General features: G+C 37.8%; 7 protein-coding genes and 1 long non-coding RNA gene across 14 annotated transcripts in view; 2 read left to right on the top strand and 6 right to left on the bottom strand.

Moving 5' to 3' along the window:
- Window positions 1–322, top strand: part of hmgcl (3-hydroxy-3-methylglutaryl-CoA lyase) — a 12,180-nt gene extending 11,858 nt beyond the window's left edge. For both annotated transcript variants that reach the window (XM_083544854.1, XM_083544855.1), the window contains exon 8: window positions 1–322. This exon is cut by the window's left edge and continues 1,760 nt beyond it. The gene's annotated coding sequence lies outside the window, so the exon portion shown is untranslated.
- Window positions 323–11,416: 11,094 nt separating this feature from the next.
- Window positions 11,417–16,176, bottom strand: gjb3 (gap junction protein beta 3). 2 transcript variants are annotated; one of them, XM_083544921.1, is made up of 2 exons: window positions 16,020–16,176; window positions 11,417–14,432 (listed from the first exon to the last, which is right to left on the bottom strand). In XM_083544921.1, exon 2 carries the CDS (start codon window positions 14,269–14,271, stop codon window positions 13,429–13,431), a length of 843 nt encoding a protein of 280 aa, XP_083401047.1. In that variant the 5' UTR covers window positions 14,272–14,432; window positions 16,020–16,176; the 3' UTR covers window positions 11,417–13,428. The 2 variants fall into 2 exon arrangements, with proteins under 2 accessions (XP_083401047.1, XP_083401048.1); XM_083544922.1 differs by lacking the exon at window positions 16,020–16,176 and adding an exon at window positions 15,245–15,783.
- Window positions 16,177–26,185: 10,009 nt separating this feature from the next.
- gjb10 (gap junction protein beta 10) lies at window positions 26,186–30,111 on the bottom strand. Its single transcript, XM_083544931.1, has 2 exons — window positions 29,963–30,111; window positions 26,186–28,085 (listed from the first exon to the last, which is right to left on the bottom strand). The coding sequence occupies exon 2, from the start codon at window positions 28,007–28,009 to the stop codon at window positions 27,227–27,229; it is 783 nt and encodes a 260-aa protein (XP_083401057.1). The 5' UTR covers window positions 28,010–28,085; window positions 29,963–30,111; the 3' UTR covers window positions 26,186–27,226.
- Window positions 30,112–32,346: 2,235 nt separating this feature from the next.
- wdr43 (WD repeat domain 43) lies at window positions 32,347–43,541 on the bottom strand. The gene is made up of 18 exons (XM_083544193.1): window positions 43,234–43,541; window positions 41,276–41,413; window positions 41,051–41,172; window positions 39,440–39,560; window positions 38,867–38,985; window positions 38,641–38,743; window positions 38,499–38,563; window positions 37,259–37,424; window positions 36,989–37,075; window positions 36,652–36,780; window positions 36,000–36,149; window positions 35,828–35,914; window positions 35,707–35,738; window positions 35,217–35,280; window positions 35,015–35,128; window positions 34,868–34,937; window positions 34,693–34,754; window positions 32,347–33,734 (listed from the first exon to the last, which is right to left on the bottom strand). The coding sequence occupies exons 1-18, from the start codon at window positions 43,447–43,449 to the stop codon at window positions 33,573–33,575; spliced, it is 2,007 nt and encodes a 668-aa protein (XP_083400319.1). The 5' UTR covers window positions 43,450–43,541; the 3' UTR covers window positions 32,347–33,572.
- Window positions 43,542–45,163: 1,622 nt separating this feature from the next.
- On the top strand, window positions 45,164–53,619 carry trmt61b (tRNA methyltransferase 61B). 2 transcript variants are annotated; one of them, XM_083544773.1, is made up of 7 exons: window positions 45,164–46,052; window positions 47,170–47,272; window positions 48,085–48,275; window positions 49,012–49,103; window positions 50,993–51,195; window positions 51,308–51,388; window positions 52,971–53,619. In XM_083544773.1, exons 1-7 carry the CDS (start codon window positions 45,342–45,344, stop codon window positions 53,003–53,005), a joined length of 1,416 nt encoding a protein of 471 aa, XP_083400899.1. In that variant the 5' UTR covers window positions 45,164–45,341; the 3' UTR covers window positions 53,006–53,619. The 2 variants fall into 2 exon arrangements, with proteins under 2 accessions (XP_083400899.1, XP_083400898.1); XM_083544772.1 differs by having other exon boundaries at window positions 45,165–46,052; window positions 51,305–51,388.
- spdya (speedy/RINGO cell cycle regulator family member A) lies at window positions 53,223–61,053 on the bottom strand. Of its 3 annotated transcripts, none has more exons than XM_083544870.1 (7): window positions 60,978–61,053; window positions 58,225–58,521; window positions 57,812–57,870; window positions 55,869–55,954; window positions 55,254–55,425; window positions 54,570–54,828; window positions 53,223–53,550 (listed from the first exon to the last, which is right to left on the bottom strand). In XM_083544870.1, exons 2-7 carry the CDS (start codon window positions 58,508–58,510, stop codon window positions 53,489–53,491), a joined length of 924 nt encoding a protein of 307 aa, XP_083400996.1. In that variant the 5' UTR covers window positions 58,511–58,521; window positions 60,978–61,053; the 3' UTR covers window positions 53,223–53,488. The 3 variants fall into 3 exon arrangements, with proteins under 3 accessions (XP_083400996.1, XP_083400995.1, XP_083400997.1); XM_083544869.1 differs by lacking the exon at window positions 60,978–61,053 and adding an exon at window positions 60,347–60,462; XM_083544871.1 differs by lacking the exon at window positions 60,978–61,053 and adding an exon at window positions 60,347–60,462 and having other exon boundaries at window positions 58,249–58,521.
- An 852-nt stretch (window positions 61,054–61,905) lies between these two features.
- LOC310727743 lies at window positions 61,906–63,790 on the bottom strand. Of its 2 annotated transcripts, XR_014534082.1 has the most exons (4): window positions 63,400–63,790; window positions 62,985–63,076; window positions 62,763–62,840; window positions 61,906–62,652 (listed from the first exon to the last, which is right to left on the bottom strand). It is a non-coding gene; the product is annotated as an uncharacterized lncRNA (long non-coding RNA). The 2 variants fall into 2 exon arrangements; XR_014534083.1 differs by lacking the exon at window positions 63,400–63,790 and having other exon boundaries at window positions 62,985–63,336.
- A 3,979-nt stretch (window positions 63,791–67,769) lies between these two features.
- The window catches only part of LOC310727757 (uncharacterized protein), a gene marked incomplete at its 5' end in the record, with an annotated part of 3,555 nt that continues 238 nt past the window's right edge, over window positions 67,770–71,086 (bottom strand). Inside the window, 3 exons of the mRNA XM_083544496.1 lie at window positions 67,770–68,343; window positions 70,543–70,620; window positions 70,712–70,831. Of these exons, the coding sequence (XP_083400622.1) occupies window positions 68,200–68,343; window positions 70,543–70,620; window positions 70,712–70,831 (342 nt within the window). The 3' untranslated portion in view covers window positions 67,770–68,199. The remainder of the gene's footprint in view (window positions 68,344–70,542; window positions 70,621–70,711; window positions 70,832–71,086) is intronic.

The raw sequence follows: 71,086 nt of genomic DNA, 5'->3' as shown, positions 1-71,086 counted from the left end.
TCTAAAAGAAAAGGTTGTTGTAGGTCGACTGTAGAGATGCAGCAGGACGGAGTTTACTGTGCTGTTGAATTTATTCTGTCGTTTGTGGTTCTCACGGCCTGACATAAAGCAGACGTTCCATCACCGCTGATGGAACATTGCGAGAAGGTTTATTACCGTCTACACACACACACTATTTCCATTTCCTTTCTGTTTACGGACCCTGAATATATACAGTGTTTGATTGAAAGATTTTTTTTTTTCTTTACGTCTGTACATCATCTGTATATTTACTTACTTGAGAAATGCTTTATTTAAATAAATGATGGTTCTGGAATAAGTAGATCAGCTTCACTTTGCTGTCATAAGGTAAAAGGAAGCGTGTGTACTTTATGCATTGTGATTTTTTTTATTTTTCTTTTAAAAACTTCTAAATTGTCTAGAATTACAAGGTATAGTTTCAATCTGAAAACATGTAAATATTCATTAACTACGTATATTATTATCATCAGAATCACCACTAACATGGAATTCCCAGCAGCTCTTCTAACCCTGGATCTTTTTGCACTTTCCTGGCAATGAGCTTCAGGAGATGGAATCTCTCATCACCGTTTCGAGCTGGTACAAAGTGACAATGAGGGTTTTTTTCTTAGAGCATGATCTAGAGGTTTTTCTGAAAACAAAGCATACAGAATCTCATCTGTGAAACAGGAAAGACTTCTGCATGAAGATAGCGTTTTCATGGGAAGTAATTTGTGGTGGGTCAACCTGCATATGAGAGTGAATTTCCTCTTTTTATCAAGATATGTGGTTGGAAGGAAATTACAGTATGTGCTGGTAAAATACAGTGCTGTGAATAATAAAAAAAAATTTATTCATGAAATGTGAATATTCACTGTTTTTTTTATGAAAGCTATGAACTTTGCAGCATCCAGGCTTGATCATGGACCTGTTGAATCAAGAAATTGCTGAAATAGAACTTGTCTGACAAAGTGAAGCATGCTAAAAGATCTTAAAAAGCTACACATCATGCCAAAAGAACAGAGAAAACAAAGTAATCAGTCTGAAAAAAGGTTACAAAGCCATTTCTAAGGTGAGAGCCATTATCCACAAATGAAGAAAACTTTGAACCGTGGTGAACCTTCCCAAGAGTAGCCGGCCTGCCAAATTCACTCTAAGAGCACAACGACAAATCATCCAGGACCTCATAAAAGATCCCAGAACAACATCTAAAGAACTGCAGGCCTTGCTTGCATCCGTAAAGTTCATAATTTAACAATAAGAAAGAGCCTGTGCAAGAATAGCATCTGTGCCAAATGTTGGACATTTACATCTGAGGTGGTTGTTTACAGCTGCAATGGAGTGCAAACAAATTGCACAAATGTGAATATAAGATTTGCATGTGCTTTTTAAACATCCAATTCCACATATTGTCCCAATTTAATGTTTACATTCATTTCAATGGTGTTCAATAGGATTAGAGCTCTGTAGCAGGAGATCTTTCACTCCAACCCATGTACAGCAGATCTTCATGGAGCTGGCTTTGTGCACAGGGTGTCATGCTGGAACAGGTTCAGATCTCTGGGGAAATGTAATACCACCACGTCGAGAGACGTCTTATACAATTGTGTGTTTTAAACTTTGTGGTATCAGTAATGGAAAGAATCACATACGGCTAGAAAAGTCAGGTGGCCCATAGCATAGCTTTGAGTCTGAACATGGCGATAGTTTATAAGCCGCTAATTAGAAACTATGTAAGGATGCAATATGTAACATTTGTACTCACCTAGTAAATTCTGGATGTTCTAATAGTAGAGCCTAGAGAGCGGCATTGGGATTGAGATCCCTCAGGTCTGGACCTGGATGAAGTGGATGAAGTAATATTATAAATCGTCTGTACGAACACACCTTAATGCAAAATGATCAATTTTATCCTGCTAGCTAGCTAAACAATTATTATTAGCATCATATGCTCCAAGCCAAGTGTTAACTCTTAAAGTAGCTAGCTGCATGCTCACTGCTACTTCTTCTTTGCCCCTTCTTTTTTTTCTCTCTTTTTTTTTTTACACTTCTAGACAGGTATATGCTCTTCATTTTGAAAAAATGCAATAAATCAGTGCTAACCTCACATGCTAGGTTTTTATGAACATTATATTAGCATTCAGAGCTCAAAATTCAGAACTCACTAGCGCAGTCATTATTATGATGGATTATAATATTTTATCTATCTTTCTTTTTTCTTAAACCATTTTTTAAGAAAGAAAGAAAGAAAGAAAGAAAGAAAGAATGAATATAATAAGCCATTATAATAATGACTGGGCTTCCGAGTTTTGCAAATTACTATGACACAATAATTAAATAGCTTATCATTTTAGGAATGTCTTTACGTCTATGGACAGGCTCTGCCATGCTCTGTTATTGTAGGCTCTACTACGACCTTGAGTAGATATAAAAGTTACTAGCTAAGTACAAATGTTATCTATTGCACCCTTACAAATTTTTGAGAATTTTGAGAATCCAAAACAAACCTTTTTAACAGTGTAAATATGAATTTATACCAAGCAGGCAAATGAACTCAGCTAATCCACCTACTAGTATTTTGTTTTTATAGTTTTTCTCGAATCATCCTTAATATTTGCAAACCAGTGAAGTGCATTTCTCAAAATCCTCTGTTCATTTCTCAAAAGTGAGTATTTGTATCATCTCATTCCAATCAGAAGGAAAGTCTCTTCATTGTTCGCAAATAAAATCAAAATGTTTATTCATGTTGTCAGTGTGATGCTGCGCAGTTTCAGGATTTCTTGATATAAACTATGGTTTGGATCACAGCGACTGAAAATGCACACAATTTTACTTCCTTCTGTTTGGCATCTAAGAATTTCAGCACAAAATATTTGTTTTGATTGTATATTTGATTTATCATGATTGTAAGAGACAGGACAGGATTCACACTTTTACTGTACTGTGTAAGATTTGAGATGATATCTCAGAAACCCACCGGAAGACCAGGAAAGCATGCAAAACTCAGCAGAAACCCAAGTGCAGAACTGAGCCTTAAAATATGACGTGGGTTTGTGTTTGTTTAAACAGTTCAACCCACTTCAAACTTTTTGTTCTATTGTGACATATTTCACTGTTTGTTTTACGGGAGCTCGTCTTTCTTGCCTGACACATATATATATATATATATATATATATATATGTGTGTGTGTGTGTGTGTGTGTGTGTGTGTGTGTGTGTGTGTGTGTGTGTGTGTATGCCTTCGAAGGCATCAAAGAACATTCTGGATTCTATTGGCTCTCAGCAATGAAGCTTAAGAAGTTTTGCACTCCTAGAACCTAGAATCAGGGTTAGAGTTAGGGTTAGGCCCTCTAATGATTTATCAAAAATGTGTAATGTAAACAATTTGACAATTGCTATCACACAAACTAAGATTAAGAGAATGAACTTTCACTTAGTCGTTTTACTCAAGTTCAGTTGACAGGCAACATTCCACTGATGGATTAAGCTACATACCAGTGACGAATGAAGTACACAAACCATGTATTTGAGTTAAAGTTGAGTAAAATATTTTCCTGTAAAAAAACTTGCGTAAAAAGTACAAAAGTATTTGCCTTCAAATAAAAATGTACTTAAAGTACTATGACTTATTATAACTATAATGTTCCTATTATCATTTTTATCAGAAGGTTCTTTAATCAATCAACTCAGTTTAAGTGAAAAGACTCGAATGTGACTCTCAGCACACTGATCTATTACAGATTTTCTCAGTTGCTTCGGAGCGTTTCTCAGATCAGAAATTCAATTTTCAAAACGATCATTTAGAAAATTTCTATGAATCTGTTTTTTGTAAATGTGTTGAATTGATGAATTGTGCAGGTGAATCTTAAATGTCACTAATGAAGGCGAGTGAACGGCATCAGATCATCCAATAATTAACCAGTTCTCTAAAACAGGTCAAAGGTGAATCTTGTGAACCTCCAGTTGGAGAGTGAATACAGACAAAACACAGAATTATACATTCTGTAAATGAAAGAACAACTAAAACAAACAAACACTAGTACAATACAGTAAAAGTGTGAATGCTGTCCGTCTCTTACAATCAATATAAATCAAATATTCAATCGAATAAATTATTTTATGCTGCTGAAATTCATAGATGCCAAATAGTAAAATGTTGTGCATTTTCAGTCGCTGTGATCCAAACCATAGTTTATATCAAGAAATCCTAAAACTTTGCAGCGTCACACTGACAACACGACTAAACATTTTGCTGATCTTGTTTGTGAACAATGATGAAGGGACTTTTCATTCTGATGGAAATGAGATGTTCATTGAGACTTTTGAGAGATGAACTGAGGATGTTGAGAAAAGTTCAGGCTTTTGCAAGAAATCAAATGTTTTTTTTGTGCTGTTTGAACACATTGTTTTAAGAAATGCACTTCACTGGTTTGCACTTCATCTCAAGTCAAGAGGCTTTTACTGTCATTTCTACTATACACAGTGGTACACAGTACACAGTAAAAACGAGACAACGTTCCTCCAGAACCCTGGTGCTACACTAAACAACATAGAGCTACAACACACAACACAAAGCTACATAAAGTGCAACAAACACAATGCAGTGCAAAAAACAGCAGTAGCAGCAGTCAAGAGGTGCAAAGAACAGCATGTAAACAGTTTAATACAGTCGAGAGGTCCTCACTATCCTCTGTAGGGTCTTGCGATCCGAGACGGTGCAGTTCCCAAACCAGACAGTGATGCAGCTGCTCAGGATGCTCTCAATGGTTCCTCTGTAGAAGGTGGACTGAGGATTTTGAGAAAAGTTCAGGCTTTTGCAAGATATTCAATGTGTTGTGTTGTGCTGTTTGTACAAATTGTTTTGAGAAATGCACTTCAGTGGTTTGCAAATATTAAGGATGATTTAAGAAATGCTCCAAAACAACTGAGTAAAACTGTAATAGAATGATATTAATAAGTCAAACACTGATTTCTATTGAAATGATCATGAGCCCAAAACCTTCTTTTCAACTACTTAAAAAATAAAATTGTGCGAATAATCCCACGGGTGTTGAGACGAGTTTCTTCATCATCTGGAGTTTCTTCATAATTTATTCCTCTCTATATGTTCTGCTTAATGTTGAACTGATGCTGAACTGTAGGTTGGTGATCAGTAAATACACCTAGCGCCAACCAAAACACGTTTAAAACAGAGCGTGGGCTTGACCCTGATTGGTGACTCAAATGGAAACACTTCAGTAAAGTACAGATACAGTAACAAATTACTTTACTTCCTTACTGTCCACCACTATCTTCCACAGAACCATGTATTGTTTTGACACTCCCATCTCTAAGCTAACTGAAGTCTATCCTGATTCCAGATGAATCTGGATTATTGCTTCACTTTTTATGCTTGGTCACAGCATCCAGTTCGTCTTGATCTTCTTTGTTAATTATTCTTTGTCCTCTCTTGCACTAGCAAAGCTGAATCATTTTAGTCCATACAAGGTGTGACACGCAAAACTCACCCATGCATGTATGGTGTTACTAGGAACTTTATCGGATAAATGACTAATGGATATTTATCTTAAAAGCAACCATTCTAAAAGAAAAAATACTAAACAACAATGAGGAAGTATCATATACTGTATCCAATTCTGGTAAAGTTTTCTAATTGTGCCAAAGCAATGAACAGACAAAACGAAGTAATGATGCATGTCATTCCTGTTGAAAGATCAAACGATGTAGAGAATCATCAATTCAATCATTCAAGTACATTTTACAGATAAAAGAATTGAAAACCCTCAATTCCACTGACTTCCACCCATATGGGGTTTTAGCGTGACAACGCCCCTAAATATGTAATAGACAGAGAATAACGAGTAGACTGTGTATCTTACAGTATTTGTGCGAAAATGCAAAAATACACAATCACCAATTGTTCTTTTCTAGGATCACTCTCCACCCATCCCACCCATCTAACTCACTCCAGAAACCTATGATCCTCCTTCTTCTTAAAATGTATTCACCAGTGCCATTTCCATCCTTTTAGCAAAATCTACCACCATCTGCCCTTCCACATTCCTCTCCTGAAAGCCATTCCTGCTCCAATCACCAATCGTTCATTCCTAGGTACACCAACTACCACTTCATCTAATTCACTCAATTCACAGAATCTTTCCTTCTCCCCCATCTCACAACCCACTTGTGGATCATAAGCACTAATGACATTTATCATCACTCCTTCAACTTCCAGCTTCACGTTCATCACCCTATCAGAAACTCTCTTCACCTCCACTACACTCTCCCTTCAGAATCACCCCTACACCATTTCTCTTTCCATCCAAACCATGATAGAACAGTTTAAACACCTCCAATGTTCCTGCTCTTACTCCCTTTCCACTTGGTCTCCTGAACACACAACATATCTACCTTTCTCCTCTCCATCATATCAGCTCCCTCTCTCCCTTTACCAGTCATAGTACCAACATTTAAAGTACCAACCTAATCCTCCACTCTTCTCCACTTCTCCTTTCCCTGCTGTCTCTGTAGACGTCTTCCTCCTCTCCTTCTCCTACTTCAGCCAACAGCAGCCCAATTTCCACTTGTACCCTTGTTCGTTGGCTAACGATACCTGTGGCGGTCGTTGACTTGTGCAACACTAATGGCCGGGTTGGAGATAAAGAAATTATAAAGTTTAGTGCCTATAAGTTTGTTTTCCTTATATTTATAAGTTTATCCCTGATGAGCGAGCCGGTGGCGACTCTGGCAAGAAAAAAAAATAAACCTGTGATGGCAAGGGGAGCAAACTTTCAAAAGAACCAGACTCAAAACTGAACCCATCCTTTTCTTCAACACTGAGTTCCATCATTGTTAAGGTGTACTGTTCAGTGATTGGTGATTGAGCCATTGTAGTGGACTGATATTAATTACAGTCCAAATCCATCCTCAAAGTTCTTGAGTTGCTCAATAACTTCATGGATCTTTGGGCTGTTGCTGTGGAACCATCCCCAGCTGCACAGAGTGGCCTCCAATTGAAAAGAACTCCATCCAGAGGTATAAACAGCAGAGAAGATGGTAATCAAAATCCTGTATTTGTATATGTATATGTATATGTGCGTTCATGCCTGTAATAGCAAACAGCTGTGATTAATCAGTAAGCAGGCAAGTCAGAGTGGGAAGGTGAGGCTTGGGTGTCTGGTGTGAATTTTGTTTCAGGTCTAACAGTGACCTAATACAGCAAAACCTTTTTAAACGTTTGCACATTGATTCGGCTACTTTTCTTGTTCATTCTTATTCAAATAAATGTTTTTCTTTTACTCCGTTCCCTTAAACTGATGCCATTTTGGTGCAGTCATCATACACGATTTGTAAAAGGAGGTGGCAGCTTAGTGGTTGGAGTCACTGGGCTCTGGATCGGAGGGTCTCAATTTTAAATTCAAGCAACACCAATCTGCTACTGTTGGGCCCTTAAGCAAGGCTCTTTGTAGTTGTAAGTCTGGATAGGGACGTCTGCCAAATGGCATAAATAAAGAGAATTTTCTCTCTCCCTCTCACCCCTCTTCACTCTCTCTTTCTGTCGAGTTAAATATGCCCCTGAGGTACCAGTGACCAGTGTTCCTGTCCCTTTTTTTCTCTTCGGATCTGCATTCATTCCAACGCCCTAGCTCTGGATGGAGTTCTCTTCAATTGTACGTTTTTCCCTGATGAGCAAACTAGTTGTGAGGAAAATCTCCCTGAGTTGGCATGAGCAAGAACCCTTGAGAGGAACCAAACCACTCTGTGCAGCAGCGGATAGATCCACATCAACAGCCTTTAAGATCCATTAAGCTACTGAGCAACACAAGAACTTTGAGGATGGATTTGGACTGTAATTAATATCAACAGAATACTACAATGCCTGAGGACCACAGGTTGCATTCAATCACCTATCAACAATGAGGGAACTGTAATGAATGGACATTCGGCGCTGAAGCTGAGGATGGGGTCCCTTTTGAGTCTGGTTCCTCTCAAGGGTTTTTCCGCATGCCATGTCAGGGAGTTGTTCAATTCAATTTAATTCAATTCATTTTTTTTGTATAGCACTTTTTACAATGAACATTGTCTCAAAGCAGCTTTACACAGATAATGTGTTGATAGAAAATTAATATGTTCTTTTTAAGTATAAGTTTGTCCCTGATAAGTGATCCGGTGGCGACTGTGGCAAGGAAAAACTCCCCAGGATGTCATAATGAACAACCTTGAGAGGAACCGGACTCAAGAGGGAACCCATCCTCATCTGGGTTGCACCGAATGTGCATTTATTGCAGATATACAATGTTGCGGGGTGCAGTGATGATGTCAGAAGCAAACTGTATTCCTGAGTCAGTGTAGGAGACTGTTGACATTAACTACAGTCCAATCCATCCTCAAAGCTCCCGTTCTTACTCTGGTATTTCATGGAACCACCCAAGGCGTTGATGAGAAACTGTCCCAAGCTGCACAGAGTGGCCTTCAAACAAAGAGAACACTATCCAGAGTCAGGCTTGGACGAAGTGGGAAGATCTACGGAGGGGAGAGGGGCAGGAACAGTGGTCACTGGAACCTCAGGATCATGTTTAACTCGACTGAGAGAGAGAGAGAGAGAGAGAGAGAGAGGGAGAGAGAGCGAGAGAGAGAGAGAGAGAAGAGGGGTGACAGAAAGAGAGGGATATGGATTATTATGTGTCCCTATTGTTGTATGAAAGTTAGTACATTGTGCAGTTTGAACTCCAGCAAGACTGGCACAATAACTAAGAGGGAGAACCAGAAGGTAACACAGACATGAGGGATCTCTGGGATAGGAGACGACCCACCACACCACCGTCAACAAACCTGAGTGAACGTGTGAGAGTGAGGGGACGACAGCATACAAATATCCCAGTTCACCAAACACTCTATATCCATGTTCCCTCCAGATCTGCTCCTTTACCAAAGGAAAAATCTACTGATAAAAGACTTGACTAAATAAATAAGTTTTTAACCTCGAGTCCCGAACACTGGTTGGAAGGTTGTTCCATAACTGTGGGGCTTTATAAGAGAAAGATCTGCCCCTGCTGTAGTCTTCATTATTCAAGGTACCAACAAATAGCCTGCACCTTTTAATCTAAGTAGGCACGGAGGATCATACTGGTACAGAAGTTCACTCAGATACTGCGGCGTGAGAGCGTTAAGTGCTTTATACGTCAGTAGTAGTATTTTATAATCAATGCGAGATTTGATTGGGAGCAATGTAGATGATTAAAACAGGGGTGATGTGGTCATATTTTCTAGATCTAGTGAGGACTCTTGCTGCTGCATTCTGAACTAACTGAAGCTTATTTATGCACTAACTCCAACACCCATACAGTAAAGCGTTACAGTAGTCTAATCTAATAGTAACAAAAGCATGAACTATTTTTTCTGCCTCCTGTAATGACATCATATTTCTAATTTTAGCAATATTATATAAATAAACTTGTTAAACTAAGGTGAAAGAAGGCGATCCTGGTGATATTATTCAGATGAGCCTCAAAGGAAAGACTCGGGTCAATAATCACACCAAGGTCTTTGACTGCTGTACACGCTGAAACAAAAACACCATCCAGAGATGCTACGTAGTCGAAATGTTTACTTCTAGCTGCATGTGGTCCTAGTAAAAGTACTTATCATAAGTACCATCTTATGATAAGTACTTATCATAAGTACCATCTTATCCAAGTTGAGCAGAAGAAAGTTATCAAGCATCCACTGTCTAATGTCCTTTACACACTTCTCAACATTTTTAAGCTGATCTCTCTCATCTGGCTTTGCTGAAATATACAGCTGTGTATCATCAGCATAGCAATGGAAGCAAATACCATGTTTATGTATAATTTCACCCAGAGGCAGCAGATATAAATAGAAAAGCAGAGGGCCTAAGACAGATCCTTGCGGAACTCACCATTTACATCAACAAACTGATAGCGATCTGTCAAATAAGACCTAAGCCAGGAGAGAGCTGTTCCCTTTATTCCAACAACGTTCTCAATGTTCCAATTTGTTCCTCACCACTGGTAAGAAGCAAACTTATACATTCTTTTATATCCTCTTTATCTCTGTAAAGCTGCTTTAATACAATGTCCATTGTTAAAAGCTTTTACAAACATAAATGAACGGATTTGAATTGAATAAATATAAATGTAATATAAATGATAAGGGATCACGAAACCCGAATCCTTTTTGAAGCAAATCAAGTAGGTAATTTGTTTTACATGCAGAAATCCGAGCCAGATTGAAAACCCTCATGGGCATGTTGTTTTTAGGAAAATAAACAGGGTGGTGCATTATACAGGAATTACTGTTACTCCTACATGAATCATTTACTGAACCTTCTTCTTCTTCTTCTTTCGGCTGCTCCCATTAGGGGTCGCCACAGCGGATCATCCGTCTCCATACCACCCTGTCCTCTATATCTGCGGCCAACAGTAGCCCAATTTCCACCGGTACCCTGTCGGCTAACGATACCTGTGGCGGTCGTTGTTAACCCGGGCCTCGACCGATCCGGTATGAAATTCTCATTTGTGATCCGCATATTTGATTTGGCACATGTTTTACGCTGGATGCCCTATCTTACGCAACCCTCCCCATTTACCCGGGCTTGGGACCGGCACTAAGAGTACACTGGCTTGTGCAACCCTAATGGCTGGGTTTTTACTGAATTTACTGAACCGATGTCCTGGAATGTTTAATTTCCCGAATATCACAGCAGTTTTCCAACAATGACAAGTTTTATTTATTTAAAGAATGACACACCATACTTTTTAATCCGTTTAATATTACACTCACTAAAACATAAGATCCAGTTCTCACCTGTTGAAGCAACTAGAAACAGATGCTCCCTTTTTGGTTCTATTTTCTTAGTATACTATTATCACAATTACTTATCTGCTTATTCAATTCAATTCAGTTTTATTTAGCGTGTTTAACAGTGGACTTTGTCTCAAAGCAGCTGTACATCTGTTAAAGGGGTTACAAAGTTGTATAAAAGAACGTATAAGTTTAGTACCTATATATTTGTTCCTTATAACTGTTTATAAGTTTATTCCTAATGACCGAGCATGTGGTGACTGTGGCAAGGAAAAACTCCCTGAGACTGCATGAGGAAGAAACTTTACTCGATCATTACTCCAATATCCGTTCATCACAGTTCATCGTTGTCGAGGTGTGCTGCTCAGTGATCGGCGCTTATATGCAGAACTGTGCTCCTGAGCCTTTACGATGTTAATTACAGTCCAAATCCATCCTCAAAGTTCTTGAGATGCTTATTAACTTCGTGGAGCGTTTGGTTGTTCTTCCACAGCTTCACAGTGTGGCTTCCGTCAATTAGATCCAAAGAGAAGAAAGGGATAGGAACACTGGTCACTGGTACATAATAAATCATTGACAATCCAAGGACAACTTTAAAGTTTTTTTATACAACATTCTTTATTTAGATATGTAAAAAAATATATACACCAAATGTACAAAAAATAAAACAAGAATCATAACACAGATAGAAATCTGACCCAGTAGTCTGCATATCCATAATTAAAGTATTAGGCAAAACAGATTTCCATCATTTTGCTTTTCAGTGAAAACCCGACTCGACTCAGCGCTAACTCACTGGCGTTTTTGCCACGCCTCGATGAAAAGCAAACAATCCATCTTATAAACACTGGAGAAGAAAAATAAATCTGTTGTATAGCACCAAATGCACTTTCACATCAGTGCTCCAATGATCTGATTTTTTTTTTTTTGGATGTTCTGAAACCTCTTCGGCTCAGGTCCCTGGCAAGTCTGTGCAGGTCTGGAATGTTAAAACCCCCGCAGGTATATCTTCTGTAATGTAAAGCTGGATCTATGGGACTATTCTGTCTTTTCTGAAAAACAGACACCCGAGACACACGCTGATCAGCTACCACTTTCAGTAAACATGAATTCATCATCCAATTCATTCTCTCTCTCTCTCTCTCTTTATATATATATATATATATATATATATATATATATATATATATATATATATATATATATCCATTTGTTTGATTACTACCCTTGTTTTACGCTTGCATTGCGTTTCTAGTGTTCTTCCTGTCAGGTGCTGTTTTAATATAAATATAGAGCATTTTGAGGTAAATTTCTGTGTAAATACTATATAAATGCTCTATAAATAATGCACGCTCTGTAATAATAATAATAATAATATTTATTATTATTAGTTCTATTTTTAATATTAACATTTAGATAGCATTTCATTGTAAATTTATTATTCTATTTATTAATACTCATTATCTAATTTTTTTTTTTTTACATTTTAATGTATTATTCATATTCATATTCATATTATTATTATTATTATTGTCTCTCAGTGTTTGTCTCGGTGTTTATTTATTAGCTCTGAAGTGTTTTTCTTGATTGACAACACCACTCCCTGCTAATTTAAAGACAGGAATATTTAGACAGTAAGGAAAGTATAGCATTCTGCTTACTGTAAAGAGAAAAAGAAAACAATAAAACAATGTTCTCATTAAAGGAGTGACAAAATATACATTCTACTGAAGGGTGGGAAAAAAATCTCAACATTTGACCCTGATTCCTATGACGTCATGAAACTCATTGAAACCTTAACAGGAGTCAAAATGGTGTAAATCACTGTGTAAAGATATTAAAGTAAAATGCATCGAGAACCTCCCCAATGTAGATATTCTGAACCCTTCAGACGAAGTTTGAGAGACTTTTTCTTTTTGATTGCAGCCATGATGAATAATGAGGTCAATTCTGTCCTTGCAAGAACTTGTCTTTCTTCACTTCTGGAACAAGTTTTGAAGCATATCAATGTCCATTGGAAATAGAAGGTAAAAACAGGAACATTTAGAATGTTGGAGGGAGGGGTAGAAAAGAGTAAAGTATGAAAAGAGAAAAGTAGCAGGTGTTCAGAGTTGCACAGGAAATCCTTAATGGAATACAAAAAAAGTGCTTGGACAAAAGCAATTGATAAAAAGTCAGACAAAATAAAAACAAGCTACGACTGGAGAAGCTTTGATTTGACTCAATGAGACTCAAATTTAGCTTTGTGTAGTTACAAATCTCTGGAAATCATTTGGAACGATCCAAACATTGCGGCATTGCTAGTCTGGTGAGACCTGATCCGTCTGAGCTGTAGATCTTCTAATAAAGTGCTTCTGTCGATTGTTCTGTCAATTCAGGATGAATGAAAAAAGGCAAGGAAAAGAAGTTTGAAACTTGGGAATGGTTCTCTCAATGTTTTTCTTCAGCTTTTTCTCCTTCAGTGCATCTCTGCCTTGGAAAAGATTCCATCGCAAATGCTCCGAAGGTTTGTGGAGCCCAGTTTAGATTTCACCTTTCATCTTATTATTGTGCTCAAAGTGCATGGTCTTTGTCTATCTTTTTCCAGATGTGTGGATCTCACAGTTAGGCAAAGCTAAGGTTAGGAGCCGAAGCCCTCATGTAATTAGCTTTGTAATCCATAGATGGGACACCTAGCTTGTTCTTGTTCTTGTAATGTGGTTTGGTGTCCAGGTCTTGCAAGGGCAGCGTGCAGTTGCTATCCTGGTACCGAGGCCTGTACTGAGGTGCAGATCGCTCCGGATGTCTTCTCATCCGCTTAGTACAGCTTGAGATGCGCTTAGCCAGGAGATAAAAGATCTCACAGATGTTGAGGACGATGCATATGGCTGAGGCACCTACCATGAAGTAGGTGAACAGCTTCTTTTCGGTGGGCCGGCCGATGTAACAGTCTACCACATTAGGGCACGGAAAGATTTGACACTTGACGACTCGCGGCAGATGAAAGCTATGGTAGATGTGGTGGAGGATGTAGAGGAAGGCCACCTCGATACCTGTCTTAACGAAGAGACTGATTAGGTAGGTCCACCAGAGGCCACCGTGTTTCTTTCCTGTATCATCGTAAAGCTTGGCGTCCGGTCCATGTTTGGCACGGTACTTGCGTTCTCGTTCGTCACGGTACTTCACGTGCATGACCACAAGGAGTGAAGGGCACGTGACAAAAATGAGCTGCAGCGCCCACAGGCGAATATGTGAGATGGGGAAGAAGAAATCGTAGCATACGTTGGCGCAACCCGGCTGCCTGATGTTACAGTCAAAGTCTTTCTGGTCGTCACCCCACACCCGCTCTGCCGCCACCACGTACACCAGGACACGGAAAACGAAAACCACCGAGAGCCAGATGCGACCGAACGCCGTCGAGTACTTGTTTACCCCGCTAAGGAGGGCCTGGAACGTCTTCCAGTCCATTGCTCTGACTTCTGGGTTTCCTAATTCCCAAGGTACCTTTGATGCTTGGCTTTTCCTTCACACTGCTTGATCTCTTTTTTTGTCAGAAAAAGTGGTCAGTCGTGATGCTTTTTATCAGCTTTCAGTATTTATTTCTTCTGATGATGTCTCCTCAGTGCAACCTGGGAAAAAAAAACATATAGATAGAAGATCAGAAGTAGGTATGGAATTGGTTAGAATAGAAACAGGTAAAAAATTGACCACAACTTCCCCGAACCAAAAGAAACACACACACACACACACACACACCATTCTTCCTATTATAAACAATACCATCCAGCCAACTAGCTAGCTGAAACAAGTTATATGGAAATTGCCATTTCAACCATATATGTTACAGTTACACTGTGGCACGAAACAATCATCTAGGACTCTACATAAAGTGCACATCTGCAACAATCCAAGACATGGAGATGCCAAACGTAGTGCCATTGCAGCACCAACCAGTACAGTAGATGAGTTACAGTGAAAATGTTTGCATGTAATAAATACTGAACATAAAAAATATTAGTTAGAAGATATTTCAAAGTTTGAATCAATTGTCAGTTTGATGCTACATTTTTTTTTTGGTTTTCTTGGAATTATACCTCAATGCCATCATTGAGACCAAGAAGGAAATCAAATAACGACGTGTACGCTCACACATTTCGGGGTTTCAACAACAGAAATCAGAGCTAAAGGGATCAAGAAATGGATTATACCTGCGAAAAACAAATGATCTACTACACTTTTTTAAATTCAAGTTTTACAAAACTATATAAATGATCATTGTATCTTTAATATATATATTTATACATATACATATATAGCTGTGGTCATTTATATACATATAAATATACGTATAAATATATATATATATAAATGCATGCGGTTGATCATTTGAGCTGAAATCCTGAAATATAAGAGCGTATATTTCAGGATCAGGATTCTTTACCTCTTGGTCTCGATGAAGGCGTATATAAAAGCTCATGCAGATCTTAATGACTGACTTTTGTCGTCAAACCAGTTCATCTTTGTAATCGAATTGCATAAGAACGAACCATGCATTAAGATTTCCACACGCTGATCCTTTGAACAAAAAAGCCTTATTAAAGGAGTTTTTTATTATTAATGTTAAACCAAAATCATCTTTTTTAGTCCTCGATGTTTCTAACTAACTTTATATAAAGTGTCTATCCAGACAAAAACACGTCAAACACTGAAAGTGTGTATAAATCATGTTTAACATGGGTCACATTTCCATTAGAAAAGCAAAACTTTGGTGTAGATGTGTCAGTTGTGGTTTTCTAATAATTTTTTTTAATCATGTTTTGTTCTTACACATGATACATATAAAGTACATAGATATTAATGTATAATTTGTCTCAATATAGTGTTGGAGGAAGTCAAATAAAACCAAAGAATCAATATAGAAAAATATTTTTTTGCTTGTTTGTTTTGTCTGTTCGAGTTTTTTCAGTGTTTGAGTTGTTTATATGTTTTCACAACAAATATTTAGTTTAATTCTTGTTATAATAAAGTTCAATAACACCCATGACTCTAATGATAAGAGTGAGTTATTAAATATCTCTGATGTTTATTTTCTATTTTCTTAACAATGTGTTTGTCTGGTCTTCCTACTACTTCTTGAACAGAAGTGAACACACACACACACACACACACACACACACACACGCATGTAGAAAAAATTTATCTAAAACTCTACTCACTTCGTTATAATTCCAGTTCAGAGTAAAAAAAGAAACCATTTTTATCCCAGCTCGGGGTTATGGCTGTGAATTGTTCAGATCTCGGGCAACCTGAAGCTAAAAAAAAAAAAAAAAAAGGATCTGCATCATTTTGTGAGGGTGGAGTAAAAACCTTCTCCTAACTTCTGCACTTAGAAAAGTTGCCAAATGTCCACTTTTCCCTCCACCCACACATTTTCACAACTGGATATACACTTATGATAACTAACATACAGAGGTTGCCAGATTGGAGTAATCAACCTACAGCCAAATTTTTTATTTATAATAAATTCGAAAAATGTATTTATTATATATATTTATTAAATTATAATTTATCTAATTAAATATATGTGTATATATATATATATATATATATATATATATATATATATATATATATATATATATATATATATATATATATATATATATACAGTACAGACCAAAAGTTTGGACACACCTTCTCATTCAAAGAGTTTTCTTTATTTTTATGACTATGTAAATTGTAGAGTCACAAAAGTGTGTCCAAACTTTTGGTCTGTACTGTATATACGTATGTATGTATATGTATAAATGTATATATATAATATAAATTTTTTGCATTTTCGGTTTTACTCCACCCTCACAAAATGATGCAGATCCATTTTTTTTTTGGCTTCATGTCGCCCGAGATCTGAACAATTCCCATATATATATATATATATATATATATATATATATATATATATATATATATATATATATATATATATATATATATATATATATATATATATAAAACTGGAATATGTGAAATTGTACATTTCCATTCAGGATTAGTAAAGTCCTCTTTAAAAACATCTGTATGATTTTACTGTGTTATAAAATAATCCACAATCCTGATCATGTCTAAAACAAGATAACATTTGATATATTGTTTGAGTTCTATGAAATTTAAGTTAAACTTTTATAATTCACGGTTCTTACATTTCTTTTAGAAAATCTTTTTTTTCAATTAACATACTCATACAGGACAAAATAAAATCATATCATATAATTTTTTCCTTATACCTTCTCAGGGAGTTTTTCATTGCCACTCATTAGGAATAAACTTATAGGTAGTAAATCTATTTATTTTTGTAAAGCTGCTTTGCGACAATGTTCATTTCTATACAAATACATCTGAATTTCATTTAATTTAATATATTTTGCTAAACTCAGTTGAGAACTCTTTTGGAGTTGTTTGATGAATCAGTCGGTTAACTGCCTATGATGAAATCAAAGTTGAATTTTAATAGTTAAGCATGAATTTTGCATTTAACAGGAAGTAGAATGAAAAGAAAAAGGTGTGATTTCTTGTCTCATTACCATTTTCCTGAAGCATTATTTCCTCTTCCTCCTTTATATCTTTTTCTATCAGTAATCAGTAATTCCCCAATGATAGCGATTTTAATTTATATAAAAAAAACATTTGTTAAACTTCTATAAAAACAAGTCTCTCATTATAGCGGTCATCATAACCTTTCATTCCCTTGTAACCAGTTTTCCTTTTTTTCCCCAATAAAAGTTATTAAGACAAAACAACTTCATATTGTAGAGAAATCAGGTAACGTAAACTGATCTGTGGCATGACGTCAAGAAACGTACAGCTTTATCTCTGATTATTACAAAACACTGACAATGGAGACTCTTTCACAACGTTCATAAAACAGGTACCTGTATCAATCTGTGAAGCTCTGATTTGCATCATAAACAACATTATAGACAATTAAAAAACTTCTGACCAATCAGAATGAAGAATTTACCCACATTTGAAAGTAAGTCATGATATGTATATTGATAATATAACCTTTATCCTCAAATTTGGAGACACATCATTGGGTTTGGCTGTGGTGGCTCCGGGATATTGATCAGAAAGTCGGGGGTTCAAGCCCTGGTATTGCCAAGCTGCCAAGGCCCTTAACCCTATGTTCTCCCAGGGCTCCATATCATGGCTAATCCTGAATTTCACTGTGCTGTAATGTATATATGACAAACAAAAGCTATTCTATTCTTCTATAAATGTGGAATGTCCAACTTTTGTCCAAGATCTTCCATTCAAGCCGATGTAAAGCATATCTTCATGGAACTGGCTTTGTCATGCTTGAACAGTCTGGGTTTACTTATATATTCTAGGCAGCACATTGCAGCCTAAAAATTATAAATAAAATACATTTCTTATTGCATTGTAAGGAACATTGTGCCCAATTATTTAAGTGAAAGATACTAAAGGTACCAGTGAGTGAATCCAAGTTATACATAAAATAAATAATGTGCAATTAGCGTTTTGTTTTTGCAGTAAATGTGAAAGTGCTGATCTCGTTCTCAAAACTGAAAACTGTTAATAATAAACGTAAACAGGATTACGATCAGATGTTTCGAATCTTGACGAGAAGCCAAGTTGTTTCGATAAACCCAACAACAATAATGTTCTCCTGTTCGACGGGTTTTGGGAAACAAATCTCATGAGCAAGCTTTGTCTAGACTTGCCCCGAACTTGCACACGAGGAAGACGTGCACTGAGTATTAAAAATGTGCCAGCTGTTTGATATCGTGATCTTAGAGACCTCATACTTTTCGGAACAATCACTGGTTAAAAGTACGGCTTCGGTTTTCTACCTTTTGTGGAATGAATATACGAGCGTTTCAGTTCACATTTCTCAACACAATAGAGAGACTGACTTCTTATATTGTTCTGTGATGCTTGAAAAGACATAAGGTTACTATACTTTTTACTTTTAATGCATAACAGACCTTTTATTGAAATGAAGGAACCATATTTTTCAAGCAAATGTGAGTAAAAGTCGAGTAACAAACACATTCATACTTCACTTTCATGCAACTAAAGTTCATGACCTTCTGAATCCTCCTTACAATCAGAGCTATTCAATTCAATTCAATTATTTCTATAGAACTTTTAACAATGGATGTTGTCCCAGAGCAGTTTGTTTTTCAGAAATGTATGTCCAACTCCCCAAGGTGGTATGAGGAAGAAACTTTGAGAGGACAGACTCAAAAGGAGACCCGTCCTCATCCTCAAAACCCAATTTCAATTCATTCTTGACTTCAACTGTTCACCAATTAAAAATCTTTCAAAAATTTTTCATGGTAATTGAGACCATTGTAGAAGAACGTTTTATTTTAATTAAAGCCCAATTCCTATTAGGAAGCACTGAAATGAAAATATAATAGGCGTAGTCGAAAGGGAAAACAGTTCGGGTGTGTGCGTTTTATAACTGACGGAAATAAAGTGTTTAAAATGATGCACAGGGGAAAAATTGTTAATATTTAATCTATAATTTGATCGTTTTTTTGTTTACATTTTTTAAACAATCACTTAAAAAAAAATATATATATATATATATATATATATATTTACATATTCATATTTATTCAAGACACCAAAAATATATAGATTGTAGACTCATTGTCATGTCATACTTATGTTTTTTTTTTATATTTATTTAAAAAATATATTTTTTCATTTTCGAAAAAAACGTTAGCGCTTCCTTTCTTTATACATACACGTTTTATGTCCGTGTATTCGATTCTTTTCTACGTACGCCGTTTAATTTTTTCTGAATTCTTACCTACATAAACAGCCACGTGTACTTAGAACCCAGCACATTGTAAGTCATGCATTTATATATGCAGTGCCCCCCCACACCCCATCAAAGGCCTCCACTCCCTTCCTCAGGAAAAAGAAGAATTTTGTCGTCTCCACGAAAACACAGCCGTAACCATCTCTATGCGCCAGGCTGACTCACCACAAAAACCTGCTCGGTTCCAAAACCACACATAACTGAGGGAGTGGCAAAAATGACTCTTTGCTGGAGCTCAGGCTGTATGACTGGCGTGTAATATAGTGTAGGAACATGTGCTTTTTAAGTCTGAGATATTCAGATGTCCATGCAAACTTCTAATATCTATCATGAAAGCACTTGCATTGGTACGCATTGGTATGAATCTGAACCTGACTGTTTCAGACTGAGAAAATATTTATGCCTTTAGGGAGAGGGAGTGCGTGCGGAATGGGTTTGTTTGTGTATCCTGGAGAACAGCAGTGCCATGAACATGTTGAAATCATGGCTATGGCAAAAAGGAAAAAACAAGGCAGATATTAACATAACAGGAAGGCCTTCTAGACGAAGGTCCGAGAGCTAGAGACTGGAGGGTTCACAATGTTAAGCTCTAAAGCTGCTGATTATAAACGGTTCATTGCTAAATTGGGGATTTTCAGAAAATGTTTACGGTACTGATGAATGTTTATTCTCTAGGATTAAAAAAAGAGAGACCGGTACAACGCACACCATGAAGGGTTCTTGGGTTCGTCTCTATGGAGAACCCATGGAGTTAATCTTTTGGAGTTTAAGATAAAAGCCTACTACAGTGTTTCTAGTTATGAAAGGATTCAGGAACATAAAACTTATCCGTCCTTCAGAAGCCAAATGCAAGTCAACAAGTTAAAATAAAACCCCAATTCCAACAAGTTGGGACGCTGTGTGAAATGTCAATATAAACAGAATGCAATATTTTGCAAATCTGATAAACCCATATTATATTCACAATAATACATAGAAAACATATTAAATGTTTAAACTGAGAATAAATACCATTTTAAGAAGAAAATGAGGTCATTTTGAATTTGATGGCTGCAACACGTCTCGAAAAAGTTGCGACAGGGCCACGTTTACTACGGTGTAACATCACGTCTTCTTTCCGTATACATTTAGGTAGGGAGGAGACCAGTTGCTCTGGTTTTGTTATGAAAGGAATGTTGTCCCATATATGTCTGATACAACATTCCAGCTGCTCAACGGTTCTGGGTGTCCTTTGTTGTGTATTTCTTTTTTGAAATTGGGGAAATGTTTTGACAAATGCCAGTCATCTACAATGAGTTAAAATACTTAAAGGTTATAAATAAAGGTCCCCAATGAGAAATGGCTCTACTGAGAACCTCTGCAACAACTACTGAAATGAATTAGAATAAAAAAAGTTTGAAAGTTCTTCATGAAAGCCTTCAACAGTGTGTCTGAATGTGAAATTGTTCAGGAACATTTATCTTTCCGAAGATTTCTTCAGGAATCTTTTTCCTGAATTAAAATGTTTAAAGGATATAAAGTTTTCCAACCAGAAATAGCTCCAAGTAGAACCTCTACAAAAACTGTTGAAGGACCTTATTGTGGAAATGAACATCACTAAAGATAAGTGGCTTTTGAATCCATTTGTTATTTTAAATCGTACCTATCCAAAAAAAAAATCAGTAAAATAACCTTCTAAGTTAATTTGTGAAGACGTTCTACAACAAATATAGAACCTTCAGACATTTTAGCTCATTTGTGGTGAACTAGATTTGTTCTTACTTTGAAATAAAGGTTCCAAGCAGGGTGTTTGGAAAAGTAATTCAAGAAGAGGTTCAAATTTAAACAGTCTCTGAACATGTAAAGAAACAACTTTTGAACAAATATACCATTAAAATTTAAAAGGTTTGAAAGTTCAATAAATGTTTGACAAGTTTCCAAAGTAGAACCTCTTCAAGAAGATAACAATATTCTAACCAGTGACCTCCTGAGAAAACTTATAAATAATGAGAGTTGAAGTTTTGTATGAAAGGCTCCAAAATAATGTTCACTAATCAACATCTTAATAAAAACTCGTACCTATTTAAAGAACTTGTGTGGAACCTTATTTTCTTCTTGTTCATTTGTACTAAAAGAAAATTTACTTGGTACCCTTGAAACTTTATTGCTAATAAAGTTCACGTTAAATGAGTTTAAAAGGAACGTTTTTCAATCATTGATGTTTCCTGGTAAAACATATTCAGTAAAATATGCCATATCTAATGGAGGAACTTGTTAGGAAGCTTATTTCTAATTTTTAAGGTGCACACTTATATACAGTAAATGGTCCATACCCAAGTCTTTGGTACGTTTTGCAACTCCAAACAGTACAGTTTGGTATGTTGTATTTTTACGAAGCTGTGAACCTGGTGAAGGTCTTCAATCAGAAATAAAGTGAGCAGTAAGGTAAAGTCTGGGACAAAGAGATGCAAGGACAAAAGGAGACAGAGAAAGTAGGACAGAGGGAGTTAAAAACTTGCTCAGCCAGTAAGTTGTATAAGGTGTCCCTGTTTTGCTTGTCCGCACATGTCTGTGCAAACCAACCCTCATGAAATAGAGGGAAGTTGTTTAGAAGGAACAGTGTAGTTTAAGGTGTGTGAGATAGTTTGAGAAATTTCCTGCTATGATATAAATGTTACTAGAAGTTTGGTACTTATTATTAGAAGGATGTAAATTCCACACTTTAAAGCTTACTGTGAGATTTAGACGTGGGGTCTGCAATCTTGATGAAGAACTTGTTGTTTGCCATGGTAACGGCAGGGTGTGCCACGAGTTAAAATTTCATAACTTTCACATTGAAAGAAAAAAAAGCGGGTGTGCCACGTTTCAGTCTGATCTGTAGATTAAGAATATGGGCTTGCAGATTTGTTCATCTCCTCTGGAACAGATTGGATTTGTCTAATTAATTGCTGAACAAGCATATGGATACAGCTTGCAGCAGTATTTTTGAAAAGCTCCAGCTTGTTTTTTTGGACAAAAAAACCCGTCCACACCTCAACTGAAGTGGTGCTGAATAAAGAAGTTGTCAGTTTGATGGAAAGGAATGAAAAATAAAGCTTAAGGAAGATTAAGGAGGATTATGAGGAAGTTAGAAATCTAGTGTAAAATGATGTTGATGAGGTTGGAAAGCCCCAGTAATTCGATAGTACAGTGTAATGTTTTGGGGCAAGATTAATATAAACATGCCTTATCTTAATTTACTTGATCACTACACTGAAACATGGTGGTGGCAGCATAATGCTATGCGGATGCTTTTCTATCTTTAGGACCTAAGTTTCTTGTCAAGGTTGTATGCAGAATAGATGAAGCAAAATACATGAGTTTCACTTCAGTGGGATAAGAAAACTTTACCTTTCAGCAGGATGATGGTCCGAAATCTCGGTACGTGTGGTGAATAACAAAAGGGAAAAAGTTATATAGTGGCCAAGTCCAAATCTAAATTCCACCCAAAATCTGTGGGAACCTGAAGTAATTGTGAAAGAAGTGTTCAGAGATTATATGAACTTCACCAACCCTGACACACTTACACTTGTGTAAACCAAGTGGAGGATGAAGTACACAAACCGTGTACTTGAGTTAAAGTGGAAATACACTCGGTAAAATATTACCCCAGTAAATGTAATATTGTGTGGGGAAAGTATTTGCCTTTAAATGTACTTAAGTATCCAAAGTACTATGATTTATTACGACTAGAATGTTCCCCAGTTTACGTGAAAAGACTCGAATGTGACTCTCAGCACCCTGCTCTATTAATAGAATGTCTCAAACACTGATTTCTATTACAACTATCATGAACCCAAAACCTTTTTATTTACTTATAAAAATGAGCTCAAATCAGGTCACGTGTGTTGTGGTGAGTTCAAATCTGGAGTTTGTTCATCATTTATTTCTCTCGAAATGTTCTGCTTGATGCTGACTGTTTTTACAAAATGTAGTTGAGTTAAAAAATACGATATTTAACTTTGAAATGTAGTGAAGTAAAATCTCTTCAAATGTAAACACTTCAGTAAAGTACAGTTCAGGAAAAGCTACTTAAGTACAATAACGAATAACATTTTCTTTCTTACTGTCCACCACTGTGAAAACCTGCCCGTACGATTCTGTGCTTTGTGAACATCTCATTCCACATTTAGTCCCCATTTGCTGTTTTAATAACCTCCACTCTTCTATTAAGATGTTCGTAGGTGTTAGTAGGTGTAGCCTGTAGGTGAGATGAGGAGGTTTGTGGGGGCAGTCAGCATTCATATTCATCATGTTTCCAACCCATGGAAAGCAGATCTTCATTGAGCTGACTTTGTGCACAGAAGCATTATCATGCTGGAACAGTTTTGGGTCTCCCAAGTTCTCATGAAGGGGAAAACTTCATGCTACCAAACAGTTTGGGGGAAAAATGAGTCACACTCGAGTGATGATTGAATTGCAGACATTTCACAACGATAAACAATATTTTCCCACCAAATTCCTGTGGTAAAAGAGGAAGAAAACACTCAGATGAATACGTAAAAATGATCACCTGTACAATGTTGTGGTATCAGTATCTCTGCTTCATCAGCTCTTTCGGACACACACACACACACACACACACACACACACACACATACACACATACACACATACACACATACACACACACACACACACACACACACACACACACACACACAATTTTGGCGAATTGAACAGGATAACAACATCACACGTGATTAATAAAGTACAAAATGAATTTAATTGAGATGTAAATGCGGCATTTTCGGGGCACACACGGTAAACTGAGAGGAATGTCGGGAAGACGGACACCAAACAGAGGAAATCTACAATGAGGTCGGTTTACATTTACGCTTTTGAGCGCCAAACTAAAACAACATCTGGAGGATTTTCTCAACAAGGTTTTTTTTTTTATTTTTTACACAGATCAGTCCTTGTACACCCCCCCCAAAACACACACACACACACACACACACACACACACACACACACACACACACACACACACAACCCATAGAATTTTTTCCTAGTTACCACAAGGCACATAATCCCCTGAGATCCTACAGCTTGTGATATAAGTATATATAAAATATATAAAAGACAATCAAAAACATACATGGTTTAACCAAGGAAGGTGAATTATGTAATAAAATACATAACATTTGCCTAGAAAATAACATCCAGAGCATCCTGTGGTTAAATAATTGTGCAAAAAGAATTCAGCAGACTTGGCAGGAAAAGATTTGTTTACACACCATTTTTGATGATAAACAGGCTGTCAACAGTTAAAGAATGACATTTTAAAGACAGCAGATACATGGATTTTCGGCAAGCAGGTGTGAGGGTGTGTTTGTTCTCAGAGAAATGTTGTTGTACACATTTCTGAAGGCAGTTCTAGCAGGTTTAGAGCTTTAAGACCTCTTGAAGCAGCCTTCTGTAGGGCGAGGGCTTTGGGTTTCCTCCAAAAGACGAATCAAATTCAGATGTAATGGGGCAGATGAGTCATCGAGCTTCTCCAAGATGTGGGTTGTCTTTAGTTACACTGTGTTTCAAAGTAATTTGGCTGCCGGGAAAAAATTTGTAGCTTCTGGGACTCATTCGGCGTCTGACGAACGCAAAAGGATGAACAGATGAGCTTGGAGTTTGTGTTTACTTTGCCATCAGGGCTTAGAGTTTTTCTTCAGTGCTCTTTTTCTTCGAAGGAAATATGCTTTCTATGTTTATCACTCCTAAATGAACTTCACATCCAGACCCTTTGTTTCTTTTTCTTTTTTAACAACATTTTTATAAACTTTTAGGATTCTGTTTTTGAGATTCATGCACTTTTTTAAAATACTTTATAGTGCTCCACGTACAACGGCGTTTTAGTGCCATGGTAAAAAAATATATTAATAATAATAATTGAAATCAAAGATTATAATAAAGTCAAAGCAAAATGAGAATAAAGTCAAAATATTTTGAAAATAAAGTCGCAGCGATGCCAGAATAAAGTCGGAGCAATACAAGAATATATTCGTAGAAGTGCGACAATAAAATCGTAGAAATACGAAAATAAAGTTGTACAAATATAAAAATTAAATCGTAGAAGCACAAAAATAAAGTTGTATAAACATGAAAACAAAGTCGTAGAAGTACGAAAATGAAAGTCGTAGCAAGACGAGAATAAAAATGAAATAAACTTTCTTTCTTCTCCCATTAGGGGGCGCCACAGCGGATCCTCCGCATGTTTGATTTGGCACATGTTTTTACGCTGGATTCCCTTCCTAACGCAACCCTCCCTATTTATCCCCTCCCTATTTATCCGGGCTTGGGACCGGCACTAAAAGTGGCTGGGGTTGGTTCCCTGACCGGGGATCGAACCCGGGCCGCATCGATGAGAGCGCCGCATCCTAACCACTAGACCACCAGGGAACTTAAAGATGAAATATTTTGAAAAAAACAGAATTAAGAGAAACATTTTGCTGTTTTCTTTGTTTTTTTGAAGCATCAGCACTGAGTTGGAATCAGTCAACGGACACTGCAGTGTTTCTGTAGAAAACTTAATTTAATCAGAAGAAAAAAAATCAGACAGATTACGGAAATTGCGTCTTGTGTACAGTCTGAAATGGCGACCAGTGCACGACTACAAGGATTTCATGACATGGTTACATCTGAGGAGACACCGTTGTATATTAAGAGACTGAAGAACACCGGCGTCTCCGACATCGCCAGAAGTTCAGCGGGGGTCCCGACGCATTGTGGCCTACGGACTCATATGATATGCTTGAAAATTTGACTTTATTCTCCAAATTTTTTTTTTTCTTATAATCGTAATTTTTTTTAACATGCCACTAAAACGCCGTCATACTCCATGAACACAATTACAATTATGAATCGAACCAACATTCAGTACCTCTAAATTCTAGATAAAGTTTTGGTGCTTTTTCTTTGTTTTCCCAGGCGCATTTTAATATCAGATTTCTGAGCAGCTTCGGAAAAACATCAGAGAGGAGAAAAGTACGGAAAACTGATCAGGAGAGACGCGATCGCTGCAGCGCCATCGCCTGCTCCCGTTCGCTTTAAGGTGAGAGACGATCATCTTTCAGTATTTACACCCTTTTCGGAGTCAAGAATAAAAGACTGGCAGCTCGGGGTTTAACGAGAAGGGCCTTGGCTGCTGTTTTTTTATTCACAGCCCAAACGGCTTTTAAACATGTTTCTGAGAAGTAAAAAAAAAAAAAAAAAAAAAAAAAAAAAAAAAGATTGGACATGTAGCTGCATGTTATAATTGTTCATAGCAGAGCTACACCCATTTCTCAGCTCATCTGCTTGGTAGTGTTCAGTAGAGCAGTGTTATGAGGAACAAAGCATCAGCAAAGTGAAATTCTCCAATTGCACAAGTTCTTATCTCACTTTCTGAGATAAATCTACTTAAATTTAAACCAGTTCCCGTCCTCAGTCTCACTACTGGATCGTAAAACCCATAATTGGTCACCATCAAGGTGCCGGTTGATTATGTCTCAAGTTTGCCTCAAGTTTGTCTCAGGTTCCTTTCCAGTTCCTCCCCAGTTCAAGTGTCAAGAGTCCTTACTGTGACATTGAGACTGTATATGATGGCACTTTATCTACCATCTGTTTGTCATCCATCAGTAAGTTTGGGTTCTTGACGTTGTGGATAGAAGTTGCACGAGTCACCTGCCTGGAGCCCTTCAGCTTACGGATGCCCTCGTTGCATCTCTTGCACAACAGGTAGAGGATCTCGAAAAGCGAAAGCAGGATGCACACGACACTCGTGACCACCATGAAGAGCGTAAAGATCCTTTTCTCGGTGGGCCTCGAGATAAAACAGTCCACCATGTTGGGGCACGGCGTCTCCGAACACTTTACCATCGTCGGAAAGTCGTAGCCCTCGTACAAATAATACACCAGGTAGACAAAGGAAGCATCCACACCCATCTTGAAGACCAGCGAGAGCACGTAGGTCCACCAGAGTCCGCCGCGCTTCTTGCCTGTGTTCTGGTAAAGGCGGTCGCAGGTTTCGCCGAACTTGGCGCGGTGTTTGCGTTCACGTTCCTCACGGTACGCCACGTGCAGGACCACCAGTAGCGACGGGCACGTCACAAAGATCAGCTGCAGCGCCCACAAGCGAACATGCGAGATGGGGAAGAAATGATCGTAGCACACGTTGTGGCACCCCGGCTGGGCCGTGTTACACGTGAAATCCTTCTGCTCGTCACCCCAGACCTTCTCCGCAGCCACGACAAACACCATGATGCGAAACAAGAAGACCACGGACAGCCAGATGCGCCCGAACGCAGTCGAGTATTTGTTGACCCCGCTTAGGAGACCCTGGAGGAATGCCCAGTTCATGGTGCTGAGTCGGAGCTCCTCAGAGAGAACGCTGGGTGAAGGAGCGGATCTTCAGAAAACACAAAAGCCTGAGAACCTGCAAATGGTAAAGAGAATGGAGAAAGGTTGGGAAAGGAACTAGACATTGAAAGAGTACAGAGCATATGGTACACTTTTACACCAATAAAACGGTTCTGGAACAGGTTCTTAAACATGTTGTCCAAGGTTTCTGGCTAAGAAAATTGTTCAAAGTAGAAGATTTCACTGAGCTTGAAATTTGGCACAAATCTGAATATGACTTTTTTCAAATAAATGAATTCTATACAAGTCACATGAAAAAATGATATCACCAACAATTTTCCATTTCTTGAACCTGCTAGATGGAGTCACTAGATGTAAAGCAGAAGCTTCCAGGATTCCCAGGGGACGATTATCTTCTTGAAGAGGAGAAAGCATTGAAAGAAATGGAAATCGGTCGAGTGGATCTTCCCACTTCGTCCAGGTCTGCCTCTGGATAGTGTTCTCTTCGACCGGAGGTCACTTTGTGCAGCTTGGGATGGTTTCTCATCAACGCCTTGGGTGGTTTCATGAAATTCCGGAGTAAGAACGGGAGCTTTGAGGATGGATTGGACTGTAGTTAATGTCAACAGTCTCCTACACTGACTCAGGACTACTTTTCGCTTCTGATTATCATCACTGCCCCCCGCAACATCGTATATCTGCTATAAATGGACATTCAGTGCAACCCAGATGAGGATGAAGTTCCCTCTTGAGTCTGGTTCCTCTCAAGGTTTCTTCCTTATACCATTTCAGGGAGTTTTTCCTTCACCACAGTCGCCACCGGCTCGCTCATCAGGGACAAACTTACTTATAAAGAACATCTTCACTTTTAATCACCACATTATCTGTGTGAAGCTGCTTTGAGACAATGTTCATTGTTAAAAGCGCTACACAAATAAAAATGAATTGAATTGAAATCTATTCAATTCTCCTATAAAAAAAAAAAAAAAAGAATGTGATTTTTACTTTGTTCAGCATCCACGTTCCACACTCAGGCAACTCAATCTATACTCATGACAACCATTAAAATAAGACAATCACACTGTATGAGGAAATGAATATATGAGCATGTGACCACAGACATGATTCGAAAAAATAAATTAAAACAAAGAAATTTGAGTGACATGAATTTACACAATGAGTGATTTGGCTTGGGACAATAAAATGAATGCTATGCGTTATGAAATCCCTTCATATGATTACAACAGTACGTTTCTCAAACCAGCGGAGCAGCAGCAAGTTCTTCAGCAAAACCGCTGTTCTGATGATCTGTTCACTGTTCTGATGTTCTGAACCCTCCAGCACCATGTTAATAAAAAAAGAGCTGAAAATATACGACTCTACCCAGTTCACTTTTACATTGAGACTTGAAGCATCCAGATAAAGTATGAAGGAAAAAAAGAGGAATACAGAGAGTTGTAATAAAAATCATAGAAAAATGTCTGGGTTCATTTGCTAGTAATACAGTTAAAGTGAATTTAAAGTAAAACAAAAAATAATCATACACATGAAATTGGTATAATTATTGCACGTGATTGTATTTTTATTTTGTATTTAGTGCACGTGCGTTGCATATTTATTGCACAAGTTGTTGCACAAGTAACAATGACTATAATTATTGTTGTTGCACTGAAATTATAGTACATTATTGTCTAAGTTATTAGCAGTACAAAAGTGTAACATGAAAAACTATAACAATAACTACATCATCTATAGTCGTGGATACACACACACACACACACACACACACACACACACACACACACACACACACACACACACACATATATATATATATATATATATACACATAGTATAATGCATGTGCAGTTTTTCTGTTCTCCATGTTATTTATTAACACATCCTATTTATTAACATGTTTCATTAAAGAGCTGAACAAAAGAAAATACTCACAAGTCACAGCAGAAAACTTTAAAGCCTCTTAGAAAGGCACTCTTAGCACTTCGAGCTCAGATCAACTTCAACAACAAGTCATTTCTGAACCTCTGGATCAGTCGCACAGCAGGCATGAGGAGCCAATGAGGACTTCACAAAGGAACCGACTCTCTGTTTCCAGGAGTCGATTCCGTACAGAAAGGAATAAAAAAGGTTTAGAGAGCAAGCGAAAATTAGGTACAGATGTTCCAAACCTGGACCTGAAGTTCTTGAAGTGTCAAGAGTAGCATATTAGACTGAAAAACTAATATATAGCGTGTAAAAGTGACTTAATCGAGTCCGTCAATAACAGACTCGATAAAAATAGTACATTTGTACGACACCGGTTTAACACTGATCTGAGATCAGAGGAATGGAGCTCTCGTTATGTTATCGCGAGAGTTCGAAGAAATAAAATCTGATCTCGGATCAGCTTGCTCGTGCAAACCAATCACCAAAGTGCACGCGCGACACCTGGCGCGCGATTTAAGAAAGCGTCAATATTTATATATTTTTTTCCAGTTCAGGCGAGAATTGAATTAATGAGTTTATTATTGTAATTATTTCATTAAAATAACCATAAATACAAACCAAAGTCATTTATAGAGACTAAAGTACAAAAAAAATAAAAACAATTATAGTATTTTTCTGCATCAGTGGAAAAAATAATGCATAGTTTTGACAATTTTACAATAATTTCTGTTTGTAATTAATATAATAATATAAATATTTATATCATTAAGGTTTGACGTTTACACGTACCATTTATAAAGATTTTCATTTACACCTAATTACACACTGCCCTATTAAAAAACAAAAAAAACAAAACAAAACCCTGGATGTAATATAGCTAGTAGGTAAGAGCTCCATTGGATCATTACTGTACTGTTGAACATGTTTCATTTGACTACAAGGTATTTATTACGTAACCATATCAGAAGACTCTTTGTGGAGAGTCAAATGAAGTGTTGTACAGGCTGGTGGGGGCAGTCGTATGATCCGAGGATGCTTTAGGTGTTGGTACGGTGCAGCTTTAACAATTCTGTGTGCCAAAATCTGCTCACCTTAATATATTAATTTCCATAATTAAAACATTTCTTCCCTGATGGCATGAGAATATTCCATAACACCACCACCAGGAAAGAGTGGAGAAGAGCATGACACATCCTTTTCACACACAGATGGGCCACCACACGTTCTGGACTTGAACCCTATTTATAATTATTGGAATATGTGGGACAGTGGTCCGAATATCACCAATATTACATAATCTGCAACTCTAGACGGATATAGATGTTGCACCAATGTGTAGGTATGGAAACTGGAAATCGCTAAGAAATTAACATGCTTTGGTAGCGTTTCCCAGACTGCAGGAGATCGAATGTGTGTGAGATTAGCCTCAATGTTGATGGCTTTGCAGTTTCTTCTGTAATAATCCACAATGGAGGCAAGAGAGGGGTCTTGCAATACAAAACAGTACGATTCCTAAACCAGGCGAGCGATGCACCTGCTCAGAATGCTCTCAACGGTCCTTCTGTAGAACGTCGTGAAGACGTTTGGTTGAGAGCTGGGCCTTCCTTAGCTTTTCCAAGAAGTAGAGATGCTGCTGGACTTTCCTTATGTATCTGGCGAGGTCAGAATCTCAACCAGGTGAACACCAAGGATTTTTATTCTCCACGATCTCCATTAAGGAGCCATTGATGTCCAGAGTGGATCGATCACTACGTGTCCTCCTGAAGTCAACCCCTTATTTGTATCCACAGAGGTCGTCGGCTTTGCAGCACACTTTTTTTTTTTGGACAATAAATATTTGGTGTACATCAATCCACAATTTTCTTGCATTTAAAATTGTCATATATTGTAAAACTGAGTTATAAATATATAAAATATATATACAGTACAGACCAAAAGTTTGGACACACCTGCTCATTCAAAGAGTTTTCTTTATTTTCATGACTATGAAAATTGTAGATTCACACTAAAGGCATCAAAACTATGAATTAACACATGTGGAATTATATATGGAATTATATACATAACAAAAAAGTGTGAAACAACTGAAAAATGTCATATTGTAGGTTCTTCAAAGTAGCCACCTTTTGCTTTGATTACTGCTTTGCACACTCTTGGCATTCTCTTGATGAGCTTCAAGAGGTAGTCACCTGAAATGGTCTTCCAACAGTCTTGAAGGAGTTCCTCGAGAGATGCTTGGCACTTGTTGGCCCTTTTGCCTTCACTCTTTTGGTCTGTACTGTATATGTATATAAAGTGTGCTATTTAATGACACTGTAAATCTAGATCTGTGCCACATTGAGTCAGTTTAAGCATTTTAGCGAACATCAAATAAACCTGGAAACAGGAGCTCTGAGAACAAAAAGGAATTTATTTCATTTCAACTGTACAACAGTCGTTGATATATATACTGCGTGTATTGAAAAAGGTTGACAACCCCCCCCCCACTTGAAGCAACCAACGTTTCTGAGCACGAGGCTCTGACTTATTATTATTCACCGAATTGAGCAACATTCACGTCGTCGTCCTCGACTCTGAAACCGTCATTAGAGAAAACGGACACGATTCAACAACACTGCAGGGCTGATGGAAAATAACAAAAAAATAAAAGAAGTGAGGAGTGGTTCAGGGAGAAAAACTGATGTTAAGGCTAAATGAAATGGACAGAAGGTGAAGAGTCCGGGGATCGGAGACCGGGTCAGGGATCAGTCCGTACCGCAACGTTACAGCGTTTAACAATGCGGTGAAACACAGTCACGGTTTCAGAAGATTTTGTGGTTGAAGTTTGTATTTAAATCCAATTTAGATTCAATTGACTTAAGAGCTGATTTCCTACCAGCCTGTTTAGTCTCATACTTGATTAAACTTGATTTACGAACATACAAATCAAGCAAAAGTAACACTAACCTTTCCCACAACAAACAAAAAATAAAAAGCAACAAAAGCTCCGTCTTTTACGGCTGCATCTGATGAAGTACTTTCGTGTCCGATGCGCATTTTATGCTGTAAACGTGATACATGGGGAACAACTTTCTCCCAAGTTCACCATCAGGTCATGATAGATCGATTTTTTGCGTAACTTGGAAACAGAAACTCACAGAAAGTCAAAAGAAGGATTTCGGCAAAAATGGAGGACAAAGTGAATTTTTGCCAATTACAGAAATGTAATCTCAAAAAAGTGAGATTTTGAATGATGGTTTGAAAAAGGAAGCAATACACCTGCAAAGCCTGGACTGTAGATCCCAAAAGGTGAGATACACTGGTACCACATCACCAAAAAAAAAAAAAAAAAAAAAAAAAAGGAAAACTAAAAGGACAAGCAGTCTGGGGTCAAGAGAAGATAAAAAAAAAAAAAAAAAGGGTTAGAGACGAACGTTCATGCCGTGTTTACATCTGTCGCTGCCCTGGGACTCGACCACTTTCAGTCCATGACACGTAGGAACTCTATAAAACAGGCTTTTGTAAATTAATTTTTTTTTTTTTTTTTTTTTTTTTTTTTTTTTACAATAAAATGAAAACAGGGAAAAAAATAAAACAAACGTATAATATATAAATTTCTCAAGCTAATTATTTTGTTTCATTCCTCTTCGCTCTCAGGGTCTAAGTCCGAATCGCCATTTGCTTTGGATTCGTCCTTCTCATCCTCCTCGCTCTCGTCCTCCTCATCTGCGTTTTTATCTTTGTCCTCAGTTACGTCCATCCCTTCCTCCTTGTCCTCCTCGTCCTCCTCCTCCCAGCTCTGTTACAGAAAAACAGGAAGCGTGTTACCGGCTGCAGCAAGCAGATGTTTATAAACAAGACGTTGAGTGATTACATCTGTTAAAACAACAACAACTGAACAACTATGGATGCAACTTCAAGCTCCGCCCACTTCATTATTTCATCACATTAAAAAAAACAAAAAGACAAGACCCCACCACACATACCCACATCAATTTGATATTTTTTATCAATTTTATTAAATTTATTACACCATAAATAGCAATTTTCTCTATAACGCACTCGAACTGACATTTCTGATTCAAATTAAATTTTAACAAACATTAGTAAAGTTTCCTGGATAAACAAATGTCCATTACAAAAATGTGTTATGAGTTTAAAATGAGAAAAAAAATATTCACATGTAGTGTAAAAATTAGGAGGTTGACCGATTAATCGGTTCTGCGGATTAATCGGCATCGTAGCTGATTGTTGGCGGCCTCTAGAGGCGGATCACTGATAGCACATGCTGTTTTTTTCACGCAAGACGGCTTGCTGCACGGAGAGCGCTATATTATATTTACTATTTATACCTTCTTAATGATATGTATTTATATTTATTTCATTTAACATTTACAGTTTATTTTATTGTAATTCAGTAATATTTCAGTTTTTTTATTATCTTTATGCAGTATCCATTTTATTAATTATGGGTTGATTAATTGGTTAAGCTACTGGTTGACCTCTAATAATAAAATTTTAAAACAAGCCAACAAGTAAAATTTCATAACGTGCTAATCGATGTCCACCAAAACTATTATTAGCGCACTCAAGAATTATTTGCAAAGTTCATCCCAGACAATTACTCTCATTTACTGTACAAGAAGGGTGCCAATAGTTATAAAAAGACACTGTGTACACGTACATCAAAGCAACACGTGGGATTTAAATTGCATGAAAACCCTTGAATTAACGTCCAAAAAAGTAACAAAACTCACATCAGAGTCGTCGTCGCCGGGCCTTCCTTCATCTCCAGAACCTTCCTCTTCATCTGAGGACTCTGCAAAACACAAGTGTGAATTAGTTTGGTCGGTTTCCAAAAAAACAATACCTCAAAAAGAGCCTGAATTAGTGTTAGATGATGTTTCAATCACAATGAAGCACGAGACTTACCTTCCTCATACACCAGTTTGGCTTGGCGATCCAGGTTGGTTGCTTTGTGAGAACTGTTGTTTGTCGCCACCTAGTGGAAAAACAACGTTACTTCGTTCCTGTGCTGGCTCTGTGACTAATCCCATCCTAACAACACACAACACATACCTGAGTCATTAACAGGTACAGCTTGCCATGGAGTCTGGTCAGCTGTTGGTACAACTTCACCCGACTCTCGATCATGTAGTACAGCGCCCCCAACTGAGACACCAGATCCGGGATCTGAGACGCAGGAAAATAAAAATAAGCCGATTTTTGGCAAAAAAACAAAGCACACGAGACGAACACGGGCGTATTTGCACAAGTTTACCGATGACAAGTACGACGTGTGCTGCGTCAACACGGCCTTCAGCCACTGTATGATGAGAATCGCTCTGTAAAATAAGTCGTATCAGTTAATATTTCCGTGATCAGGTAAACCATAACGGTAACAGACAACGAATTCGATGCCATTCTGTTTAATTCTGGCCTCTGATTGGCCAGAAAGCTTGACTCCTTTATGGAAGGAGCCTCCAGTGTCAATGAAATCAGATAAACCTTTTTTTTTTTTTTTTTTACAAATGTGGCACCAGGATCCAACGACTCAGATGTTCGACTACTATCGAGCGTATGGGATCGGTTATAAGGGTTTATTGATCACATGTTTTATTAGACGTACTTTGAAAGCCGTTGTAAGAAATTATTGACATCGCGTTTCATTATTTAAAACTTTTGAACAGGAAGTAAAAAAGCTGAATCATATGGAGTTTATCAAAAAGAACAATCAGAGTTATTCAGATTAATGAGAGCTTTACACTTACGCGTAGGGATGTCCTTGGAGTCTCCTTGACAGCTACAAAAAAAACCCAAAAATGTTATTAACGAAAGAAAAATCCAAATGAATAGAATAAATAAAAAAATAAGGCCAGGGGTCAGACTCACCTCCTCGACGAGAGGCAGGACAACCGGAGGAGGCAGCCGAGCCACCGTGTTCTTAATCAAGACTTCCTTCTTAGTTTGAAAGAGTTTCTGAGAATAAAGAAAGGAAAAATAAAATAATGAGCTGTCTCCATGACGGTCAGAGAACATGGATCTAAAGCAGACGTCAACTCACGTTGAGGATCTTCTCGTCTTTGCTCTCGAGGCCCTGAACAAGCAGAACGGCGTAGCTGTCCGTCTGGAGCGAAGCCAAAGCTCTTTTACCTTCACCTTTACCTCCTGATGTGCTCAGCTCGATCTGCTCCAAACGTTCCTCTATCGACATCTACAGGGGGACAAAATCCAGGGTCAATTTTGGGCCCCTGAACATGTTCCTTCAACCCTAAATGCACCCTGTATTGTATTTTTCTGACATAATAAATATTATGAATATTCATTAAATAATTAATATTCAATATATACAATTTTGTCCATGATTTTCAGTCTAATTTGACGCATTGATTGGATTCGGTTCAAAAGAGCAATTAATACACACACACACACACACACACACACACACACACACACACACACACACACACACACACACACACACACACACACACAAAATGTTATATAATTCATCACAATACGTGATACTGGGTTTTATACGTCATCCTTAATAATAAATTATTGCAAATCTATTTTCAAATAATGTTTAAAAAAACAAAACTTGACTCAAAATACTTAATGAATAAATTTTTTTTTAATTATATTATAACGTGTCAAAATTCATTCACGTCAATGCTGAATATGGTTCAAAAATAATTCCTGTCTCTTTCACGTACCTCCGTAGGAACGGCTTCTTTCTTCCTCTTCTCTGATTGGCTGGGAGTGGCTTTGATGGGCGCTTGATGCCCGGGAAGTCCCGGTATTAAAACTTTGCTCTTCTTTTCGTTCACGATGGGCGTCTTCACCTAGAACGTGTGTAAAAAAAAAAAAATTATATATAAAAAAAATTAATAAAAAAAAAAAAGCCACGTTCTTCACGACTAAATTCGAATCACCTTAAAAGTAGATACATTTTTTTACAATAAAGTACAAAGACGTGAACAGTTTAACCGAATGAACCTTTTCTGTCACTCAGAATTAAATAATTATTAAATAAAAGTATAAACAATTTACCTTTGTGACTGCGGCGTCGACAGAAATCGACAGCGTCGTGTGAACGTCTCGAATCAGACACACGTGTCTCTCTGAAGTGTTGATGGGCTGAACACACACACACACACACACACACACACACACACACACACACACACACACACACACACACACACACACACACACACACACACACACATCATCCAAAAAACAAAAATCATAAGAATTGTCTTTATATTGGTGCGACATCTCCAGCAAAATGCATGTGAATTTCTGAGCACAATCACTCACCATTTTCTCAATCACTGGTTGTAGGTGGCTGCCGTACGCCATCATGACGTTCTGTCTGTCTGAACACAGCGCTGCAGCCAGCAAGGAGACGGGCATCGGGGTGGCGCTTTCACCAGAGCTCGACACCTGAACCGAACACACTGGGGACAGGGGCTTTTTACACGGCCTGCCGAAAAAAACAACACAAACACAAATATTAAATGATTAAGTTTGATTGCAATTTTTGTTTTCTGCGGCTTGTGCACATTTTAATTCAAATTCTATAATGATTTTATCAATGAACATCGTCTCAAAGCAGCATTAAAAAAAATAATAAAAATAATAGAAAAACATTTTTTAAAACTCGTGTACGTATTTATGTTTACATGATAACGAAAAAAAAAACCTTAGACGGTGTCAAAAAGAGACATTTAGAGGAACCAGACTAAAGTGGATCATCCAAGAGTGCGATTATAAATCATTAAAAAAAATTAAAAAAAAGTAATACAAAAAAAAGGGTAACATTGACCAAAGAATTAAATAAAAAAAAAAAGAAAAAAAAAGAAAAAAAAAGGAAAGTTGTTTTTTTTATATTTTTCCTAAATAATTGGACATCTTTTCCAATAAGTTGATTTTTTTATTTCATTTTATCTTTTAGGGGCATTTTCTTTCCAGTTATAAAAAATTATTAACTTTTCACTTTTTTTTTTTATATAAAAGAAGTGTGCATGATCTTTTAAGTCAAATTCTTACATTTCATCTGTTTCAGCCAAACACATAAAATCCGTATAACTTTATAATATATTTCAATAGCTGAAAAACCTTGATATTTTTTAACTCTAAGTATATAAAAGTAAAACATCTTGAATTTTGTGATCGTTCTGAATGCTTATTTATAGACACGCACGTGTCTAATGCACGTGTGCTCTGGTGTGTTTTGTGATGTACTCAATGTCATAAAAAAAAAAAGGACGATCACGATATTATCGTAGGTGATATATCGTACAGCCTTACTGGAGATAGGAGTCATAAACCAAAAGTATTGGGACACCTGACTCTTCACTTTAACTATGACAGGCAAACCGGCATGAAGATGCTCCACGGAGACATGCTTTACATGGGTTGGAGCGTAGGATCTCCTGCTATAGCGCTCCAATGTGTGTGTGTGTGTGTGTGTGTGTCTCTCTCTCCTTCCACACCGAGGTATAATTTGTCTGTACAAACACCTGCTGTGGGTGAAACGCACTCATTCCACACTCACCCGTTGAGAAAGTGCTCGAAGAGATGTAGCTGTCCGTCTTTACACACCACTGCTAACCGCACCGCCTGGAAACAAAATATTTAAGAGCATTGAAAAGAGGGTTTGGTGAACAAAAAGACAGAGCGAATGTACAAGATCTCACCTCGTCTTTGCTGTTGGATGTTTGCAGGTCGATGTGTTGGGGTTCTTCTGTCAGCGTGAAGGATACAACAGAGTTCTTGTCTTTGCCATCAGACCGTACCTGCCTGTAAAAAAAAAAAAAAAAAACATGTAATCAGGTTTGACATCCCAGGCATCTCATTGGTCTGAACCTCGGCTGCAACAGGAAGCACAAAGAAAAAGGTGGAAAAGGTATACCACACGCATACCACACGCTGAGCAGTCGGTCGTGAGCCGCGCCAGACAGGAAGTAGAGTCCGTCGCTGTCCGGGGGTCGTGTCGTGGCGAAGCACAGGGTCGTTACTGTGGTGGAGTGACCTGTGAACTTCTGTACGAAGAAACGAAAAGTACCAAATGCAAAAATGAGAATAATTATAGCACTACAAAGCAGCTTGACATGGACATTCTGATCTCCAATGTGGTCCTCTAGCAATTAAGAGCCTGCGTGTCAACCAAAGGTTTGTGGACACCCCACCACAGGATTGGTATACACCTTTTGAACATCAAATTCAACATTATAATCACCGCCACTCTTCTAGGAAGCTCTAATAGATTTTCAGATTGTGCTTCTGGAGATTCTTCAGCCACCAGGGTGTTAATAAAGTCATTGGTGAAAAGTTTGGGGAGGAACGACACTGAAAAATTTGAGTGTCCAAATACTTTTGGTCACAATGTAGGGAAACCGGCTTACAGGAAGGAAGTGATCGTAATGTTTATTTCTACACACTGGTCATCTCAGAAGTCAATTAATTGACTAGCAGTAATGAAGAAAAGTCACTCACCCTGTACACCTCCTTGGTCTCCAGGTCCCACATTTTGATGGTCATCCCGGCAGAAAGCAGGAGTTTCCCATCGGGACTCACACACAGGCTCGTCACCGCTGCTCTGTCCGCTTTCCATTTACTGAATAGGAATAAAGACATCAGAATTCATTTATTTAGAAAAAAAGAAAAAAAAAACTACGGCCAAATCTGGTGATAATATATCAAGAGATCAAGTTAGTTATGGTGGCAGTGGAAGATCATGTCTGGTGCGTGGTATTTCTCATACCTCAGCAAACTGCAAGAATTAAATGTTGAATATATTACCAAATGACGTCACACATTTTCACTGGGTATCATAAGATTGTGATTTCTGTAAGACGGGTGTTTTCGCTGCCACTTTCAGCGGTGTAAAATCGTCCTCACGCTGCCACTTTAGGGGTGTAAAATCACCTTTTCAGCTGCACTTTCAGGGGTGTAATCTCGCCTTTTTCGGCTGCCGGTTTCAGGGGTGTAAAATCGCCTTCATGCCGCCGCTTTCAGGGGTGCAAAATCGCCCTTTCGGCTGCCACTTTCAAGGGGTGTAAAATCGCCCTTTCGGCTGCCACTTTCAAGGGGTGTAAAATCGCCCTTTCGGCTGCCACTTTCAAGGGGTGTAAAATCGCCCTTTCGGCTGCCACTTTCAGGGGTGTAAAATCGCCTTTTCGGCTGCCACTTTCAGGGGTGTAAAATCGCCTTTTCGGCTGCCACTTTCAGGGGTGTAAAATCGCCCTTTCAGCTGCCACTTTCAGGGGTGTAAAATCGCCTTTTCGGCTGCCACTTTCAGGGGTGTAAAATCGCCTTTTCGGCTGCCACTTTCAGGGGTGTAAAATCGCCCTTTCAGCTGCCACTTTCAGGGGTGTAAAATCGCCTTTTCGGCTGGCACTTTTAGGGGTGTAAAATCGCCCTTTCAGGGGTGTAAAATCGTCTTTTCGGCGCCACTTTGTAAAGTATTTGAGTAAATGTACTCCATTACTGTATTTAAGTAATATTTTGCCTACTTTCTGGTTTTATTAAGTAACAAAGATAAGCAACTTTTACATTTATGATTTAACAGATGTACTTTATACTCCACTCTTCTTCCTCCGAACTTACCACAAAGTTGGAGGCACACAATTGTATAGGACGCCACTGAATGCTGGTATACAAGTACCTCCATGTTACTATGGACATGGGAACCTGCGTATGTATTATAAATATATGTTCTCTCATTTAAACGTTTTTCTTCTGCAGTTCATCTCCAAATTCACTTGTGCCTCGAGGAATTGATCGAAATCACCGCATTTACGATACAAGTTCCACCACGTGTGAATATCCATTCGTCTGAACGCAATCTAACCGGGCGTTTAGCGCTCTGAACTCCCAGCCAATCGCGTTCACAACGACCACAAGTCTTCTTTGTCTGTAGAAGACACAGAAATGACCGCAGCATCGCTCCATCGCCGAGACGAAAGACGCCACTTGGGCATATAATCGCACTTTATTTTTTTTATAATGTATATTCTTTAAGTTCATCTACAATAACAACCTTCAAATTGAGGCCTTTATATTTGGACTTTTATATTAATAGACAGAACACAGGGTAACACCCACCAGCGTGTTTTCCCCGTCTTCAGGTCCCACTCTGCGATGTGTGTGTCGTCTGAGCCGCTGTACAGAACGGATTCTTTGGGGTGCCACTGGATGCTGTTCACACTTCCACTATGCCCTCCATCCTGAAATGCAGACAACGAAAGAAAGCATGGAGAAATCAGGTCACTATAAGAGTTAAGATTAGAAAATGTTAAGACATAATACAGAAATGAACTCGAGTTGTACCAGAGTGCAGTGGAGATCTCCCTTCACCGTGCTGTAGATGAGGACAGTGCCCGCTGCTGTACCCAGAGCCAACAGATCCGACTGCTGAGCTGATCCTGGACCCGCCTCAGACTTCCTCTTCTTCCTCTGAGGCCCCTCCTTTTAATACACACACACACACACAGTCATGTTACACAACTACACAATAATCTATCGTACTTTTAAAACAACCTATAAAATATTTCTAGAGTACGAATAGACTCTTGTAGCCAAACGCTCCATATGTTCACTCAGACACCTGATCTCACACTGTCTGAATGGTGTTTTAGGGGTTTTTTTCTCTCAACATCTTGCTGGTTCCTGGTAATAGAGACACGGTCAGTGGAGGGAAACCTCATGAGGCTTTGCATAAGACGGAAAAAAAAAACGAATGATTTGTAAGATGATTGATGGAGTTGAGGATAATTATACACGTGGTTCTCAACACAAGGTCTGTGATGAAGATCGCTGGATGATCTTTGGAGGGGATTATGAAACAAGGATCATACCATTTTGGTTATATGGGGGTGCATAAGATATAATTCACATAGAACTACGGGTTTTCTCCCAATGAATACACAAACCATGATATTGTTGTACAAAAAAAAATTTAAAAGAAGGAAGCTCCTAATAAATATCTTTACGTGCATAAATAAATACAAAAATCCCTGTAACGGATTTAAACGTTACTTCCCACAGTCTCTGACCGACACTGGAGCATCTCAGGAGCAGGGATTCAAATACAATAAGTAGATTAATTTTCGATCAGTTTTGGTGCATAGACGTTTTGCAGACACGTGAATCCTGTGGTGGTGTGGCCTTTAAGGGTTTTTTTTTTAGGTTCACTGATTCTAAATTTTATTTTTTTTTAATTTTCTGATGTTCTGTACATCATGAATTCAGAATGTTATGAGTAATCGTTTTATTCGCATCGCCTTTTGTTTCAGCTTTAAAAAGACTGCCAGGTTCGTCTATTACTTGTGTTTTGGTTGCTTGATTGGAAAGATGTGTAAACCCCTCATATATATACACACACACACACACACACACACACACACACACACACACACACATATATGCACAAAAAAAAAATCACATGACTACAAAAGGGATTAATCTTAACTCTTTTCTTTCTGCCAAACATTATGTACAGCGCCGATTAATCGATTATTCGATTTCTAAAGTAAAGAATAAACAAAAAAAATGAACGTGTGATTGCACGTTGGTATTAATTGATTGCTTTGGAAATAATTATATATTTTTTGGGGGGCTTTATTCAATATTTATAGACTGATTAGAAAACTAATGTATTATTCGGTAAAGAATAAAGTGAACATATTCGATTAGAAGGAAATGATTAATATATATATATATATATATATATATATTTCCCAAATCATTCAGGAAACTAATCCAATAAGATGCTGGACCCAAACCTGATCAATCACACAGCTTTAAACTGGTGTGAATGTAAGAAATACAAATAAAAGCATGAGAAAAGGTTTATATATAAATGTATATATATATAAATCCAGGCCATGTCGAGGAGGTGAACATGTGCGCAGGAACACATGTGCGTTTCACTACGTGGTGCACAAAGCTAACATGCTAACACACGCCTGAAAATGTTCACAAACAACTTAGTTTAAGTATTTAATAACGTCCAAATGCGCTTTAGGGTCATTTATTATTGTCTTGTAGACACACGGAGGGATGAAACACCGTCGTTAATGTTGTACGAACGCATCAGATTGCAGCTAATGTGTGAAAATAAAAAAAGTTAGCATGGTGGTGCGCGTTTCAAGCAGGCCGGATTCGGCGCAACGTCCCAAACGGAAAGCTAGGGCCCTAGGTAGGGCGCACGAGACGACGTAAAGGAGGGGCAGAAGTGCGCGTCGGTTAAGGGTGCGAGAGCGCAATTAGGGATACGGCCCGTGTACCTTGGTCGCTCGGCATGGTCCCCAGGAGATGCACGTACAAGTGGCGCTGAGGTGCGCGGATGGCACGTACTCGCGGTGGAGCGCCCGCGAGTCGGCGTCCCAGACACGCAGGCGACCGTCCTGCGCGCACACGGCCAGGTAGTTCCGCGAAGCCGGCGAGAAGGCGCACGGCAGCGTCGGCGCCGAGGAAGGAGCGCAGGCTCCGGCAGCCGCCATTTCTCTCTCTGCTGCTGGATGGCTTTAGCCCGAGTGCGTGAGACTGCGTCGCGCACGCGGGAGAGGGGGGAGGGAAGAAAAAAAACCGACGCATAGCGCGTGGAGGGGGAGGGGCTAGTGGGAGGAGTTAAGGGAACGAGCGGAGGGCAACACGTGCTTTTGGCGAGCGTAGCACAGCGCGCATGCGCAAGAAGCGAACGCGGAAGTAGACATCCAGGAAATAAAACAATGTTTTTTTTTTATATTTATGTTTTTTATATCCTCAATGTTCTGATTAAAGTTATTTTTTAAATAAATTTTAGTCTTTGTTGTTGTTCCTCAAGATTGGGTCTATAATTGTTAATCGTTAAGAGGGCGTTGTGTGTTCACGAAGCTCCACCCCCTCTTTGATCTACGGTGGCCTGTTGAGAGAAGGCGTGTCCAAACTCAGCATCTTTATTTGTTTATTCATAAATTTATATATATATATATATATATATATATATATATATAAAAAAAAACAGGTTCTTAAGATTTTGTATTTGTCACAATCAAAGTTATATGCAGGATACAACTATTAATTAAATAATTAATAAATAATAATAATTAAAAAAAGAAGAAAAAATATTGCACATTTTAATACTTTAAATCAAAACCTTATTAATGTAAACAGTCTGAAACAAATGTTTTACTAAATCACTTCACCAGTGATGAAACTGTAATGAATGAACATTCAGTGTTAAGGTTTGTTTTTGAGTCTGGTTCCTCTCCAGGTTTCTTTTCTCAATCTCAGGGAGTTTTTTCTGTGGGATTTGAAGCCAAAAACTTGACCACTGACCTTCTCAAGATGGGACAAATAAATGTGATGGTTTCTATTTTTCTATTGTTTTATGTGTCATTAAACTAGAATTAATAAACATGCATTCATTATGCAGATTTTCTTTGAGAGAGAATCCTAAAACTTTATTTAGAGAAGTTGAATTTATTGCACTCTTTCTCTTCTTTTTCACAAAAAAGAGAGAAAAACCCAATTTAATTATAAACCTGAATTTTATTAAGATCACAGATTTTGGACTGGATTTTTTTTTTCACTTTTAATGTTTGTTGGTTAAATCACAAAAACCCGCAACATTAACAGAGACGTGCAAACTTTATTTCCAACCGCATCACTTCATTATTCACTGCTGCTTTTCTTTTGTTGTAGAATAATTTACGGTCCATGTGTTCTTTTTTTTCTTGATTTTTTATTTTATTTTTTAATTTAATCTGTTAAAAATCTGTAAAATATTTTATATAAAGCTGATATATATATATATAATGCATTATGTATACTGTAGAAAACAAACTGTGGAAATGTAGCTTCGTACTTATAATGAAAACAAAGCTGATGTATAAATAATGACTTGATAAATAATTATTATTTTCCTCAAATATATATATATTTTTTAAAATAAGAAGTAAATTGATTGGCACTGATTTATTGTGAAATAAAAAAAAGGGAAAAAAAGAAATGTATTTAAATTAAATAAAATGAATAATAATGTTTCTAATATTTTATATGTCCTTTATATCCCCATTAGCATATACATTTTCAAGTGAATTCCTTCTGAAATAAATGAACAAATTAATAATTAAAAAAAAAGTGCGTGAGAAAGAACTTAATGGCTTAAACGCTGTAAAAAGCACCCTGCTTTTGGCGCCGCCTTGTGGCTATCTCTTTTTACTGCACCGTGTTTGTCCCTTATTGATGACGCCACTGAAATAAAAAATGGCGCTGTCCTGTAACAGTCACGCCGTGATTCGTTTTGATCACATTCAGCCTCTAGATGGTTTCTCTGGCCGTGTTTGACTTCCAATGAATGAATGAATGACAAATATTTCATAACTGGTAGAAACACCAGGAAGTTTATCGGATGCCTCTATTTGCTGGGTTGTGTTTTAATTTGGGTTCCTCAGTTAAAATGACATCAGGGCTGGCCAGAGTGTCTGCAGCATGCTCCATAAGACATAAGATCAACCCGAGGAACCTCAGAATCTCTTCATTAGTTTGCACTAAGTGGTTTTGGACAGGTCCAAAAAGCCCAGATGGTGGAGATGATGAGAGTTCAGGAGAACCAGTTCCAACGCTTCCTCCATTCTCAAGGAGAGCCTTTCCATTTGGGAGGCGACCTTTGTCACCTTTAGAGAGGGTGAGTCAGATGGTACCAGAGGAATTGTTAAACAAGGAGGTCTGGGAACTCAGACGGAATAGCCCAGTGCATGAAAGTGAAGATAGCAAGGCTCCAGAGAAGCTCATGGAGGATTCAGATGTTGAACAACCTGGAGATGGCAATCAAATGACACATGCTCATGTTCTACCCGGGGAGCGTGCAGTGTGTTTTGGAGAAGTCCTGCTCGCAGAGTACCGCCGCAAACGAAGGCTGGAGTTGCAGAAGATGTTCCAGCTGGAGAAAGGATCGAAGCTGGGGAGCAACGTTGGCTTTATTGCTCATGATGCTGTCCAGGGCTGCCGGGCCGGTACGGTTCTGCGCACCAGCTTGGGGCTCCCAATGCTCATCCGCAGACCCAGTCTTGAAGAGTTCACACTCTTTATGAAACGAGGACCTGCTATTGCTTATCCAAAAGTAAGCATTTATACTTCAACACAAAATCAGGGAATTATTTTTTATTTTTTGCGACTGGTTGCAAGAAATCCACAGACGCTTTCAGATCTTATCACGCATCTTATTTAAAAACACGTCCAGGTATCCTGTCATGCTTCATACACACGCAACTGGTAACAAAAAACAGGTCAGATTTTGACATTGTTACACATTTTCATTAGTAACTGAGTAGATTAGATCTGAGTTTCGCCCCCTAGTGGTCAAACCAATGTTTTTTTTTTATTTAGAATACAAATAATTAATTAAATAAATTAATAAATTAATAAATGTTTACTTAAATTTTGTTGGTTCTTGAAATTTTATTTACAATTAGGCCATTTAGTAGACACTCACATTATCCGGAGAACTTACAAAGTTGTTTTGAAGTTTCCTTAGAGACAATAGTTCATTGGACACAGACTGAGGGATCAGTGGTACAGGATGAGGGGATCAGTAGAGGATGGAGGGATCAGTGGAGAAGTGGCATGGGATGGAGGAATTAGTGGTAGAGGATGGAGAGATCAGTGGAGTAGTGGTACAGGATGGAGGGATCAGTGGAGAAGTGGTAGGGGTTGGAGGGTTCAGTGGAGAAGTGGTAGAGGATGGAGGGATCAGTGGTAGAGGATGGAGGGATCAGTGGAGAAGTGGTAAGGGATGGAGGGATCAGTGGAGAAGTGGTAGAGGATGGAGGGATCAGTGGTAGAGGATGGAGGGATCAGTGGAGAAGTGGTAGGGGATGGAGGGTTCAGTGGAGAAGTGGTAGAGGATGGAGGGATCAGTGGTAGAGGATGGAGGGATCAGTGGAGAAGTGGTAAGGGATGGAGGGATCAGTGGAGAAGTGGTAGAGGATGGAGGGATCAGTGGTAGAGGATGGAGGGATCAGTGGAGAAGTGGTAGGGGATGGAGGGTTCAGTGGAGAAGTGGTAGAGGATGGAGGGATCAGTGGTAGAGGATGGAGGGATCAGTGGAGAAGTGGTGGGGGATGAAGGGCTCACTGGTTCTCTGCATCACCTTGGTCAGTGTGATCCGATTCGCCTAAATGAATCGACTCGTTTTGCAAACGACTCACAAGTCATTCGCTGTGGTCGTGTCTCTGCAGGACGTCAGCGCCATGCTGATGATGATGGACGTGAATGAAGGAGACTGTGTGCTGGAGTCGGGGTCTGGATCCGGCGCCATGAGCCTTTTCCTGTCCCGAGCAGGTACTTTCTTTCTGTTTATTTACTGTAAATGGATCTCGGGTTTTTGCCAGACTAGGATAAAATTAAAGGGGGGGGGGGGGGTATGGGGTGCGATAATCTAGAGATTTGGATAAAATCTATTTGACATCAACCATCGACAAAAAGACAAACGGCGAAGCTGGAGGGTGTTGAAGGAGGAGTTGAAGATGCTGCGATTTTAAACGATTTTATTAAGGAATCAAAGCTAATTATTTGGAAGCCTGAGGTTTACACCAGAATGTAAATGGTTCAAATGATAATTGTATTGGTGACATGCAGAAGTGTACGCGATTACGCCATCTAGTGAAACGCTTTTATTACGATGGATAAAATTAGAAGAAAAAAAAAACAATAAAACAAAAAAAACCACAAAAATACATATAAATAAAATATGCAGTAGATACAAATACACAATATAAGCAGGTTTGTGGACACCTGACCGTAAGATGTATGTAAAGTATGTAAATGTGATGAAGTTGAGAAGGGGAGGAGGTGAGGAGGTTCATGGGGTGCAGTCAGCATTCACATTCAACCCAAAGATGTTCAATAGGATTTATAGCAGGAGATCTTCCACTCCAACCCATCTAAAGCAGATCTTCATGGAGATGGACTTGTGCACAGGGACATTGTCCTCATGGAACAGGTTTTGGGTCTCCTAGTTTAAGTAAAGGGAAAACTTATGCTGCTGCATCCATGCTACGTCTGATACGATTGTTCGTCTTCAACTGATTGGAAAGGATTTGGGGAAGAACCACAAAAAGTCTGGTGTCCAAATACTTTGTGTGTGTCCTCAGTGGGCTCCAGAGGAAGCGTTCTGAGTGTGGAAGTTCGAGCAGATCACCACCGACGTGCTGTGTTGAACTATGAGCGCTGGCGTTCATCCTGGAGGCTGCGCAGTGGGAACGAGTGGCCTGAAAACGTCCACTTTCACCTCGGAGATCTCATAAACTCCGCCCCCTTGTTTAACGGGCGGAGCTTCAATTCCGTAAGATGTCCAAACACTTTGATTACGCAATTTTTCTAGAGTAAGGAACGAAACACAGTGTGTGGTATCACATTCTTCCTCTTACACTTCAGCACAATGTCATATTTATTATTATTTTTGTTTTATCCATTTAGAGTTACATTTGATGTCTGTGAACCAAGTAGCGTTCAGTCGTTCATGAACGAGTCTTTAATGCGACTCAGAAGAACGAGTCGTCTCAAAGAGTGATTCGTTCATTTTCTACTGGACGCGCACCAGCAAAGCGTCGCAAAAATGCGAAACAGAATCAAGCAGTTCATCTCTCGACTCTTCTAGTCTGAGTCATTCGTTCTTTATGGTCACTTGACTCCCGTAGACGCTATTGATGGAGATGATCTGATCTTTCCATCACTAGAACCAAGTAGTTCCTGTTCTCACATCTGCTGTAGCAGCTATAAGCAGTGGTTTTTAACCTGCTGTTACAAAATGTTGACCCTGGAGACGCCTTCGTTCTTCTATATTAAATAATCTTACACAAAAACATCAACGATTAATTTACTCATTTTAAACTTTTTACTTTTGAAACCAGAATGAGAGCATTAACACAAAAAAAAGGTCAAAATCCACATTTTATGACCAATAAGAACTGAACACTGAAATATAATAAAACGTTAAGAAATGAGCTACACCTCGAAAAACCATCTGATCATTAGTTTAATATGTCAGAATTCAGTTTGTTCTGGTGTGTGTGTTTCAGGTGGCTCTGGATATGGTTAACCCTCATTTGACTTTACCTACAATCACCCCATATCTCCATACAGGAGGTGTGTGTGCCATCTATCTGGCCAAGTAAGTCTCTCTCGCTCTCTCTCTCTCTCTCTCTCTCTCTCTCTCTCACACACACACACACACACACACACACACACACACACACACACACACACACACACTTACTTCAATGCCACCTCCCCTAATGAATTAAATTTGACCAAAGGTGACCAATGGACTTTGTCCCAAAGTAGTTTTACAGAAATAAATACATAATCAGTATAATTTATAAGTTCTATAAATCAGTAATATAATCCCTGCTCAGTGGCAAGAAAAAGCTTCCTGAGATGGTATGAGGAAGAAACCTTGAAATTTTGCAAATTTATTAAATTTTTACATAAGTATAAAATCTTTTGCTCAACACTTTGTTGAAGCACCAATCACAGCCGCAAGTCTTTTTGAGTTTAATGCTAGACACTTGACACCTATTTTTTAGGCAGTTTTTCCCATTCTTCTTTGAAGAACCTCTACAAGCTCCATCAGGTTGGATGGGGAGCGTCGGTGCACAGTGGTGGATGAAGTACACAAAGCATGTAGTTGAGTTAAAGTAGAGAAACTCTGTAAAATGTGACTCCAGTAAAACTAAATGTCCCTTCAAACTTTCACTTGAATAAAAGTACAAAAGTTTTTGCCTTCAAATCTACTTAAGTATCGAAATCACTATGATTTTATTATAACTATAATGTTCCTGTTATCGTTTTTATCACAAGATTCTTTACTTAATCACCAGTTTATGTGAAAAGACTTGAATGTGACTCTCAGCACACTGATCTATTAATAGAATGATATTAATGACTCAAACACTGACTGATTTCTATTACAATCATCATGAGCACAAAACCTTTTCAACTACCGTATTTTCCGGACTATAAGCCGCTACTTTTTCCCCACGTTTTGAACCCCGCGGCTTAAACAACGAAGCGGCTTATTTATGGATTTTTTCTGGGTTTTCCCCGGTTTCATAAACATCAAGCCAAAAAACGGAACCCCATAACATTAGACCAATGAAATTGAAATTTCCGAACGAATGAAAATGAAATTTCCGAACGGAAACGAAAAAACTTCTCCCACCTGTGTTCTGAGCTGCACGGCATCGGGAGAAAAAAGTTTTTTTTAAAACGCACGACAATGCCAAAAGAAAAGTTCGGGTTAGTCAAAGAAACTTAGAAATGAGCATCAGAAAATAATAAGGACATATTCCTCGGTCTTAAACACACGCAGTAATAGCGGAAAAATGCTGTGCCGGTCTTTTCCCAAAATACCGCTCTGCTCCTAAAGGAAGCGCAACATATTTTACCCTGTGTGTAACGTGTCTTTCATTAAAGCCTGTGTAAAGTTCATTAGTTTCACCTGTAGACACCTGCGGCTTATAGACAGGTGCGGCTTATTTATGTTCAAAATAAAAATCTTTGTAAAATTCAGTGGGTACGGCTTATATTTGGGTGCGCTTAATAGTCTGGAAATTACGGTACTTAAAAAAAAGAAAAAGAAAAATGCATAAATAGGGAGTCTGGAGTTTCTTTATAATTGATTCCCCTCTAAATGTTCTGCTTGTTGCTGAACTGTATGTTGGAGATCAGTAGATACACCAAGCTCCAATCAAAACACGTGTAAAACAGAGCGTGCGCTCGACTCTGATTGGTGACTTGCTGCGTTTGACCATTTTTGTCCACTCGTAAATAAAAAGGAACAGTGTCAGGATGTGTTACTCTAAATGAGGCACATCCAGAACTAACAAAGGAACCAGATCCCTCAGGAGCATGTTGAACTTGAGTTCAGTGAAACCTTTAGTACAATGAGAAACAATCCCAGTCAATGCCTGAAACAGCTACTCAGTGAGTTCTAATGAAAGACATGAAGACCTTAAACACTACTGCAATCACAAGCCGGTTGTTCCTCGCCTCCGACAGCATCACGCAGATCATCGACTTGATGGAGGGACTGCGATGTTCTGCGCTCCCTCTGGTGTGTGAACGCATCTTCGAGGTGCAGTACCGGGATTGGCTTCTTGCGCCGTCGCTCAAAAAAGACGGCTCTTTCAACCAGCGCAAGAACTCTTCAGACGAAAAAGCGACAGAGAGAGAGAACGACGATTCGAGTGACAAAGCGAAAGGTAAGACTTATCTAGAGTCTGCTTTCAAAATATTCCTCGTGTTAAGCAGTTATTGGTGTGTGGACATCATTCTAACATTCGGTGATTATGTTCCATTTGTGTGTGATAGAAGGACAAGACAGTCCAGCACACTTCCCGTTTGGGAGCGTTCCATACATCGCTCGTCCACATCCCGAGCAGAACGGACACACAGGTGAACACCTTGTTAGCTTCCAGTCTAGTGTGATCTGCTAAAGTTCCTGATGGTGTCTGTTCTTCCACTATCCCCAAAGAACAATTCTCCAGTTTACAACCATCTAAATAATACATTTACTGACCAGTAGGATCCACTCTGGAAATATGATCTTTTGCAAAAGCCTTAGATCTAGTATCCTCTGGTACTGGAGTTCCTTAACCACTGGGATCTTCTGCAGAACATTTTTGCCCAATCTTTATTGATCCATTATGAAGCACTGCAAAATATTTTTTTCATATGCAGCATAATGTACAGCAAAGATCTGAGTTTCTCATCAATTACAAACGATAATGAAAGATTCCGATCCAGGAGGATCTACTACAGAAGTTTATTTTATTTGATGTGATCCAGAATTTCCCCAGAGTGATCAGATTCCAATACGATCCACTGTAGATGTTTCCAGAGTGATAAGATCCACAGTGTGATACACTGCAGAATTTTCCAGAGTGATAGGATCCACGGTGTGATCCACTGCAGAATTTTCCAGAGTGATAGGATCCACGGTGTGATCCACTGCAGAATTTTCCAGAGTGACGGAATTCACAATGTGATCCACTGCAGACATTTCTAGACTGATGGGATCCCCAATGTAACCCACAGCAGATGTTTTTAGATCAATGGGATCCACAGTGTGATCCATTGCACAATTTCTAGATCGATGGGATCCAGTGTGATCCACTGCAGAGTGATGGAATCCACACTGCAGGGGTGCAATTTTTTTAAAACCACAAAAAATAAATCTAATGCGATGTTGCATGATGTTTGCTGCAGAAGTTCCAAACGTGATAGGATAAATTCCAGAAATTTCCAGTGCAAAATGATTCCTCGCAGAAGTTTGCAACATGATGTGATCCAGTGCTGATCATATGGACATGCCTTCCAATGTGAATCATTCTGTGGAAACTTCTGTTTAGTTCAATCTAATCCATTTCAAAGGTTTTTAATCCAGTGTAATCCAGTGGTGACAGTTCTAATGAATTTTCATGTTAAATATCCAGATAGCTCTTTCATAATTTCAACACAATTAAGAAACTTAAGCAGTGGGTCACACTGCATTATAGACTTGTGCAGTGGATCCCAAATTAAGCAACTTGTGCAGTGGATCCCACACTGGAAACGTCTGCAGTGGATTACATCGGAAAGTCTTCAGTTCCATTCAGTGTAATCCCATTCCAAAGTTTTTTTAACCGAGTAATCGACTGGTGACAGTTCTAGTGAATTCTCATGCGAAATATCCAGAACATACATCAAGACCCAGAGAAAACCTGTGCAGTGGATCACATTGCATTATAGACTTGTTCTGTGGATCGAATAGCATTAGAAACTTGTGCAGTGGATCATTGTGGATCCAGTCACACTGGAAATCCTCTGCAGTTCAGTTTAGTGTAATCCCCTTTCAAGTTTTTAATCCAGAGTAATCCATTGGTTTTAGAGAACTCTCATGCATAATGATCGTGTAGAGCACTGGGGAAGTTTCTGGTACAGTGTAATCCATAATCCAAAATATATTTTTCATTCTTTTTTTTTTCTCTCCTTCCAGCATTCCTTGTGAAATTGAGGAAAATATCCAGATAGTTCTTTTCTAACTTCAGCACCCACCAAGACCCCAAGGAGAAGCATTTGCAAACGATGGTTATTGCCCTCTTCTTTTTTGTTTTTCCCTTTCTTCTTTTTAAATAAAATATATCATAGAAACCACATTGTCCTGATTTGAGTTTGAGACAGTGAGAATATTCTGATATTATATTCATTCAGTGAAGAAAAAAAGAATCACGATAAACCCATAAATGTATATATTTCATTGATATTTATTTATGCTGAAACGCAATGCAGTAATATTTCATAGACGATCCTTAAATAACAAATGATTTCCGTGCTGTACAGAAGAGCAGCAGAGTATTTAATAAATAACTATTGAAATGAAAGACGTGTGACAAGATGAAAAGTGCATGTGAACAGTTAAATAAATACATAAGCCTTTGTACATGAACACGCGTCGTTCTCACATTGGTCAGATTTCTAGGTAGCGGATGACGTGTTACTGGTTGCAATGAGATTCTAGTCCTTGTTGATCCAGTCTATGGAATCGTCATGGCTGGACTTGCTGTGCACATCACTTTCTGTTCGTGAAATGTATATAATAAAATATTTATTGATGGGGTGAGATAAATAAAGGAGTTTTTTAATCACATTGTTACCATGTACCTGTCTGGCCTGTTAGAACGAAATGTAAACAAAAATGGGTAAAGATTACACACACACAGTATCTCACAAAAGTGAGTGCACCCCTCACATTTCAGCAACTATTTTATTATATGTTCTCAATGGACAATACTATAGAAATAAAACCTGGATATATTTTAGTCAATGTGTAGTTTGTAGCAGTCCAGATTTACTGTCCTCTAGAAAATAACAACTCACAGCCTTTGTGTTAATAACTGGCAACAAAAGTGAGTACACCCTCAGTGAACGTGTCAAAACTGTGACCAAAGTGTCCATATTGTGTGTAAACACATCGTTATCCAGCACTGCTTTAATCCTCCTGGGTGTGGAATTCACCAGAGCTGCACAGGTTGTTGCTGGGATCCTCTTCCACTCCTCCAGAATGACATCACGGAGCTGCTGGATGTTAAACACATGATGCTTCTCCACCTTCCGCTAGAATTAAGGTCTGGAGATATACTTGGCCACTCAATCACCTTCACCTTTAGTTGTCATCTTGGTGGTGTGTTTGGAGTCATTATTATGTTCAGACCAGTTTCTGAAGGATGAGCATCATGTTCTGCTTCAGAATGTCACAGTACGTGTTGGAATCCATGTTTCCCCTCAATAAACCACAGCTCCCCCGTATAAGCTGTTATTATTATGAAGTTATTTTCAGAGGACAGTAAATCTGGACTGATATACAACCTGCACATTGACTAAAATATATCAACGTTTCATTTCTATAATACTGTCCATTGAGAAGATAAATAAAATTTAATAAATGAAAAAATTTAATTCAATTAAGTTTACATCTGTTAGACACAATTTGTATAATACAGACGTGTGTGTGTGTGCGCGTGTGTGTGCGCACCGAATCAAAAGGCTTGTAGCGAAAACGTTTAGTACAAATATATTACTGCATGCTCTGTCTCACCTGCTGGGCTGTGTGTGCAGTAACAGGAAGCTAACTTCTGGGTTTTGGGTGTTTCCTGGAGACTCAGGCTGAGTTTAAGTGAAAGAGGTGACGGGGAGAGGCGGGAGACTTTGGCACACAGAGCGCAGGGCTCGGGAGAGGCAGCTGGGCCTCGTGGGATCTGTACCTCCTCCCTGTCCTGGTACTGCCGCTGAGCCCCGCTGTGGTGAGCCGCTCGCTCTCGTTGCCAAATGAAATGAGACGGAGCGATGGCCATCACCTGATCACACACGTTATGCATACAATATAGAAATGTGAGACATACAACAGTATGGTATAATGAATCTGTGTTCTATTTTGTGTTAGAAACACACCAGATATTCTGTATTAGAGGTCAACTGGATTTTACCGACACCTATATCTAGGTTGGATTGTACCCAATTAATTAATAGAATTATAATTAATAAATTATAAATAATATATCGTGCTCTCTGTGCAGCTCGAAGTCTGACGTGTTAAAACAAACAGCACGTGCTATCAGTGATTCGCCTCTAGAGGCCGCTCTTGTAATGACAGCCGACCAGATCCAGAAAAAACTTCTTGGCTTTTAAAATGGAAAACCAGAAAAGGGGAGAAAGAGATTTACTACAGATGTCTAGATAATATGTGGTGGTTTAACGTGTCTCAGAAGATTTGGATTACTACCTCCTCACAGCATCGGCGGCTGACCGCAGCTCGGTACTCGATGCGAGCCCACAGCTTGTCCCTTTGCTTCAGGAAACGAGGGAACTGCTTCCTCCAGCTTTTACCCAAAGCCCAAGGAAAGATCTCATATTTTGCCTCCTCCTCGTCCTCCTCCATGGTGTTCGCAAGGTATCTATCACGAGTGATACAGTCAGGGTTATTATCAGTCAGAAGTTCAGGTTTATATAAATTTGTTGCATAGAAACAAAAGCAACATGCATGTGTCTCAAAAACCTCATAAAAGACTAGGTGTTATTTGGTTTATTGGTTTATTAACAAAAAAACCAAATACTTATGGCTACGTGTTGAAATAATCAAAATGTTTTAAAAGTATTGGAATTCACAGGTTTGTTCGATCGAAGGCAAATCCTGGCTGCAGTTCAAATCCTAACCACAAGATGTCACCCGTGCACACCATGTTAAAAGTGGGTGAAAAAATGCTAAATATCACATTAGATGTTTATAAAAAAAAAAAAAAGTTTATGAAGCAATAATCAATAATTGTTTAAAAATAAAACGTTCGTTATTAAATGAAAAAAAATCTTTTTTTTTGCTGTTTTAATGAAATGGACTTACAGAGCGATAAAGAAGTTCATCCTGCTGTGCTCGCTGATGCTGAAACTCGCCCTCTTGAAGTAGACGAAGGTCATGGCGAGCAAATACTAAAATAAATAAATAAATAAAAATGATTGGATTTCAAAGAAAAAATAAACAAGTTTATATATATATATATATATATATATATATACACAGTGAGGAAAATAAGTATTTGAACACCCTGCTATTTTGCAAGTTCTCCCACTTAGAAATCAGGGAGGGGTCTGAAAATGTCATCGTAGGTGCATGTCCACTGTGAGAGACATAATCTAAAAAAAAAAAAAAAAAAAATCCAGAAATCACAATGTATGATTTTTAAACTATTTATTTGTATGATACAGCTGCAAATAAGTATTTGAACACATGTCTATCAGCTAGAATTCTGACCCTCAAAGACCTGTTAGTCTGCCTTTAAAATGTCCACCTACACTACATTTATTATCCTAAATTAGATGCACCTGTTTGAGGTCGTTAGCTGCATAAAGACACCTGTCCACCCCATACAATCAGTAAGAATCCAACTACTAACATGGCCAAGACCAAAGAGCTGTCCAAAGACACTAGAGACAAAATTGTCCACCTCCACAAGGCTGGAAAGGGCTACGGGGAAATTGCCAAGCAGCTTGGTGAAAAAAGGTCCACTGTTGGAGCAATCCTTAGAAAATGGAAGAAGCTAAACATGACTGTCAATCTCCCTCGGACTGGGGCTCCATGCAAGATCTCACCTCGTGGGGTCTCAATGATCCTAAGGAAGGTGAGAAATCAGCCCAGGACTACACGGGAGGAGCTGGTCAATGACTTGAAAAGAGCTGGGACCACCGTTTCCAAGGTTACTGTTAGTAATACACTAAGACGTCATGGTTTGAAATCATGCATGGCACGGAAGATTCCCCTGCTTAAACCAGCACATGTCCAGGCATGTCTTAAGTTTGCCAATGACCATTTGGATGATCCAGAGGAGTCATGGGAGAAAGTCATGTGGTCAGATGAGACCAAAATAGAACTTTTGGGTCATAATTCCACTAAACGTGTTTGGAGGAAGAAGAATGATGAGTACCATCCCAAGAACACCATCCCTACTGTGAAGCATGGGGGTGGTAGCATCATGCTTTGGGGGTGTTTTTCTGTACATGGGACAGGGCGACTGCACTGCATTAAGGAGAGGATGACCGGGGCCATGTATTGCGAGATTTTGGGGGAACAACCTCCTTTCCTCAGTTAGAGCATTGAAGATGGGTCGAGGCTGGGTCTTCAAACATGACAATGACCCGAAGCACACAGCCAGGATAACCAAGGAGTGGCTCTGTAAGAAGCATATCAAGGTTCTGGCGTGGCCTAGCCAGTCTCCAGACCTAAACCCAATAGAGAATCTTTGGAGGGAGCTCAAACTCCGTGTTTCTCAGCGACAGGCCAGAAACCTGACTGATCTAGAGAAGATCTGTGTGGAGGAGTGGGCCAAAATCCCTCCTGCAGTGTGTGCAAACCTGGTGAAAAACTACAGGAAACGTTTGACCTCTGTAATTGCAAACAAATGCTACTGTACCAAATATTAACATTGACTTTCTCAGGTGTTCAAATACTTATTTGCAGCTGTATCATACAAATAAATAGTTAAAAAATCATACATTGTGATTTCTGGATTTTTTTTTTTTAGATTATGTCTCTCACAGTGGACATGCACCTACGATGACAATTTCAGACCCCTCCATGATTTCTAAGTGGGAGAACTTGCAAAATAGCAGGGTGTTCAAATACTTATTTTCCTCACTGTATGTATGTATATATATATATATATATATATATATATATATATATATATATATATATATATATATATATATATATATATATATATATATAAAAACAATATTGAGATTAATTAATGAATACTTAATTGAATTTTTGGGCTTTTTTTTTTTTACCTTATCAGTGATTTTGCAACAGCAGTCCATCCACAAAAAATCCTGGATGAGATCATCATCTGATCAACCGAAACAAAATGATCACAATAAGAAACGGACCCAGATTTTGCTATAACGCTCTAAACCCTACTTAACAATAAATGTGAACGCTGACTGCACCCCAGGAACCTCAATTATGGTCAATATTTCAGATCCAATTCCAACCCGTTTCGGTATTGGAGCATTAAATCGGACCAAATCCTTTTCTAATTTGTTTTGCTCGTACCGAACTGATACCATTTCTGGGTATTGGATCAGTGTTATTGGATCTTTTTAGGTCTATTTGACTCTTTGTATTGTGATTGATTCAGTATAAAAGATGTATTTAATTTAAATACATTTAAAAAAGATCAATGACCGTTTGATGATTTGACCTGGCATGATCCCTTCCTCCTCACCGAACAGTCTGAAGTAGGCGGACATTTCCTGGCGCTGGACGACCAAAGTCGGACCCCATGGCTGTTTGCTCAAACAGGAGAGCTGACCTCGAGGGTGATTCGTGCCGTTGTTCTGGCTCTTTCCCGGTGGTCCTCTGGGACCCTGAAGGTTCGGACGCTTCACCCGAAGTCCCCGTCTGAGCTGAAGACTGTGAGCTGCCGCCGATCCGATTCGCAACGTGATGGCTGGTGGAGTCTCAGCACGGTTTAGCTGCTTCATCATGCTCTTACAGCCTGAGAATGATGGGTATGATCACAAGTTCAACCAAATATACACAACATAACCAAAAGTATTTGGGCACACGGCCTTCATTTGAACAACAAAACCCAAAATCTGTTCCAGGAGAACAATTCACAAAACCAGCTCCTTGAAGACATGTTTTATATGTTGTTGGAGTGAAAGATCGGCTGCTATAAAGTTCTCAACTCAACCCTATTGAACACCTTTGGGATGGATGTGAATGCTGACTGCAACCGAAGAACCTCCTCACCTTCTCACCTACATCAGTACTTTACTAACACCATTGTGGCTGGATGAATCTCCACAAATCTCCATAAATGATCTGCTATAAAGTACACAAGTCTCAAGTACACTCCGACGTCCACTGGAGGTTATTATAACAGTACATGAGAAGCTAAATGTGAAATAGGAAGCAACGTCTCCAATCTTTCCCTGTAGAAATTCCAATCTGGATCGAGGGATTTAAAAAAAAAAAAATGTTTTGTACTCGAAATCAGAATCAGAAGTTTGAGTATTAAAATACTGCAGAACCTAAAAACAATGATACACAACTTTTACAAGACCAACACTATATGTACCTTCCTCAAGGACTAGTTTTACTTAATAAATTATATACGTACTTTTTGGTACGACAGCATGAAAGGAAATTATGGAAACATTTCTGGAAAGTTTCCATAAGAGAAAAAAAAAAAAAAAACATGAAATGAGTACATAAATTAATACTGTTTGTATGAGACAAAGTAAAAACACTAGAGAAACATTTCTGGAAGGTTAAAAACAAACAAACAAACAAACAAAAAAACCCACGTCCAATCATAAAAGATCGTACATTATAATAAAAACCTGTTCGGCTTGATTTCATTAAAAAAAACGTTAAAGAAATGCTTTCCGAGGCTTCGTTTGTATTTACGAATACATAAATAAAATAAATACCATTTGGTATGAGATAATAAACGGACGTTAGAAAAACGTTCTCAGGTTAGTTTGAGTTCTATTTTACGAAAAGAAATCACGAGACAATAAAGAAACGTGGTGAAAACGTTGCTTGAACGTTATGATATTTATTATTATTTGGCATGAGACCATGTACAATGTTACAGAAAGTTTGAGTTTATATATTAAGAAAAATACATGAGACCATCTAAGAATCTGGAACTTCCAAGTTGTAATGTTGAAGTTTCCAAATAGAAGTGAACACAAAACAAGCAAATTATGGTGAAAGATTTGTGTCATAATTTTCTATAATTATTGTCCAAAATTGTTAAATTCCCAGGTTTCTTAACTTCATAAACCAAACTAGAACATCAGGAAGTTTAAAAGAGAAACTTAATAATGTTGGGGGAATGTTCATAATAATATTCTTACCTATAAACAAACAAACAAATAAATAAATAATAATAAAAATAACCCTTCACATTAATTAGCAAGCACGAGCCCATTAGTGTTTATTAGTTTTTACCTCATTAACTCATTAAACCATGTTCATAAGTTATGCAAAACATGATTAGGTGCATTTATATCACCGATATCTCGTTATATATTCGAGTTAAATGATATCAAATCGAATAAATGATAGTATTTTAAATGGCGAAGTCACACAGAGTCGGATGCTAATCAACCTCTCAGCTAGCAGAGGATTAATAGTTAGCTAGCGAGCTGTCAAAAGGTCAAATAAATCGTCGAAATGAGCGGGAAAATTTCTCACACAGCGACAAAATTTACACAAAGGAAAGGATATTTGAACATTTACACAAATTATTTTATCGAGACGATTTTTATGAACTAAATAAATATTTTTTATTAGTTAATTTTACTCACTTTTGGAACCATGCAGCAGTGAGAACGGCGACTAGTGGCGCGTGCACAACTGCCCGCCCACCCTGAGACTCACTTTAATGAATCGACCCACTTTAATGAATCGACTCACTTTAAAGAATCGACTCACTTTTATGAATATTTCAATATTTACACGACATTTTTTTATCGAGTGGATTTTTATTAACTAAATTATTAATATTTTTAATACTTAATTTTACTGAGGACGGCGACTAGGGGCGCGTGCATCCCTGCCCGCCCACCCTGAGACTCACTTTAATGAATCGACTCACTTTAATAAATCGACTCTTTCGAATAAATCAAATTGAACGAATCGGGTAAAGTTTCGATTCTTTTGGCACTTTCGCTTCACTTCCATACAGAAAACAGAAGTTTTTGGAAAAATTGGATGGGAAAAAAAGCCTATTTGGGCATGAAACCATGAAATAATATTATGGAAATGTTCCCAGAATGTTTATATTAAATAATTATATATATATATATAAAACATATATAACTATAAACAAAGAACTATAGACTATATAAAGATTTGAACATTTACAGGACATTTTCCTATCGAGTGGATTTTTATTAACTAAATTATTACTATTTTTTTATACTTAATTTTGCTCACTTTTGGAACCGTGCAGCGGTGAGGACGGAGACTAGGGGCGCGTGCACACCTGCCCGCCCACCCTATGACTCACTTTAATGAATCGACTCTTTCGAATAAATCAAATTGAATGAATCGGGTAAAGTTTAGATTCTTTTGGCACTCCCACAGAGAGATAAGGGAAAATTTGGGAAAAATAGAAAAAAAATTTCTATTTGGGTATGAAACCCTGAAATAATATTATGAAAATGTTCAAGAAATCCTGAAACTGTGTAGCATCATACTGACAACATGAATTAACATTTTGCTGATCTTGTTTGTAAACAATGACAAAAGGACTTTTCATTCTGATGGGAATGAGATGTTCACTGACACAAATACTTACTTTTAAGAGATGAACTGAGGATTTTGAGAAAAGTTCAGGTTTGTTGTGTTGTGCTGTTTGAACAACTTGATTTGAGAAATGGTTTGCAAATATTAGGGATAATTCGAGAAACGCTCCAAAGCAACTGAGAAAAACTGTAAGAATTAATACCTATTATCATAAGACCATAAAAGAGTGTTATGGAAATGTTCTACTGTAAAGTTTTAAACAACATAGTTGTTGTAGGAAGTAGGTTTCAGGCTCAGATCTGACTTCCTGATCCAAATGTAACGTTAGAAGTAGGTAAAAAAAAGGGAGATTAAATAGTAACATTAGTGGAATAACAATATTATTCATATAAATTAACAGACAAATAAATACTTTTTACAAAGTCAAAAAATCTTTATGTTTAAACTTATTATATTATATTATATCTGACCCAATGAACTCTACTGACATTATATTATTACACAACACTGGCAGATACAATTATATCTCTTATATAATGAGGTCACTTTGTTATGCATTTTATTTATAAATGTTATTATTATTATTTTTTACATTTACAAAATCATGCTGCAAAAACGTATTCAACGCTTTTCTATACTTTAAACCTAAATAAAATATGTAAATAATAACCTTTTTTTTTCATTATTTTGCAATGACTCCATGCGTTTCTGTTGCACGATTATTTTCACAATAATTGATCTGCGTCTAAAGACAGCGATAAAGATTTTCTTTCATTCTGTAGAATTATAGCTTTTCTTTTGTCTGATTAAAAGCTATATATCTGGTCAAAAGTATTAGGACACCTGACTGACTGTTACCAGAAAGTTGGTAAAGACACAATTGGATTGAGATGCGATAGCATGAACATTCCCCTTCAGTTGAACTTGGAAAACCAAACCTTTTCCAGCATGACAGTGACCCTTTACACAACACCAGCTTCATGAAGATGTGCTTTACATGGGTTGGAGTTAAAGATCTTATAAAGCAGCAGGGGGTCTGCTATTAAGCTCTGACCCCAACTCTTTGGATTGATGGAACATCTTCCAAGAAGACACAGACACATTTATAAAAACTAGATGATCAAAAACAGATTTATTGATTTATTGCTGAATAAAAAATGTTAAGGTATGTTCAGTGCACAAAAGGTGACCATCAAGTTTGAGTGATAAAATCGGGTTTTTAACATAAGTGCATATTCACGCAACTTTCTCTCGCGTTCTTCGCGTGAAAAATCCAGCGAATGAGCAAAGCCTTGTACTTGTTTGCCTGCTGCTTGCAGGTTTTCCGGCTGTACTTAGATTTGCCACACAGAATCTTTATCTCCTGTCAGAAAGTAAACAAGAAAAAAACACCAACTCGGTCAAAAAGCCACGTCCTTCTTCACAGCACGATGCACTTAATTCAACATTTCATTTAACGTCAGTATTTATTACCTGATCGATCCTTTTTTTGACCAGAACCATCATCTTATAGACAGCAGTCTTACACAGGTTACAAAAAACATGCAAATTCTGCAACGAAAGAAGATTAGCAAAAAGATGTGGATGTTAAAAGTGAGCGCATGTGTTCAAATTATGGTTAGAAATCATAGTTTGAATGATATTTTTTTCTAAATTATGATTTAGTAAATTAGACATTAAAAATGGTTAAATGACCTGCGCTTGGACTTCATACTTGTCAGGGGGTATGGAGTTGGTCTTGTCCAGTGAATCAAGCAATCTTGATGAACGGTCACACGTAACAAGGACTGGTGGAAAAAAGGAAAAACGAAGAAAGGAAAGAAAGAAAGGAAAGAGATAAAAAAAAGAGCAAAGAAATAAACAAACAGAAAAAAGGAAGTACAAAGTAATATCTTTTCAATTCAGTTATTAGTATTATAATTAAAGTATCATGTAATATTTATGATTTTATTTGAGTACATATAATAACCTAAACAATTGTCTTTGTTTTATACAAAACCAGGAGACAAATAGGCTTAATAGGACAAAAAAAAAAACATTGTGTAGACAAATTAATTACAAAAATAAATAAATAAATAAATAAAGTAAATGAAAAAGTTAAAAATCTTACCTGAGAATGTTATAAGCAGAATGATATTTAATATAAGAAATGTCATGGTGATGGAGAAAGAAGAGTTCAGTTTTAGAGCATTTCCTTATCGAGCAACATCTACTGTTATATTACAAAAAGTTCCTCTTTTATATATACTGTATATATAACAACCCCCCTGCCTTTTTCTCCCAGTTCTCTCCATTCATTCTGTCCTATTTCCAGTCCATCCTAAACCTCTATATATTATGGCATGTAATATTTAAGAAACTATTCATAAGAGAATTTAATTGAAACTCCAAATATTTTGAATGCATTCAAAATATATTCAATGGATTCTGAATATATTTACTGAAACCTGACATCATCAAGACGCAGCCGCCATCTTGTACTTTAGGTAGAATAAGAAAAAAAAAAAAAATTATAATAATTATATATATAAATAAACAAATAATAATAAATGCACCTAAAGGAAATGCTTGTTTTTTTATTTGAAGGAATTTATCTCTTAAAGTTGTTGATTTCTGTATAATATTTCTATTAAAGTCCTTACAATAACAATATTGTGTTTTTGTGTGTGAGTGTGTGTGTGTGTCTCTGTGTACAGTATGTGTGTGTGTGTGTGTGTGACATACACACACACACACACACACACACACATACAGTAATCTGGAGTAGCCTAGACAAAACTTCCTTAAATGAAGTTTATTTTGTTAACAATTAAGAAAAAGATAAGAAATTACATACTCTGTACTTTATATACAAAAAAATGATGAAACAATTGTTAGGCATTAAAGCCATAGTATCTCTGCAAAGAAAGAAAGATAAAAAGGTCACGAATATCTTTTTCAATCTTTATTTATAAATTTTTTTGCATGAGTGTGACATTAAAAATATCAGAAATGCGTGTGTTGCTGGGTCAGAAGTGTTAAACGGAGTGACGAGTCCCAAACCACAGTGTCTAACAGAAACACAAGCTGTTCTCACTTAATATCCCACAAAACCATTGTTCCTATTGAGCTTCAAAATGTAGTGAAGCTCAAAGTCCAACATTATGCAGCCTTTTCATAAAAGTTGTATAAAATGGAAATAAAAACAGAATGCAATTATTTGCAAATCTCATAAATCCATATTAGATGGAAAATAGAAAACATAAATTTTTTAAACTAATAAATTGTACCATTTTAAGAAAAAAAAAGGTAATTTTAAGTTTGCTGGCTGCAACACGTCTCAAAAACGTTGGGACGGGCAAATAAAAGTCTGGAAAAAGTAAATGTTATTTACAAACCCGATTCCAAAAAAGTTGGGACACTGGACAAATTGTGAATAAAAAAGGAATGCAATAATTTACAAATATCATAAATTTATATTTTATTCACAATAGAATATAGAAACATATCAAATGTTGAAAATGAGACATCTTGAAATGTCATGCCAAATATTGGCTCATTTTGGATTTCATGAGAGCATCACATTCCAAAAAAGTTGGGACAGGTAGCAATAAGAGGCCGGTAAAAGTTAAATACATATTAAGTCCATATAAGGAACAGCTGGAGGACCAATTTGCAACTTGTTAGATCAATTGGCAACATGATTGGGTATAAAAAGAGCCTCTCAGAGTGGCAGTGTCTCTCAGAAGTCAAGATGGGCAGAGGATCACTGATTCCCCCAATGCTGCAGTGAAAAATAGTGGAGCAACATCAGAAAGGAGTTTCTCAGAAAAAAATTGCAAAGAGTTTGAAGTTATCATCATCTACAGTGCATAATATCATCCAAAGATTCAGAGAACCTGGAACATTCTCTGTGCGTAAGGGTCAAGGCCGGAAAACCATACTGGATGCCAGTGATCTTCAGGCCCTTAGACGCCACTGCATCACATACAGGAATGCTACTGTAATGGAAATCACAACATGGGCTCAGGAATACTTCCAGAAAACATTGTCGGTGAACACAATCCACCGTGCCATTCACCATCGCCGGCTAAAACTCTATAGGTCAAAAAAGAAGCCGTATTTAAACATGATCCAGAAGCGCAGGTGTTTCTCTGGGCCAAGGCTCATTTAAAATGGACTGTGGCAAAGTGGAAAACTGTTCAGTGGTCAGACAAATCAAAATGTAATGTTCTTTTTAAAAAACTGGGACACCATGTCATCCGGACTAAAGAGGACAAGGACAACCCAAGTTGTTATCAGCGCTCAGTTCAGAAGCCTTCATCTCTGATGGTATGGGGTTGCATTAATGTGCATGTGGCATGGGCAGCTTACACATCTGGAAAGGCACCATCAATGCTGAAAGGTATATCCAAGTTCTAGAACAACATATGCTCCCATCCAGACGTCGTCTCTTTCAGGGAAGACATTGCATTTTCCAACATGACAATGCCAGACCACATACTGCATCAATTACTTTCATCATGGCTGTGTAGAAGAAGAATCCGGGTACTGAAATGGCAGCCTGCAGTCCAGATCTTTCACCCATAGAAAACATTTGGTGCATCATAAAGGGGAAGATGCGACAAAGAAGACCTAAGACAGTTGAGCAACTAGAAGCCTGTATTAGACATAAATGGGACAACATTGTTATTTCTAAACTTGAGCAACTTGTCTCCTCAGTCCCCAGACATTTGCAGACTGTTATGTAAAGAAGAAGGGATGCCATACAGTGGTAAACATGGCCTTGTCCCAACTTTTTTGAGATGTGTTGATGCAATGAAATTAAAAATCAACTTAAAATTTTCTCAGTTTAAACATTTGATATGTCATCTATGTTGTATTCTGAATAAAATAATGTAATTAGAAAATTCCACATCATTGCATTCTATTTTTGTTTACAATTTGTACAGTGTCCCAACTTTTTTGGAATCGGGTTTGTAAATTAAACAGTTGGAGAGACATTTAGCTAATTAGATTAATTGAAAGCAGGTCAGTAAGATGACTGGGTATAAATAGTGTGACTTAGAGATGCAGAGTGAAAGGAAACCATAGACACCATGTCCTCCGGTCTAAAGAGGAGAGGGACCATCCGGCTTGTTATCAGCACTCAGTTTAAAAAGCCGCATTTTTGATGGTATGGGAGTGCATTCGTGCCTGTGGAATGGGCAGTTTGAACATTTGGAAAGGCTCCATCAATGCTGAATGGTATATACAGGTTTTAGAACAACAAATGCTTTCATCCAGAAAACATTTGGCGCATTATAAAACAAAAAACACAACAGAGGCCACTTAGGACTGTGGACCAGCAACAATCCTTTACCAAAACTGGTCTCCTCAGTTCCCAGATGTATATGAACAGATGGTCCTAACTTTTTTGAAACCTGTGGAAGCCATTAAATTCAAAATGACCTAATGTTTTTCCTTAAATTGGTATATATATATATATATATATATATATATATATATATATATATATATATATATATATATATATATTCAGTTAAAAAAATGTGTATATGTTTTTTTTATTGTGAATAGTATATGGATTTACAGTGATAATAATTATTTGATCCCCTGCTGAGTTTACAACCTTACAAAGAAATCAACAGTCCAGAATATTTATGGTAGGTTTATGGTAGGTCATGGAGGGGTCTTCCAGCATGACAATGACCAAAAACATATAGCCAAGGCAGCAATCTGATATGTCTTGTTGCCCATTCCAGCCTTGTCCAGGTCTACAGTCTTGTCCTTCACGTCCTTTGACAGCTCTTTGGTCTCGCCCATGGTGGTGGAGCGGTTTGAATGGAAGAGGTTCATTCTGTCTTCTATACACATAATTAGCTGATATTAGGAGAACTTTCTTAAAGGTACAGGATTAATTTGGGTGTGTGGGAGTCAGAATTCTTGCTGGTTGGTTGGGAATAAAATACTTATTTCACTCGATCAAATACAAACGAATTTATATACAGTATAATATTAATTTGTTATTTTTTTTCTGGATATTTTTTCAAATATTTTTTCTCTTTCTGTTAAAATAAACCTACCATTAAAATTCCAGGATGGTAATTTCTTTGTAAGGGGGTACATTTACAAAATCAACAGTGGAACAAATAATTATTTCCTCACTGTATAAGATTTGCAAATCATTGCATTCTGTTTTTAATTTCATTTTGCACATTGTCCCAACCCAGCTATCTAATTAGAATTAAAATAGCAAATTACATTGTGTAGTTCCTCCTTGTACCACCTGCCACGTCTTATTTATTGAGGGCTGGACTCCACAAGATCTCCAATGATGTGTTGTGGTATCTGCCAACAAGACATTCAAATTCCAATTTTTTTCCATTTTGTCCAGAATGTCCCATAGATGCTTGATGCAAAATTTGGGGGAATTTGGAGGTCAACACCTTGAACTCTTTGCCAGAGTGACCAGGGTAAATAAATACAGTATACAGTATATTCTATTTTGTATTCTAGTTTAATTTCATGGTCAATCACATTAAAATGACAGATGCAAACATTTCACTGTATGTTGTAATGTGCATGGTTGCGCACAGGAAATATTTAATTATGTATTTTCAAATGATTTATAATGAGATAATATATTATGTTATATGATAAAAATTATAAGAAAATCAAAACAAATAAAATCAGTGACTATAAACAGAAGCAGGTTTCAAGACCTTGAAGACCATCGCTATCATCTTTTTATTAATATTATTCTTTGAATTATTATTTTTCTCCACAGAATTTACCGCTTGCAACTATGCAATTTTGGATCAGCTGGCATTATTTACAAAAATGTGAATAAAATAAGCAAAAATATGAGTTACTGTCGAGCACACACGACTTATTATGAACATTGTGAACATTATGAATGCATACACATTTATTTGCAGGCTTTTAGACTCTTGCAGATGGTGTAGGGGCCGCCGGGGAAAAGGCTGCGTGTAATTTTGTCTTGGTAGACCTTTGCTTTACGCAAGCACTGATCCCGTGCACTTAGTAGGAGGCTGCATATTGCCTCGGCTTTCTGTAAAAGAGAACGGAAAAGAATTGTTAAACCTACAAAAGAACTGCAAGGTACGCACAGTGCTGCTCTGAATGCTAAAGAAAATGATGTTGCAATAATACAACTGCATGCTGGTTGGATGCTTGGTCCGTGTACGTTGTGTTCTTCGTTATTTTGTACGACAATGAAAAAAACGAATGATGAAATAGTTGTTTTAAAAAAATTCACCTCATGGTTTCTTGCCGTATTATTAATTTATTGACTGAGTTAGTTGAGTTTGTGGGACTCTTGAACAACCTGGATGTAAAAGAACTGATCAATCATCAGTGCAGAATCCATCAGTGGTTCCGTCACATTTACTCTGAAAGGTTCATATTAATCATTGGTGCTTTTCAAAAGCAAAAAGTGAGCGACAGGAAATGAGAGTCGAACACGTGTCCTCTTTTTACAACGTTATGGAAAGAAAGAAAGGTGCTTTTTACTTGTCAGACGTACTTTACAGCACAGTGGAATTCGTTCTTCACATATACCAAGGAGTCAGGAATCTGGGGTCAGAGTGCAGGGTCAGCCATGATACAGCACCCCTGGAACACTGAGGTCAAGGGCCTTGCTCAGGGGCCCCAAAAGAGGCAGCTTGGCAATACCGGGGCTTAAACTCCGAGCCTTAACCAATGAGCTACCACCTTCCTCCACATACTCATTGAGGAACAACCGCATTCAGCCTCACCAAGTCCTGCCCTGACCTCCCTGTGTGGGAACACACCACGTTCCCACACCATGTTCTACTAGATTCTCTGGAACCGATTTTCGGCTTCTCCCATTGGGGGACCTTCCTAACACAACCCTCCCCATTTATCCGGGCCTGGGAACGGCACTAAGAGTGCATTGGCTTGTGCAACCCTAATGGCTGGGGTTGGTTCCCTGAACCCGGATTGAACCCGGGCCGGGGCGGTCAGAGCACCGCATCCTAACCACTAGACCACCAGGGAACCTTCTGGAACCTCTGAATAAGTTGCTAAATAATAATTCATTATAAATATTAATTATAATTTGTGCAAATGGTTTCAGAGCGGACATTTCTCTTTAAGAAAAAGACCTCTAATTAAATTCCCTTTTACCACCAGGTTAGGATTGGATGTTAGATTGGATGTTAGATTGGAAAAAATTTTATTTTAGGGCATCGGTCATATTTGGCATCGTCAAATAATTCACAGAATTCACATTTTGTTTTTCATTTGTGATAAAAATCTCTATTCATTTAATTAAACAAAGTGTAATAATCAAAATCTCACAATGACAAATATGATCAATGCCCTCTAAAGTAAACAATTTTCCAATCTAACATCTAGGTAATCTCACTGGTGGTCTTTATTTCTTGGGAAAAAAATGCCCTGTCTGGAACCAGTTGCCTTTGAAAAACTATAAATGAGGAGAATATTTATATTTTACATTTTGAGCAAATAAATTAATAAATAAAGGAGTTTCTACATATAATCATTTTATCATTTTTTCCCCCAAAACATAACAAATGAACACAAAATACATGGACCAAATTTGTAAACACTTTTATCTGGTGCACTGTACATTAAATCGAGTTGTGTAGAAAAAGCAGCACTAAGTTGTTGTTTCATGTTCGAATGCTGGTTACTGAATAAACTCAAATAAATACAAGACTTAGCGGTAAAACCTAAATCCTTGTCACATTGCGCTAAAGATGTCAAGAACAAAGTGATCAAATATTCAATTAAATGCTTCGTAACAACAGATTTGATGGCTGAAACTGAGCATATACTTCACAGTGTTTGCTGAATAAATAAAATTCCTTCTAAATGTGTTCTTTAAAATGAGGATGGGTTCCCCTTTTAAATCTGGTTCCTCACAAGGTTTCTTCCTCATAACATCTAAGGGAGTTTTTCCTTCACCACCGTCACCATGGCTGTTAATCAGGGATAAACACACATTGCTCACTTTAACTGTTAAATTCTGTAAAGCTGCTTTAAGACAATGTCTGTTGTGAAAAGCGCAATAGAAATAAACTTGACTTGACTTGACTTTGAGTAATTAAGGACAGCTATACCTTATTAGTTTGAATATATTTGAGAATCGGAGTCCACGGCAGCCATTTTTAAAGGCTGCAGTGCATCCTGGGAAATTGATTTCCGACACACGTACAGCCGAACCATGTATTTAAAGAGTATTTATTTTGTGCTATAATTTTACCTCCTGCATCTGATTAATGATCAGGAACCTGGTCAACCTCAGTGACTCTTTGCATATGCAGCATTTGTATGGAATATTCTTTGGGGAAAAAAAGACACAAAAACACATTAGATTTGAAAAAATCCGTTTCTTATTAAAAAAACAAAACTGTGAGACTCGTCAGATTTACCCATGTGCTGTTCCCTTGAACAGCCTCCTGAAGACTCGCTTCGATCTTCTCAAACTCTTTCTGTAGATCGGCGTCACTGGACCACCGCTCACCTTGAGCAATGACTACAAAGATATAAAGCTACGTTTACTTCCTGGTCATCAGTTAAACCCTGGCAAAGTCTTTTGGACATAAAGGTGCCCTGATGTTGTGATCTGGTGAACACGTTTTAGATTTTTTTTAATTTCAGAACAATTTTTGTAGCCCTTACATATAGAAGAACTAGATTACAAACTTAAGATAAATCCGCCTACAACTGTTTTTTTTCTATATTTAACTTGAACGTTTACATGCTTTACTTCATAACGCTAACAATTTCTTTGCTAGCTTATAGCC

The sequence above is a fragment of the Silurus aristotelis genome (assembly GCF_946808225.1).
Source record: "Silurus aristotelis genome assembly, chromosome: 6".
NCBI classification, from domain to species: domain Eukaryota; kingdom Metazoa; phylum Chordata; class Actinopteri; order Siluriformes; family Siluridae; genus Silurus; species Silurus aristotelis.
The sequence above is the reverse complement of the archived record's forward strand: the minus strand, read 5'-3'. Positions and strand labels throughout refer to the sequence as shown.

Excerpts from the sequence above, each read along its gene's own strand:
- wdr43 (XM_083544193.1), bottom strand. The coding sequence starts at position 43,449 with ATGGCGGCTGCCGGAGCCTGCGCTCCTTCCTCGGCGCCGACGCTGCCG. Across the intron at positions 36,150-36,651 it reads AAGAAGCCGTTCCTACGGAG|ATGTCGATAGAGGAACGTTT; the intron begins GTACGTGAAAGA and ends GTCCCCCTGTAG. Across the intron at positions 34,938-35,014 it reads TGTACCTGTTAATGACTCAG|GTGGCGACAAACAACAGTTC; the intron begins GTATGTGTTGTG and ends TTTTTCCACTAG.
- spdya (XM_083544870.1), bottom strand. The coding sequence starts at position 58,510 with ATGATGAAGCAGCTAAACCGTGCTGAGACTCCACCAGCCATCACGTTG. Across the intron at positions 57,871-58,224 it reads GGAGGAAGGGATCATGCCAG|ATGATGATCTCATCCAGGAT; the intron begins GTCAAATCATCA and ends TCGGTTGATCAG. Across the intron at positions 55,955-57,811 it reads GTTGCAAAATCACTGATAAG|TATTTGCTCGCCATGACCTT; the intron begins GTAAAAAAAAAA and ends TATTTATTTTAG.
- gjb10 (XM_083544931.1), bottom strand. The coding sequence starts at position 28,009 with ATGAACTGGGCATTCCTCCAGGGTCTCCTAAGCGGGGTCAACAAATAC.
- trmt61b (XM_083544772.1), top strand. The coding sequence starts at position 45,342 with ATGCCTCTATTTGCTGGGTTGTGTTTTAATTTGGGTTCCTCAGTTAAA. Across the intron at positions 51,196-51,304 it reads TTCGAGTGACAAAGCGAAAG|AAGGACAAGACAGTCCAGCA; the intron begins GTAAGACTTATC and ends TGTGTGTGATAG. Across the intron at positions 51,389-52,970 it reads CGAGCAGAACGGACACACAG|CATTCCTTGTGAAATTGAGG; the intron begins GTGAACACCTTG and ends CTCTCCTTCCAG.
- gjb3 (XM_083544921.1), bottom strand. The coding sequence starts at position 14,271 with ATGGACTGGAAGACGTTCCAGGCCCTCCTTAGCGGGGTAAACAAGTAC.